The following is a 72089-nucleotide window of genomic DNA, read 5'->3' as shown; positions in this document are numbered from 1 at the left end:
CATTAAAGAAAGGCTTGGCACATGGTCATGTTTGTGTTATGAATTAATGTACTGGATTACGAAAAAGAAGCAGTGGGAAATCGCCCGCTGAGAAGACCAATAAATATACAGTGCGACGCACCTTGAGAAATAATATTGAAGCGTCCAAGAATTTACAAGAAAGATTGCCGTAGACGTCGAAGTCTCTATAACGAAATTATTTTTGAACAGCTCTGATAGCGTCCACGCAACAACGGTTGCTTGTATACTGTGAAATGCTCATATTCTGCGGTCTAAAGCTCACGGCAGGGTACGAAAATGCGCTCGTAGCGAAAGCAAAACATTGTGCGCGGACATGCATGCAGACGCGCAAACGGTCGCTGCGAACCCGTGCGATCGCTTTATTGAGGCTTCATTTTGTTATGGATCCATTCGGTTACGCAGATAGCCCACTATAAGAACATATTTCGCATAGTTTGCTCTCAGCGTTTGCCTACCTTTCACGCAAGAAGCCGGTTCGGGAGACTCCATCGCGGCGACTGCGCGCAGTGGCATTCACTGTACATATTCGGTAAAGAGATAGCGTCTGTAAACGATTCGGCGCTTTCAGTTTGCCCAAGATTATTCTGTCGACAGTCAAAGACTTCCCTCGTTTTGAGAGTACCTACATAAATGTCCAGGAAGGCTGCCGCGTGGTGTTTTTATTGAACGCCGTGAGCCAAACCTATGAGGAGCGCGCCACGTGATCCCTCATACTCAAAGGCGGCGCTTCCTGCAGATGACGACTCCGTAAGTCCTCGCCCGTAAGTCCTCGTCATGACATCCAGCCATCCGTCCATCCAGCCCGAGTGCATGCGCTCAGCCCCGCAGCCCGTCGGAGGCGCCAAATGTAAACAAGGGAGGAGAATCGACAATTCGGCGGAGTAAAGCCAACTTTCGGCTTCACGCAGGCTTCGCAAGAAGTGAGGTCAGGGCTTCTCCTCAGTTCTTCCTTCTTCCACGGGCTGGTGCTGTATTTTATTCGCTTGTTTTCGTTGCGCGCTGTACATTCGAGTGTGCGTGTTGAATCTGCAAATATCGGCGACGTCCTGAGTGTTATCGTGTCCCAATGACGAGTGATAGTGCTTGTAGCGGAGCGTAGAAATATTTGTAATAGAGATCAAAATTATTATCATTATTATTATTATTATTATTATTATTATTATTATTATTATTATTATTATTATTATTATTATTATTATTATTATTATTATTATTATTATTATTATTATTATTATTATGTGCCACATATCTACACTTGAAAGCGCAGGCTGTCAACTGCCAACGAATGGGGCCCAACGCCTGCCTATACTCTTCAAATAGGCGAAAGGAAAACTAGCGGGACGTGACACTGCACCCTTTGCCTGACAGTTCATGCTTCTGGAGTAATAAATAGTTCGACATTTCTTGTTTCATTCACGTGTAGGATCCAATTGCGCTGTCATTAAAATAATTAAAGTCTGTGGTTTTACGTGCTAAAAGCACGATCTGATTATGAGGCACGCCGTAGTGGGGGACTCCAGATTAATTTCTACCACTTGGGGTTCTTTAACGCGCACCTAAATCTAAGTACACGAGCGAGCATTCTCGCACTCTGCCCTCATTGCGTGAATATACAGGTTGTCCCACATAACTTGAGCCAAAGTTTCAAACATGAAAGGCACTCCGGACGCGAGTTGAACCGTATGCATACTGTTGGCACTGGCCTAGAGTTACTCCGCCTAGTCTTTATTTTCCCATTAACTAAAGGATTAGTTATGTTTGATTAATCAACTTTTTAAGTATTGGCTGTAGACCCCAAGTGTGACACGCAAAGTAGTAGAGCAACCCGAGAAACCTCTCAATAAATTGTTTCCAACACGATATATCTCACGTGGTCCTTTTTTCCGCGTTCCAAAGAAAGCCCGCGAAATATGAAAAAATTACCACGTGATGGGGCCATTGCGCGCTGTTGTTGTGCAGCTCTCAAGCATGCGATGGATGAACAAGGTCGGCTGCAGTGAGACTGGCCCGCGACAGGGCGTTATGATTGGTGTAGGCATCTGGGCATGACGGTGCAAAGGTACGCATGACGCTGCAAATGCATGCTGCTGGCCGAGCACTGCCGAAGCGATACAGCATCTAAGGCCACGAAAAAGAAAACACGAAAGCAGCATTTTGATTCTGCTTGAAAGAAGGAAAGGGTGAAGCGTGTGGTAACGATGGAAGGCGATGACGTCTGCTACAATTTTGCCTTTGTACACAAATGACCTTGTAGTAGTTTTCGAATTGAACGATGATCCTACAACTTTAAACCTTAGGGTTGGAATAACAACGGATAAATCACACGGGGACAAAACTAACTAACGGTAAAAAAAAAAGCTAGGCTATATTCAAGGAAGATCACGCAAGTCCTCTGCAGACGATGACTCTTTTCGCACTGGCCCCGTCTGGTCTCCTTCTCACACATACTGTCTACCAGACGTTCTTTTTTGATCTCGCACCCCACACGTGCGCATCGCTTCGTGGTCGCAGTATCGGGTGGCGACGTCTGGCTTCACTCTTGTGCACCGTGACCGGCGCGTCAGTCCCTGAGAGAGTGCGCCCGCAGGCTGTTCCAGTTTGCCGGATGTAGACCATGCCTTATGTACCTCGTTTGAACCGATCCCAGTGAACTGCAATATATCCACTGTTCCTAAAGTGACCGTATCCCTGCGTGTTCTCCACAGCAACGCTATTTGGCTGGGACCAACCTTTAGCAGCAGATATGGCTTACTCCAATGAGGAAAGAACGCATATGGTTTTCGCTCTAGGTGGGTGTCAAGTGGACATAGAAGGCGCGCTGTTCAGATATTTCAACGTTGGCCTCCAGGTACGCGTCCGAGCTCAATGACGATTGTGCGTGCATATGAAACGCTGAGACAGACTGGGACTTTTAAGAAGAAACGACATAAATATTCAGTCCTGGGCGAAGACATGGAGAAAGATACTGTGTCAAAGTTTACTTTGGAACCACACGTTCTCAGTGCGGGTGCTGAAGCTGGATGGTCAAAGTATTCACTGTGCAGAGTACTTAAGAAGAGGCAGCTTCATCCGTACCACGTGCAGCTGCACCAGATGTTGGAGCCCCGCGATTTCGAAAATAGAAAGAACTTTGCAAACTGTATTATAATCAAGAAGGAAGAGGACCCAGGCTTTGTCAACAAACTATTGTGGACCGATGAAGCTACCTTCTCACGTAATGCCCAAGTCAACATCCACAACGCTCACTATTGGAGAGACGAAAACCCCCACTCGGTTTTGAAGACACATTACCAATATCAGTGGTCGGTTAATGTGTGGTCTGCAGTTCACGGTGGCACTAGCATTCGCCTTATGTTTTTTGATAGCATGCGTAGAGGCGAAAGATACGTCAACATCCTTGATGGGGCTTTGCGAAGTTCCATTGGCTAGGATCAAGGATATTTGGTATCAGCATGATGGCGCTCCCGCGCACGGCAGCAGCGAAGCTTGCAAATGGCTGCATGAAGTATTCCCGCAGCACTGGATTGGAGGGCATGGGCCCATTGATTGGCCGGCACGGTAGTCAGATTTAACTCCCCTCAATTTCTTTCTCTGGGGCTACGTCAAGGATCAAGTACACCGGACACCAACCACAACATCAGAGAACCTAAAAGAAAAAAAAATAAGACAAGTCTGCTACCCCATCCCTGATACTATGATCAAGAACGCCTCGGAAAATGTACTATGAGATGCCAAATATGCATTGCAGCAGACGGTGACCTCTTCGAACACGCATTACAATCAAAGGGTGCTTTTTGGATTGAAGGTTACGGGAAAATCATTCCAGCACTAACGCCGCCTCCCCACCTATCCCCATTACACTCCGTAGGCAAGGCAGCCAGCTCTTGCCCCATTTTAAGCCTCAAAAAATAAACCTATGTTCTTGTTCTCTTTCGTGTCGTTAGACGCTTTATCGCTTCGGCACCGCTCGGCCAGCAGCACGCATTTGCATTGTCATGCGAATAAAGTCGCGTGCCCAGATACCTACACCAGACACAACGCCTTGTCGCGGGCCAATCTCGCGGCAGCCGACCTGGTTCATTCATCGCGTGCTTGAGAGCGGCACAATAACAGCCCGCAATAGCCCCGTCACGTGGTATTTCTTTTCATATTTCGCGGGCTTCCTTTGGAACGCGAAAAAAGGACCACGTAAGATATATCGTGTTGGAAACAATTTCTTGAGAGGTTTCTCAAGGTGCTCTACCACTTTGCGTATCACACTTCGGGTCTGCAGCCAATACTTAAAAAGTTGATTAATTAAACATAACTAATCCGTTAACTAAATCGTTAGTCTAAATATTTTAAGGCAGTTTTCCTAGTCTCTAAAGCCGCTCGAGTTCACGCTGCTCCTCTGGCGGCCATTTTTCCAAGAAATTATGCCTTCCAACCACTCAGAATGCCGGTGACAACTTCACGTTTGATCAATTCTGGATATTGTAAATAGTAAACAGCTACTTTTGCTTACATGATCGGCCATGACATTGAAATTGCTGATACAACGGAAAGCATTGCACCGGATGCACGTATATAGAACTGTGTATGTTGAGCGAGATAAGAGCTGCACTATAGGCATCGCAGGCAGTTTTAATTGGAGGCAAACTTGGCAAGTGCGCCTCGAATGATAAATTGTTTTGTCTAAACAGAAACAGCGCGAATTGGTAGGCTGCATGAAAGAGAGACATTCTTATTGAATGACAGGAAGTTATTCGGCATATATCTGGCGATCACTCAGGAAATGGTTGTTGTGGAACGACGAGTCGGTTCTGATGTACTTCGCTATAAAAACGCGCGAGATAGTGTCGAGCAGCCTATATTGGCTTTTGTGTGTGTATATATATATCAATATTGTAAGGCAGTTTGTCGTGTGCGTATCATGGACACGCATGCTTATATCGCCTTCCGTTTCCCTACCACGGTTGCGCTTTAAAACCAACAGCGCGCGCATGCGATCCCATAGATGAGATGAATACATATATATAGAAAAGTATCAGTCATAGCTCTCGTAGTATAGCCTTCTGAGCCGCTTCCCTTTTCTTTTTCTTCTCTTTTTTTTCTTTGAAAGAAGTCCTATTAGGACTTCTTTCACAAATCGACTGTCGCGGACAACACCAGCCCCTTTCCACATAAGTATGAGGCTCGGAGCAGGAGCTATGGCGCTTGAAAGTAACCGCTGGCTTGACGAACCAACCGACTGAGCTACCTTTCCGGGCAACATATGAAGGATCACGAGTTCAAATCACAAGTTATGTTCCTTTTTCCCCCCCTTTTTTTTCTTCTTTTTAATGTCTTTTCCTTCATTTTATCACTGTACGGAAACCCTCCTAAAAGAAAATTATATATTCTCAATTATGTGTGGCCACACATATGCAGGTCATAAATACCAGGTTCTCTAGCCGAGTGCCATCCATGCGGTATAACCGAGCTCAGATTGGCCCACCTTGACTGATCAAATTGGGCACCACTGTAGGTTAAATGAGGCGTACAACTCCTGCGGGACCCGCCGTGGTTGCTCAGTGGTCGTGGTGTTAGACTGCTGAGCACGAGGTCGCGGGATCGGACCCCGGCCACGGCGGCCGCATTTCGATGGGGGCGAAATGCGAAAACACCCGTGTACTTAGAATTTGGTGCACGTTAAAGAACCCCAGGTGGTCGAAATTTTCGCAGTCCTCCACTAAGGCGTGCAGAATCAGAAAGTGGTTTTGTCACGCAAAACCCCATTCTCCAATTTTTAATTTAACTCCTGCGGGGACGGTAGAGTATCCGTCTCCAGTGCAAAAGGACCGTGATTCAAATCCCGGTGCAGCGCAATTCTCCACCGGAAAATAAAAAAAAAAACGTGTGTTGAGAAAATTGCACAAACAGGTCTGGAGTGCGGCCTGATCCCGGTGACCAGAACCGGTAACGCACTCTCTCACCAGAGCAGGATTGGCCACCCTGGTGCAGTACTGGGCCACAACCTCCTATATGAATACAACAATCAAACCCCGGCCCTCAGTCCCCAGCAGCCGCGAAGCAACTGACCACGGCGGCGGTCAGATCTGTGACGCTGCAGAGGGTGCTAAGAATACCTGGCTCCGGACAGGCCGCCATTGGAATCTGAACCTGGCAACGTTTAACGTTAGAACGCTATCTAGCGAGGCGAGTCTAGCAGTGTTATTGGAGGAATTAGAGGGTAGTAAATGGGATATAATAGGGCTCAGTGAGGTTAGGAGGACAAAAGAAGCATATACAGTGCTAAAAAGCGGGCATGTACTGTGTTACCGGGGCTTAGCAGAGAGACGAGAACTAGGAGTCGGATTCCTGATTAATAAGGAAATAGCTGGTAACATACAGGAATTCTATAGCATTAACGAGAGGGTGGCAGGTCTTGTTGTGAAGCTTAATAAGAGGTACAAATTGAAGGTGGTACAAGTCTATGCCCCTACATGCAGTCATGATGACCAGGAAGTCGAAAGCTTTTATGAAGACGTGGAATCGGCGATGGGTAAAGTCAAAACAAAATACACTATACTGATGGGCGACTTCAATGCCAGGGTAGGCAAGAAGCAGGCTGGAGACAAGTCAGTGGGGGAATATGGCATAGGCTCTAGGAATAGCAGAGGAGAATTATTAGTAGAGTTTGCAGAACAGAATAATATGCGGATAATGAACACCTTTTTCCGCAAGCGGGTTAGACGAAAGTGGACGTGGAGGAGCCCGAATGGTGAGACTAGAAATGAAATCGACTTCATACTCTGCGCGAACCCTGGCATCATACAAGATGTAGACGTGCTCGGCAAGGTACGCTGCAGTGACCATAGAATGGTAAGAACTCGAATTAGCCTAGACTTGAGGAGGGAACGGAAGAAATTGGTACACAAGAAGCCAATCAATGAGTTAGCGGTAAGAGGGAAACTAGAGGAATTCCGGATCAAGCTACAGAACAGGTACTCAGCTTTAACTCAGGAAGAGGACCTTAGTGTTGCAGCAATGCACGACAATCTCATGGGCATCATTAAGGAGTGCGCAATAGAAGTCGGTGGTAACGCCGTTATACAGGAAACCAGTAAGCTATCGCAGGAGACGAAAGATCTGATCAAGAAACGCCAATGTATGAAAGCCTCTAACCCTACAGCTAGAATAGAACTGGCAGAACTTTCTAAGTTAATCAACAAGCGTAAGACAGCGGACATCAGAAACTATAATATGGATAGAATTGAACAGGCTCTCAGGAACGGAGGAAGCCTAAAAACAGTGAAGAAGAAACTAGGAATAGGCAAGAATCAGACGTGTGCGTTAAGAGACAAAGCCGGCAATATCGTTACCAATATGGATGAGATAGTTCAAGTGGCTGAGGAGTTCTATAGAGATTTATACAGTACCAGTGGTACCCACGACGATAGTGGAAGAGAGAATAGCCTAGAGGAATTCGAAATCCCACAGGCAACGCCAGACGAAGTAAAGAAAGCCTTAGGAGCTATGCAAAGGGGGAAGGCGGCTGGGGAGGATCAGGTAACAGCAGATTTGTTGAAGGATGGTGGTCAGATTGTTCTAGAGAAACTGGCCACCCTGTATACGCAATGCCTCATAACCTCGAGCGTACCGGAATCTTGGAAGAACGCTAACATAATCCTAATCCATAAGAAAGGGGACGCCAAAGACTTGAAAAATTATAGACCGATCAGCTTACTGTCCGTTGCCTACAAAGTATTTACTAAGGTAATCGCAAATAGAATCAGGAACACCTTAGACTTCTGTCAACCAAAGGACCAGGCAGGATTCCGTAAAGGCTACTCAACGATAGACCATATTCACACTGTCAATCAAGTGATAGAGAAATGTGCAGAATATAACCAACCCTTATATATAGCTTTCATAGATTACGAGAAAGCGTTCGATTCAGTCGAAACCTCAGCAGTCATGGAGGCATTACGGAATCAGGGTGTAGATGAGCCATATGTAAACATACTGGAAGATATCTATAGCGGCTCCACAGCCACCGTAGTCCTCCACAAAGAAAGTAACAAAATCCCTATAAAGAAAGGCGTCAGACAGGGAGATACGATATCTCCAATGCTATTCACAGCATGTTTACAGGAGGTATTCAGAGGCCTGGAGTGGGAAGAATCGGGGATAAAAGTTGATGGAGAATACCTTAGCAACTTGCGATTCGCTGATGATATTGCCTTGCTTAGTAACTCAGGAGACCAATTGCAATGCATGCTCACTGACCTGGAGAGGCAAAGCAGAAGGGTGGGTCTGAAAATTAATTTGCAGAAAACTAAAGTATTGTTTAACAGTCTCGGAAGAGAACAGCAGTTTACGATAGGTAGCGAAGCACTGGAAGTGGTAAGGGAATACATCTACTTAGGGCAGGTAGTGACCACGGATCCGGATCATGAGACTGAAATAACCAGAAGAATAAGAATGGGCTGGGGTGCGTTTGGCAGGCATTCTCAAATCATGAACAGCAGGTTGCCACTATCCCTCAAAAGGAAAGTGTATAACAGCTGTGTGTTACCAGTACTCACATATGGAGCAGAAACCTGGAGGCTTACGAAAAGGGTTCTGCTGAAATTGAGGACGACGCAACGAGCTATGGAAAGAAGAATGATAGGTGTAACGTTAAGGGATAAGAAAAGAGCAGATTGGGTGAGGGAACAAACGCGAGTTAATGACATCTTAGTTGAAATCAAGAAAAAGAAATGGGCATGGGCAGGACATGTAATGAGGAGGGAAGATAACCGATGGTCATTAAGGGTTACGGACTGGATTTCAAGGGAAGGGAAGCGTAGCAGGGGGCGGCAGAAAGTTAGGTGGGCGGATGAAATTAAGATGTTTGCAGGGACAACATGGCCACAATTAGTACATGACCGGGGTAGTTGGAGAAGTATGGGAGAGGCCTTTTCCCTGCAGTGGGCGTAACTAGGCTGATGATGATGATGATGAATCCGTTAGTTAAGGGGAAAATAATATATAGCCTGAGTAACTATAGGCCAGTGCCAACATTATGCACTCGGTTCAACTCGCGTCCGGACTGTCTTTAATTTTTAAAGCTTTGGCTCAAGTTCTGTGGGACAACCTGTATACATAGTTTTAAATTGACACTTTTCTTTCTACATATAGAAAGCAGCTGTTGTTATTGATAAATCTGTAGTCTTTACAAAGCAGTGAAGCCGAACCTGACGTCCTGTAAGATATGCATCCGAGGCGGCTATTAAATTTAATTAAACTAAGTTCTGGATCTTTACAAGCAAAACCACGATCTGATACGAAGTAGGCCGTAGATGGGTGGCTCCGGATTAATTTTTTTATGCGTTCGAATGCAGCCGGGGGCAAAGACCGGGATCGAGTCCCCGACCTTGTGCTCAGCTGCGCGAGGACACACTCACTGAAATATATGCCCCGGCGAGTCTAGGCAGCTATATATTTACTGCAGTAAATTGCTCTCGCGAGCAAGGCTGTGAATCACGCATTGTGTCAGCGCGCGTCGTTCAGCATAGACAAATCCCATGGGGCTGGCAAAGAAAGGAGGTTTCGTATAGCTGGGCGGATAACATCTTTCTGTGTCTTCTATATATCCCGTGGTCTTTCCTATATAGCTTAGTGGGCCGAAACATTACATTGAAAGCCAGTGCACACCTTCTTGCTTCTGTGGCTGTATTTTGTAACAACCCATCTAATTTCCCCAATCTTCTTTTCTCCTTCGTCTCGCTGAGTGTCCCATAACATAACAGCGAGACGCCATCGTCCAAGTTCATAACAAGCAGTGAAATAAATAGCATGTGAAGTGTATTCTTAAAAGATGTGCACCACTGGACTACATACCTTCGTAAAAACTATCAAACTTACTAGGGTGGTTGCTTGGGCTAGTTGGTAATTCACGATAAAAATTGACGTACAGCGCGAAGGACAAGAACTGCGAGAGATGACATACACAGCTTTGTGTATGTCGTCTCTCGCAGTCCTTGTCGTTCGCACTGTACGTCATTTTTATCAAGCTTAATTATGTTACCACCCGCTTGAAAAATGTTGCGGTAGGCGATTTCGTGCTTGGCTGCTGTCGCTATTTCCAGTGTGTTGATTCGTCACAGGAGTATACACAGCAAGCTCATTGGGGTACATAAATAATGCAAGTAAGTCAGCGCTGGGCAACTGCAAGATATATAAAGTGTCGCATATCATTCATAGCCGGGCACTGTCACGATTCTCTGCAGGGAAGTGCTCGTATATACGCGGTCTGGACTATGCAATTCAAATCACAGGCACATCGGAAACATCTCCACTGTCGTAGAGATCGTTTCTTTTTGTGGGCACTGCCATCACAGAAATAATAACGTGGCGCGAGAAGGAAGTGTATCTGTTTGGTCGCTGTCTTTGTGCGGTGCTCTGATTTTTCTGGTTTTTTGGGCACTTACGGTCAGCATTGATGACGATTGACTAACAAGACGTCGGGTGAAGATTCAGCGGGCCGAGTGCCTTACAGGTACGACGGTTCTTTTTTGTGGACCTGGCTATTACCCTGCGTTAGCGGTGGTCGGAAGCCGACAACATCGTCACGAGCCTTATGCTCGTCCAAATGTAGCAAGCCATATGAACGATACTACGGGCCGTAATAAAAAGCCTGGGGCCTTGCAGGCGTCACCAAGATTCATAAAACCGGCACGTTTGGTTCTCCACAAGTCAGAATCAACTTCGGTGACAGTCGCAAGCTCAGCGGATATGTATATATATATATATATATATATATATATATATATATATATATATATATATATATATATATATATATATATATATATATATATATATATATATATATATATATATATATATATATATTAGAAATATTATATGAAAGTACCGGCAAAGTGACTTATACCAGGTGTCCCACGTAACTTGAGCCAAATTTTCAAAATATTCAAATGTCACGTAACTGTATAGAATTAAGGTAATGTTTGCCGTCACTTGAAGATACTCAGATAATTTTTTTGAATTTTTTGAATTCCGACTAATTGCATAATTATTCTCAATTAATTATTCAACTTCTCAAATAATATAACTAGATGAAAAGGGCCAATAAGAAAATTGTAAAGCAACATGAAAAACTACCGCTACAGCTTTCTCTTGCTCAATACGTGCAACATAAAAGTGTTTCCCCCAGCGTGATGGAAGCCCGCGAATACACGCAATGTGTCTCGAGTGGCCGTCGCGCAGCAATTTTCCGCTTATCCGCGGGCTTCTTTCGTGTTTGGAAAAACACTATGTAGCACGCATTGAGCAACAAAAAGCTGTATCGAGAATTTTTTTCATGTGGCTCTGCAATTTTCTCATCGACACTTTTAATCTAAATATAATATTTGAGAAGTTGATTATTTAAATAAGGCTAATTATGTAATTAGGCGGTATGCAAAAAATAACCTGGGTATCTCCAAGCGATGGCAAGCAACATTACCTTGGTTATGGTCAGCTACATGGCATTTGCATATTTTAAATCTTGGTGCATGGTAGTTGGGACACCCCAATAACCCTTGCGTGTTGACCAAGCATGCGCACCTTTGTTCTGTGAAATAACACCCGCAAAAAAAAAAAAACCTTCCGGCATAAAACCTGGACATATAATGTGAGCTCACAGCTAAAGGACACCTACCTGTTAATAGAATGGTGAAATATATTTGACGGATTCCTTGACTTACCTTATAATCTTTGATTTAGCCATTTATTATGTGCCATCTAGTGATGTGGCGGTTTTTGGGCTATCCTCCGGAATGGGGCATGTCCCACTGTGACAGGAGAGGTACAGTATCCCTAAATGTTGTTTGATAGGTGTCGTACTTTTACTGTGCAAACGCCTGTCACAACTACATCGCCTTTGTCCTTGTGACAGCGCTGCCACATGCGTCTCACGGACACCACGCACTCGCCTCCATTTGTGCTTGCGTTTCGGCATAGCTTGTGAACGATGCAGTGCATAAACCCAAAAATTGTATGACATAAAGGTGCGACGTTTGCGGTGAATAAACATGAACATCCAATAAGAATACCCACTGCGTGGCTTGAAAGTAAACAAAATTACGCTCATCGCCGTTATTTATAAAGCATTTAATTAACCGCTTTACTAAAGCTTTGCCTCCCGCAGGGGCGTCTGCGTCAGCAGGCGTTTGGTGTGTTGCGACACCACGTACCCGAGCACACGAGGGTTGGACCCTCCCGCGTGTAGCCGTGCGCGGCTTAGCCGTATCTGGGGAAAGGGGGATCCTGGAGGTTGAGCCGATGCTGGGTGTTTGGACCTTTAAGGCCCCCCGGCGGAGGCAACACACCTCTTTGGCCTCTGCTTCACATAGACGGCACCCCCGGACTGACCCACCCGGGGGAAATCGGCGGTCGCCTTTTCCTGTCCCCCTCTCCATCTGTAATCTTTCTTCTGCACCTTTCCTTCTCTTCACCTCCTTTCTTATATTTTTTTCCACTCTAATTTCCTGGCGGCGAGGGTTAACCTTGTGTGGCTAACCAGCCTTGGTTACACCATGTACAGTTATAGTGGTGGCGTACAGCTGGCGTGCGCAAGTCTTGAGATACAAGCCTTGTGGCGTCCCCATGTTGGGCTCGGTGGTGGGCGGCTGGCGCTGCTGCCGAAGACAAATACTTTTTATGGCTACTCCTTCCATTTCCCAAACTGATCGTCCTCTAAAAAGGGGGCGCAACGAAGCAACCACTCGATTTTTCTTCAAGAGCTATGACAACTTTACAAAGTACCATGTGATCCACAGTGACGGCAATATAACAGCCAGAAAACGATCTCCTTTCAAAGTTTCTAAGTCTCTAAGAGCCACATTAGGCCCCGGTTTCAAAGCTACAAGGATGGCTAGTGGCGACATCCTTCTGGAACTGAAAGACAAAGAGCAACTTAAAAAGCTTTCAGACCTCAAATTCATTGGTGACATAGCAGTAACTGTCACGGCGCACCGTTCGATGAACAGTGTTCGTGGGGTAATCTCTGATGAAGACATGCTTGATCTTAGTGAAGAAGAATTGCTTGAAGGTTTTGCAGAACAGAATGTGACCAAAGTTCAAAGAATCATGATCCGTCGGAATGACACCGAAATTCCCACAAAACATGTAATCCTAACATTCGGCTCCACCACACTACCAGACTCAGCCGAAGCAGGCTATGTGAAAATCCGTGTGAGGCCTTATATCCCCAATCCTAGACGTTGTTTCAAGTGCCAGAGGTTCGGGCACAGCTCTCAGACATGCAGAGGAAAATTAACTTGTGCCAAATGCAGTTCTAACGATCATCCATCTGATAATTGTAATGCTGTATCACACTGCACGAACTGTGAAAGGGATCATCCTGCATTCTCACGGTCATGCCCAATCTGGAAAAAAGAGAAAGAAATTATTGTCCTTAAGATCAATGAAAACATTACCTTCTCTGAAGCGCGAAAGCGACTTACATTTCCTCGCAACGAAAGTTTTGCCGCTGTGACGAGGCAGGGGACCCTCTCACAACTGCCTAAAGAGCCCGCTCTGGTCACACGCAGTGAACCACGGGGGACTTCTTCTGCCCCCACAGAGGCAGCACCCAGTGCTGCCAAATCCAACAACTCGCAGACCTTGCTCTCGCAGGGCTGCATTACTGTGCAAAAACCGAGGCCCGAGACACGTCTCCCAGAGCCTCGTGACCCCGCCTCCACCGCCTCTGAGAAGGAGATGGAGGTTGACGCAAGTACATCGGTGCCAGCGGCACCAAAAGACAAGCGCAGCTTGCTTGAGGGACGTAAAAAAGAAAAAAAAAACCCTCGAATAATTCCGCCAAAACCAAAATAATATTATCACTCTACACAGAACACTCCCAAAAACACCTTTGTCATAATGGGTGCTCAGATATTGCAATGGAATGCCAGAGGGCTTTTGCATAACCTAGATCACATCAAAGTATTGTTATCTACGTATAAGCCTAGAGTCTTCTGTGTTCAGGAGACACACTTAAAATCAAGTGACTCGAACTTTCTAACTCAGTTTGGAATTTTCCGTAAAGATTGTGATGATGGACATGCCGCATCAGGTGGCGTGGCAATAATAATATCAAAGACTGTTGCATGCCAAAATCTCCAACTTAACACGCCTTATGAGGCAGTAGCCATACGAGCTATTTTGCTTAATAGGCTTGTTACGGCATGCTCTTTGTACATTCCACCAGACAAGCGGATCGACATTAATGAGTTTGAAGAACTAATAGACCAGCTTCCTGAGCCGTATATTGTGGTTGGTGATTTTAATGCTCATAGTGGACTCTGGGGGGACTCACGCTGTGATGCAAGAGGCCGCGTAATTGAAAAATTCCTTCTGTCCTCTGCAGCAACCCTGTTTAACAAAAAGTTCCCGACTTATTATAGCACTGCACATAACACATACTACTCAATAGATCTGGCGGTTGATTCTGCAACACTTCTGCCATTAATTGAATGGAGAGCTCTCACAGACTCCTTTGGAAGCGACCATTTTCCAGTTCTCTTAGAGGCGATACAGACGTATGACCCACCTGTGAATCCAAAAAAATGGAAGCTAAATGCTGCAAACTGGGCAGAATTCAAAGAACTCGCATGTATATCCCTTGAATCCATAAGGCAGCTTGACATTGAAGAAATGACCGCCTATATAACTGAACACATTATTCATGCCGCGAAACAATCGATACCACAAACCTCTGGTAAAATAGTGAACCCTAAGCCCTGGTGGAATGAAGAGTGCAAGCAAGCACGAAAAGAACAAAACAAAGCATGGCGTACGTTTTCCAAATATCCAACAGAAGAAAACCTTATAAATTTCAAACGTGCAAAAGCAAATGGAAGACGTATTCGTTGGGAAGCCAAGAGAGCTAGTTGGAGAAATTATATCGGCTCAATAAACTCATACAAAGATAGCCAGACAGTGTACAGTAGGGTTCGAAGGCTGAAGGGGAATACCACACTACCCTTGCCCGTGGTAAATGACAGTGCTACTACATTAGAAAGGCAAGCAGATTCTTTGGGAGAACACTTTGAGCACACATCGAGTTGCGCGAATTACAAAAAACATTCCTAACACATAAAAATTAGCTGAGTCAATACCCTTCTCCTTCCGAAAATCCCATCGCGATGGGTACAATTGTCCATTCACGATGCAAGAATTAAAAATAGCTTTGCGCAACTGCAAAAACTCTGCGCCAGGATTAAACAGTATTAATTATGAGATGGTCAAGCACCTACCCGAGGAAACACTTGAATGCCTCTTATACCTGTTCAATAAAATTTTCTGCAGAGGTCGATTGCCGTCCTGTTGGAAGGAAGCTATAGTAGTACCAATATTAAAGCATGGAAAAGACCCCTCCTATGTACAGAGCTACAGGCCTATCGCTCTAACAAGCTGTGTATGTAAAGTGCTTGAAAAAATGACAAACCGCCGCTTAATGTACTTTTTAGAATACAATGGAATTCTGGATCCCCACCAAGCCGGTTTTAGACCAGGAAGGTGCACAACAGATAGCCTAGTACTACTTGAGAGTTATATACGAGACGTATTTGTTCATAAGCAATACTGTCTATCAGTATTTTTTGATCTCGAAAAAGCTTATGACACTACCTGGAGGTATGGCATATTGCAAGACCTCGCGTCGTATGGCGTGTCAGGCAACATGTTTAACATAATAAAAAGCTACCTGTCCGAACGAAAGTACAGAGTAAGGGTGGGAACTGCAGTGTCGAGAGTCTTTGTGCAAGAAAACGGTGCACCACAAGGAGGAGTGCTCAGCTGCACACTATTCTTAGTTAAAATGAACACACTACAAAAAACACTCCCATCATTTATATCCTACTCAGTCTATGTAGATGATATACAGATAAGCTTTAAATCATGCAATCTGTCCATATGCGAGAGGCAGATTCAGCTGGGAGTGAACAGGCTTTCAAAATGGGCTGGCAAGAATGGCTTTCGCTTTAATGAAGAAAAGACGACATGCGTGTTATTTTCTCGGAAAAGAGGCATACATCCTGAACCGAATATTACGATGAACGGGTATGTGCTTAGTGTAAAAAAGGAGCAGAAATTTCTTGGCGTTATATTGGATGATAAGCTCTCGTTTGTGCAACATATAAAAAACATAAAAATGAAATGCTTAAAAACTATGAATATCCTCAAACTTCTTTCGCACCAGTCGTGGGGAACTGACAAGAAATGCTTGCTCTCGCTGTATAACAGTTTGATTAGAACACGTATCGATTACGGGAACATTGTTTACCAATCAGCTTCACGTTCTGTTTTAAAAATTCTGGATCCTGTACATAACCTTGGCATGCGACTAGCCCTAGGTGCATTCCGTACTAGCCCTGTTCCAAGTTTGCACGTAGAAGCTAATCAGTGGAACCTAGACCGACAACGTAAGTATTGTAGTTTTATGTACGCACTTAAGATTAGTTCCAACCGAGAACACCCGTGTTACCAAATGTTGAAGAGCACAGAAACGCAAACCCTCTTTACAAAGCGGCCATCATTAGCAAAGCCATTTCCATTGAAAGCACTGTCGCTATGTCAAGAAAACAACATATTGCTGTCGGACGTTCACCCGCATAAGACTAACGAGTTAGTAGCACCATGGGAATCTGTCACCATACATTGTGAATTCTCGTTCACAGAAACAAACAAAAAGCATACACCCCAAGCAGCTATAACTATAAAACAACACTTCTTATCACTACAGAGTAAGTACAAGTGTTCAGAATTTTACACTGATGCTTCAAAAACTGCTGAAACAACATCATGTGCTGCAATCGGTCCAGATTTTGTAGCCCATTTAAGATTAAACAAATACACAAGTATCTTCACTGCTGAAGCTCACGCTATACTCCTCGCAGTTAAAGAAATAACAACAAAACAGATCAATCAATCGATGATATACACAGATGCCTTAAGTGTGGTCCGGTCAATACACCTTGAAAAACAAAGAAAGAATCCGGTGATAAACACTCTCATCAGCAGCTTAGCCTTAGCCTACAAGAGAGGGCTACATATTATAATCTGCTGGGTACCTGGCTACTAGTATACCTGGTAATGAAGCAGCAGATGCAAATGCGGCCTTAGCAGGTCTAAGGCCCCAAATAGACGTAAGTTATGTTCCATATACAGATATGAAACCTGTCGTTCGAGGAATACTGCGTCACGCATGGCAAGAAGCTTGGGACACAGAAAATAATAACAAACTTCACATCATCCAACCCTACATTACCCAAACACCTGTACACAGGCATAGACAGGAGGAAGTAATCATGTCGAGACTGAGGATAGGATACACACATGCAACACACTCATACTTGCTAACTGGTACTGATCCACCGGTCTGCATTAGATGTGGAAATCAACTCACAGTCATCCATGTTCTTATACAATGCCCTGGCATGGAAGCCACGCGAAAAAAATACTTTCCGGAACTTTACCGCACCAATTTACCTATGCATTCTGCATTTTTCCTATCGGCTGAGCCGATGTTCCCCCTCGACCGGCTGTTAAGTTATCTTAATGATGTGAATTTTTTGAAGAATATATCTTACCGCTTTTAAACTCATCTTCCCTAAGCTACCCGAAATCCGACATAATCATCTTAAATTCTCCCAAGAAATGTAAGCCTTACGTTTTTAATTCCTAGGCCTTTACAGCCACCGCAGTACATAACAGGCATTGCAACCTATTATACTCACTGACATGTTTATAACATTCTACCGCACTACTAAACATCGTTGCTGGCGCTCTTTGGCCGTTGTAGCCCTTGCGCCATAAAACACTAATTAATAATAATAAAAGCTTTGCCTCCATGTGTGTTAGATCCGCAGATTTTTTTTTGTCCAGGTGTGATTTAATACAACAGTACCTGCAAAAAGAAAGATGAGCAGTAGCGGAACAAATTATGTAAGGGACATTCCTTGTTCGATTAGTGCTAATCACTTCAAGTTTCTCCCTTCATTTGAACTTCTGCCTTGTTTGAGTTCTGCAAAGAGCAATTAAAAGTCTGGCACTCACAGTATATGCGCACTACTGCAATCATCACGAGTACTTCCGCACAATAACCATTTTGATGTGGTTTTTAATACATTGTCTATTTTAAAACATTAAACTCTTGAACAGGAATGAAAACAACATATAACAAATTTAATCCGCTACAGCTCAACATATTGAATATCTGTCTACAACCTGTACAGAGCACAAAGGGTTAACAGAATACAGCATACAAGTAACCCTACGGAGTATTGCACATACATGAGCTAGGTCAGCTTTGCAGCGCATACAAGCATCAAAGAGTATGCCAAAATATTTAACCGAATGCGTATTTTGATTAAGAGAACAATTACAGCTATTGGAGGTTGTTGAATGGAAATGAAAAGGAATTACAGGCCAAAAAAGGACGTCCGTATGTGTTCTTAGGACGCACAGATACTTTTTTGCACCGTTCATTTTCTGAAGTTTAGACCAAAAAAAAACGAGATTTCTTTTGTATGAATATATATATATATATTTCATCTGTAAGCTGTTTCAGCCATCTCTGGGTCCTACAAACGCAATGATTACTGCGTGCTACTTGCAGGAAGAAAAAGGAGCGTATAGTCTGCACGTACCCGCAGTGTGAACTAGTGAAGTAGTCTACGAGCTCGTTTCAAGAGATGCGCCGCGTGAGTTCCACGGAAAAAACGTCACTTGCTTCATCACAGTGCGAGACAATCGCTCTGATGTGCCGCTCACCGAGTTTTCTTCAATTCGGGACACGTTCGTTCCAGTGGTCGCAGCACTCGGTCGCGCACTATTCGTTGGCAAGAGACGTGTTTCTAAACCAAGTGTAGCGCAGTTGTTGGACAGTTGTGAAGAGTAAAAGCGCGACGTTCAAGTCGGCTGTACGGACAGGTTTTTGTGCTGTTTCACTTTGGAGCCACGGCGTCGCGGCGCACAAGGTCACGGTCGTTGTCAGCCATTTGTACCGCAGAAGGTGAGCACAAGATTTTACTTTACGCTGTTATTGCTTATGGGTATTGTGGCCTCGTATCGGCGAGTTTCGAGCGTTCTTTAGACGCATGTGTGCTACACATGGCGCATTGATGAGAATAATATCAACTCGGGTGTGATTACAGTAACGTTGCAATAGTTACTCTAACATATGCGTTCTTCGCTTCATTCTTGATTAGGCTGTAATCCAATTCTTGCTCGTGGCGATGATGTTACAAGGTTAAAATCTTTCTAAAAAAGGAATTACGCATGATGCAATGCACATTTCCGAATCTATGCGAAGCGAAGCTGTCGTAAACGGTTAATTAGTTGCTATAAATTCGCCCATTTCGTTCCTGCGCCTTTGGCCCGAAGGATACCGGCGCGCATGACAACTGGTACCTCGGGCAAGCTGTTGGGATCACAGGAGCGTGTAGAAAGGGTCGCAGCTAACATTGCTTCAATTTCATGCCGAACAATTCGTGTCAGATCTTCTGGAGTCGATGGTGGCTGCATTCTGCTGCACTCGCAAAAGGATGTCGCAGCAGTGTTCGGTCGAAGACGATGCAACGCGGCAGCTCTTTGATTACTCAAAGCGTTGACACTACTTCATAATATCGCTTAATCTCGCAGAATTCTTACACAACAGCAGGTTGAAAGCGTCTTCAACGATGGCTTTCAAATTATGCCCAACCTCGTCCAAACCAGACATGTCACTGTCAGCACTGTGGCAAAGCAAGTAAGTCCTGAATGTAAGCGGCGTATGATTCCGTGGATGTCTGGGAGCGGGTCGCTAGGTCTTTCTTAGCGGCGTTCTTCCATCCGAAAGGACCGCCAATCAAATCTTTCGGCTTCTGGGGCGGTATAACGTAAAGTTGTTTCAAACTTTTCTATTCCAATTCTTCAATCAGCCCTCCATGATTGGTCAAAAAATGTTCAGCGCCTCTCCCCCCCCCCCCCCCCCCCCTACGCCAGTCTCTCACGCGACGCCACGAAAAACAGCGAAAGTGCCCCATCTGATATGATGTGTGCGCACTGATTATGATTAGACCGAACGAAAGAAAAATAATTATTTCTCATTCGGTGCCTTTTTCGCCAGTGTACTCTGCCATTGGTCCAGCGTTTTCGGGCTGCATCTACTTCACCTGTCTGTCACGCGGCGACACAAAACCACGAAAACTCATGGCGTCTAAGTGACGTGTACGCGTAAAACACGCTTTAATATGCCGAGCAAAACTGAATTATTTTCTGAATAGTCGGAGGCTGCCCCGTTCCAAAAGGCATAGAAGATGGCTGCCCACCGATTGCTGTGGCACTATAGATACTGGGAGCGGCCGCGGAGCATGGGTTTACTTGCGCATATATTGTGAGACGAGGTTTAGGCAGCCAGTCTCTTCTTTATTCTCTCGAGTGAGAGCCCCACCAACAGGCCCCCAAACGGTGATGATGAGTATGTACAGGTGAGAATATGAAGCGTATGAATAATGCTCACACAAATTTCCCCGCGCGCGTGAGCGGCCAGCCGGGCCGCGACTTAGCCAGGAGGGAAACGCCGAACGAATCGTTTGAGGCGCGAAACGTGAACGATCTCTGAACCACGATAACGATGCTCCGAAGAAACGTCTACGGGAGTAACGCGATAGTTCACGGGGGATGTTTGTTCATTAATAATGTAGGGTCTAAGGAAGCGGGATTCAAACTTCTCACACAAACCGGGTGTACGAATGGGCGTCCAAAGGAGCACTTCCTCTCCAGGACGAAAGGAGACGTCGCGACGAGAGATGTAACGTTGCTTGCGATCTAGCTGACTGACTTCTGTGTTGAAGCGAGCACGTTGACGGCATTCCTCAAGTCTCGAGACGAACTTTTCGGGTATAGTGCCCGAGGTGTTAGTTGGGGGATTGAAGAAAGCGGCGTCCATGGTGAATGTCGGTGAACGGCTGTAAACTAGGTAGAAAGGTGAGTACCCCGTAGTTCTTTGGATAGCAGTGTTGTGAGCAAAGGTCACAAAAGGTAAAAGTTTGTCCCAGTTGTCGTGGTTTGGTCCGATATACATTGATATCATATCTATTAGTGTGCGATGAAATCGCTTTGTTAAGCCATTTGCTTGAGCGTGATATGCGGATGTTGTCTTATGAACTGTGCCACAAGCTCCGAGTACTTCTGTGTTGACACGAAAGTCTTGCCGCGGTCGCTTAACAGTACACGAGGTGCACCATGACGCAGCACAATGGCATCCAGAAAGAAGGTGGCAACGTCGGAGGCCGAACTAGAGCGCAGAGGAGCGGTATCTGCGTAACGTGTGAGCTGGTCAACAGTTGTCACGATCCATGCCGGTGTTATGGGCAGAAGGCCGACTAGGTCTATCCCAACGATGGGAAACGGTGTCTCGGGACATGGGATAGGCTGTAAAAGGCCAGCAGGAGGCGAAGTCGGTTGTTTCCGCCATTGACACTGGACGCAAGAAGCGACGTACTTGGCCACAAAGGTAGACATGCCTGGCCAAAAGAAACGGCTCCTAACGCGGTGGTATGTTTTGTGGTAACCCAAATGGCCAGCAGATGGGTCGTAGTGAAAGGCTTCCAGGACTTGTGTGCGCATCGAACGTGGAAGAACAGGTACCCAGCGGTGTCCGTCGGAGTTGTAAATGTAGCGGTGCAGCACGTCTTTGTCGAGCTTAAATAGTCGCAATTGTCGACGTAATCTGGCATTTGGTGCAGAAGTAGTTCCGTAGAGGCGTTAGGTAATGCTGTTGCAGTAGGGGTCAGAACGTTGACACAAGGCGAGCTGAGTGACGCGATCGGAAGATAACGTGTCAGTAACCGCTAGAGGTAATAACGGGAGTGGCGAATTAGTCTCATCATCAAGTGGCGAGCAATGGAGAGATGTACTCGAAGATAATAGTGGCAGCGGGCAGCGAGAGAGAGCGTCGGCATCTTGATGGTTTTTCCCAGACTTGTAGACAACGTCAAAATCGTACTCTTGTAAGCGGACCACCCAGTGACCAAGGCGTCCAGACAAATTTTTGATTGACGACAACCAGCATAAGGCGTGGTGGTCGGTTATGACTGTGAAGTGGCGTCCATAAAGATATGGTCGAAATTTTTGTATCGCCCAAACTACTGCGAGACATTCTTGCTCTGTGATGGAGTAGTTCATTTCGGCAGCCGTTGATGCGCGGCTGGCATAGGCAACAAGTCTTTCTCGTGACGTGGTATCACGCTGCAGAAGGACAGCACCGATCCCACGGCCACTAGCGTCGGTGTGCAAACAAGTTGGTGCGTTCTCATCGAAGGGACAGAGGACAGGGTTGGTGGTTAATGCTTACTTGAGGGCTTGAAAAGAAAGTTAGCATTCGTCTGTCCAAGGGAAGGCAGTGCCCGACGTGAGCAACTTGTGCAGCGGCGACGCCATGGCAAAAAAATTATTGATAAAGCTTCGCAAGTAGGATGCCAGGCCTAAGAAACCTCTGAATTGTTTTTGATTTTCAGGGCGAGGGAAGCGAAGCACGGCAGCAACCTTGTCGGGATCTGGTCGAACGCCATCTTTGCTGGTAAGGTGGCCCAACACTTTTATGTTCTTTCTGGCAAAATGGCATTCCTTTGTGTTGAGTTGGAGTCCATGCAGCATTGGAAATGAATCTGAAAACTTCGTCCAAACGCTCAAGGTGCTGACGAAAAGTTGTAAAAAAAATAACGATGTCATCTAAATAGCACAGACAGGTCTTCCACTTAAGGCCGCGTAAAACTGTGTCGATCATGCGTTCAAATGTTGCAGGAGCATTACATAAACCGAAGGGCATGACGTTGAACTCGTAAAGTCCGTCTGGTGTTGCAAAGGCTGTTTTGTCCTTGTCCACTTCGTGCATGGGGATTTGCCAGTACCCGTATCGGAGGTCTAGACTAGAAAAATATTCTGCACCCTGGAGGGAGTCAATGGCATCGTCGGTTCTTGTGATCGGATATACGTATTTGCGCGTGATCTTATTAAGGGCTCGATAATTGACGCAAAATCGTACAGAGCCGTCTTTCTTGCGAACCCGCACAACAGGAGACGACAAAGAACTGGACGATGGCCGAATGATGCCTCTTTTGAGCATGTCATCAACGTTATCAATGATTTTCCGTTCTGCGGAAGACACGCGATACGGGCGGCGGCGTACAATCGAACTGGCTTCGGTTTCGATGCGATGTACTGCGACGGAAGTGCGCCCCAGAAGCTTGGAGTGAACGTCAAATAAGGCGCTGTGTTTTTGCAAGAGCGCCAAAAGGTGTTTTTTCTGCGCAGCGGTCAGATCGGGATTTATCGCGGCCGTTAAAGCAGCGGCAGCAGTATGATAATCAGTTTTGGTAGACAACGGTGGTGATTCGGTATGAAGCGGTACCAGCGAAAGAGGTTCGGTGTCAGTAAAGCAAGTCACAGTAGTGCCCTGGAAGAGCACAACTGGTGAAGAAGTAGGGTTACTAACAGCGACGAACGCTCTACCATTCTGAAAGCGCACCAGGCTAGGAGTAAGGCTAAGCCCACCAGAAATGCAGCGACCGCTCGGCGCAAGGAACACATCATTAAGAAAATAGTGTCGGAAGTCAGTGTGAGAATATGTTCACCACCCACGGGAATGAAACAGTCGGTAGACGTGACGAAACGTAGGCCATGAGCATCGACAGCGGACGAAGATTCAGCGTCCGTCATACGAATAGTTCGCTGACGGCAAGAGATGAAAGCTGAGGCGGAGGACAAGAAGTCCCACCCCAAAATCATCGCGTAGGTACAGGAAGACAGCACGACGAACTGAATGTGGTGAAGGATGCCATCAATAAAAACAAGCTCAGTGCAAACGCCGGAGGGCTGAACAAGAACTGCATTAGCACAGCGAAGGGGAGGGCCATTATACGGTGCCTTCACTTTTCGCAATCGAGAACAGAAGTCAGTGCTAATAACGGAAAGCGATGCACCTGCGTCAACCTAGGCTTCGATTCGCATACCTTCAATACACACCAAAAGTACGTTTGACGGGCGCTCCGGAGGAGTTTCACGTTGTCCAAAGGATGCAGCTTTCCCTCCTGAAGCTGCATCATTTAGTTTTCCGGGCGGTGATCGGAGGACGAAGTAGCCGGTCGTAGAGGGGAAGAGGAGCGCCGCATCGGTGATTGAGAGCGACGACGCGGGAAACGCAATGAACCGGCAGTGTTGAAGTCCTGTGGAGATAGGGAACGTCGTGGATAATAATCGTAGTAAGAACGCCGATGTTGTGGTACCAGGGCCAGAAAACTCATCCCTTTCAAACCCGTCATAGCCACGTTTTTCATCTTGCTGAAGCATCGGGAAAACCTTGAAATGTGGCCGCGGATGCCGCAGTAGTAACAAACTGGTCGAGGTGGGCTCCATGCGTTGTAAGACAGAACAGGTGGTGGTCTTGTAGTGATAGCATTCAGGGACACGTGTGGTGCAGGTGCCTGTTGTGATGGCTGCTGGGAAGGTGGCACTATAGAGGCAACCTGAGCGTAAGTTGGCGTAGGGATGGCGCGCGGGCTCGGGACTTGCGGGCAGATCACGGCAGCAATCTCTTCTTTCACGATATGGTGTAGGCCGCCACCAGGAGGTGTCAGATGGACCTCAGGAGGGTTTGACGAAGCTTGGGATTGCAGTTCCTCACGGATGATGGAGCGAATCAAGGCACGTAGCTCGCTGTCGTTGGACGCCTTGAAATCAGATGTGACAGGGTGCAAACGGTGCATATGAAGCTCACCGAGACGCTGACACGTACTGATGTCTGCGACGGTAGTGAGATTCAGCACTACAAGAGCATTGAATGCCACAGTCCCAATACCCTTGAGCAGGTGGCGTACACGGTCACTCTCTGCCATCGAGGTCTTCACGCGGCGGCAGAGGGCGAGAACGTCATCTATGTACGAAGTGTAAGACTCGCCCGAGTGCTGAACACGCTCAGCAAGCTTCTTCTTGGCGATATCGGAGCGGACAGACGAGCTCGCAAAAATCTGGCGTAGGTGGTGTTTAAAGATGCTCCAGTTGACAAAATCGAGCTCGTGGTGGTAAAACCAAGTTTTCGCAACGCCCGTTAGGTGGAAGGCGACGTGAGCAAGTTTTGCTGATTCGTTCCACTGGTTAAAGTCACTCACGCGCTCGTATAGCTCCAACCAGTCTTTAACGTCGTCACCTGAAAGCCCAGCAAACACCGGTGGATCCTTCTCAGGGGTGGTGACTGTCCAAGAAGGGGTTCCCGCAGCAGCAGGCAAGGTGGATGTCGTGGTATTGGTCTGCTGGTCATGCGACATGGTTGAGTGCAACTGGTAGAGGCGGCGACCCGAGTGGAGATTCAGGGATGTAGCCTAGGTGAAGCTGGAGAGAGAGCGAGAGGACGAATGGACTGGACAGCACACTCCACCACTTGTGAGACGAGGTTGTCTTGTCTTGTGTCTCAGACAGTGGCGCGTACCCACTATGGGGGATTGGCCAAGAAGCAGGCGGTTTTCCGTAAGGTTAAAAGTATAGAGAAACTAGATTTGAATAGTGGAGCATGGGACGATAGAACTGTAATTTAGACTTGCAATGAAAATATTGTTAAGAATTTTGATAAAATAACTTAACGTAAAGAAATGAAACAATGGTTTAGGCAGCCAGTCTCTTCTTTATTCTCTCGAGTGAGAGCCCCACCATCAGGCCCCAAAACGGTGATGATGAGTATTTACAGGTGAGAATATGAAGCGTAAGAATAATGCTCACAATATATATAACAAAACATTTTTCCGTGGCGCTATAACGTTATCGGGCCCCTTCGGCACGTATACGCCGTCACTCTGCCAACTCTGCTTTGCTGAGGATCCGTTCTGGCGGCATTTTTAACGTTCCGTTGCACGCCGCCGCGATTTTCGACCATCCAGCGCAAGCTAAGTAAAGGGAAGCGGATCAATCCCAGACGCCGGCACCATCCTCTTCAGCTGGTTATCTACTTTCACCATTCTGGCTCGGCCCCATCGAATCCCTCTCCATTTGAGCATGCTCGTCGCCTCTTGTCAGTCAATTCTATAAGAAAATCTGCGCAATGTAGGCAATGCTATTCGTTTTGTGACTCTCATAAAAGAGGAGAGCGTTCGATTGGGCTTTAAAAAACGCTGTGGGTTACCGCCCGATGCTTGCGTCAGTGGTTATGTAAATTTGACGTCAGGAGATTGGTATAAAAACAGATTGGAATAGTTCTACGTTATAGAGCCCCGGCGTACATCCGTCCCGGTCTGTAAAGCTCATCTTATGGGGGCGAAATGCGAAAACACCCGTGTGCTTATTCCACGTCGACGCTATTGGTGTCACAGAACTTTCTTGGATCTTTCGGATATACGCCAGACGAACGGTTGCGCTTGTCAGCGCTGGCCCCACCTCTTCCTGCACGATGTTGAAAGACATGTTTTTTGCCGCAAGTTAAAACACATACAAAAGGAAGGCACATAGAAGACAACACGGGCGGCTTGTCTAAACGCATGCGCAGGCTGTTCACGAACTTACATTATCCAGCGGTCAAACAATCTCGTTTCCGATTTGTAGAGCAAGATAGATGTAACGCTAATGCAACTTGAACCTTTCTTTCTTATATGCTAAGCTTCCATTAGCTCACGTGCTGTTTTATTTCTGCTTTTGCCAAGAATCTTAATCTCAGAAAAACGTGGTTTGCACATGCAGGCTTTGCAGTGTGCTGGCCAATGTGTCACGCCATCTTTCATTAGATTTAGTTCGTGTTCCCTGGCTAATTCATTTATGCAGCGTCCAGTCTGCCCTATGCAGGACTTGCCGCACTCAAGGAGAATTTCTCACACCACCCCCGTGGCGCATTTCCCGTAGGACGCGCCATGTTCCTTGACACAGTCTTGCGCACCATGTCTTTTAAACATGTCTTTTAGCAAGCACCAACTAGGCCAACAAGCAATTCTGTTGTAACATATGTCACGATGTTAATACCGAGGCGACGACCGCTCCGTGATATTATGGGGCTGCCCCGAACCTTCACAAAAAATCCACGGCGACAAATTAGTGAAGCAATTACGTAAAAAAAATGTATCTACAGATTGTTTACAAGCTCCGGCCACGCTGCACAGACAAGATGGATGTCGAACCAACGGCGCGTTCTTCCCGCCAAACCTTCTTTGTTAACAATGAGCTGCGTCTTCAGCACCACGCCGTATATATACGGCTTAGTTACAATATTACTAAAATTAACAAAAGCTTCGATACTTCAACCTTTATTTCCATACTGGACCTTTGTTTCCGACTTCTTCACTTCTCGCAGATTCTATTTGTCTGTTGAGGGATCGACTTAGTGGCACATAAATAACGCACATACGCAGTGGCCGACGCTGTCTATTGGGAATACCGAGTGGCGCATACCCAGCGACTCAAGTTGTCTATTCGGAAACCTACCAACTTGCACATAATACCCAGTGACCAAACAAGTAAAGCTGACAAGACAGCAGCGGCCAGCTGCTAGCATCCGCAAATTGGGGAGAGAAGGTAAAGCAAGGTTCTCTTTAAAAAAATTATACTGTGTTGTAGTTGTAGTGTTGTACTGTGTCGTAGTGCTGTAGTTGTTCACCTAGGAAATCAGTTCGTAGGAAGTGCGCCATCTTCTGTGTTGAGTCGTTTTGTGACGCCTATGTTGTGTACAAGAAATGACTGTAGCCAAAGGAGCATTCCTCTACCCGTGAGATACCTGCTGCTGTCCGCGTATACCAACTACTTGCACGGCACTTTGAGGCGACGTAGAGTGTTTGTAGATTGGGTAGAGTGTGGGTAGATTTGTTTAAAGGGAGACGAATAACGCCCATAAATGAGCACATTACCAACATAACTTGTCGATCTGCCAATAACACATCCTTGGTGTGAGTACTGCGTGTAAAAGTAGGGGCAACGCGTAATGCCCCTATTGAAGTATTGAGGAACAACCAAACCTACCGACTAACCCGCTTGTTGGCGAGTCTTCCATAATGGTCACCAACCACTGAGTACGAGAAAACTAACACGTCGTTTTTCTTTTATCTCTCTGCCACGATTCAATTTTGCAGAAGACTATGGGCACAAACGAGGCAGTCATAGATTCCGACGCCTGGTTCCTTTCACTGGGATTCATTGCTTCCATCGTGGTGGCGTTATGTAGTTATGGATTCAAGGTGGTCTTGGTGATCGTCGCTACGCTTGCGGGCACTAAGTTGTACCTGCGCTGGACCAAGGGCATTTACCATGGCATTACTCGGATGGATGGCAAGATAGTCATAGTTACAGGAGGCAATGCAGGTGAGTCGGGGGTAAACTTATTGATGCTTCGATTGGGATTGTTCTAGTTCTTGTAGCCAATGGGGCTCATGTGCAAAGGATTATTGTACCTTTGTCTGCAATGAAGTTTACTGCATTCAATGAACGCGTTGTGTAACATAAAATACCTCCTAAAATTTTTGTTCACAGCGGGTAATTCCCTTTGTATTACCGTCTATACTTACTATATGTATACTGCGGGAAGTTCTATCCCGAATACCACTGGTTTACGAGTGACTCTGCATGCACTCATTATTACCGCTGGAAAGACGGGAAATACTGGAATACGATGCGCTTCGCTGTAACCCTTTGCTAGAATAGTTCAAGACTGCGCTTTATATAGCCTATACTAGTTTGAAAGAGAGACATAGGCGGAGAGCCACTAGCGATGGTGTGAAAAACGATATGTGCAGCGCTAAACGGCCTACACAGATCAGCGTGGATTAAGGATCGAATACGAGAAACTTGAGGGAAAGGCTGACTTTGATTGGAAGTTCGAGGTGTCACGTTAAGGTAGGAGGAACTGTTATGTATGTAACCGGCGGCGACGTGCCGTGAATAACGATACTAATAAAAACGTTTATTTCGTCTTGAAATATACATATGGTTTTGGTGAGTTGGTCCAAGTGAAAAAAAAAAAGAGGCTGGAAAAATTCTGTACCGAAAATTTAATCTCCCGTCCCTGACCGATAGCTGTCCATGTTGTGCGTGAACCGCAGTCAGTCTGGTATATCTATTATCAGGTGATAATTGTGACAGCACCCTCCTACTGTGGCGCTCTCTTGTACGTCAAAAAAGCCTTGGAACGAAACTCTATTGTCTGCGTTATAGGAGCAGTGTCTTGTGCTGGTAATTTTGCTAAAGCTGGGTTTTAAACATTTCCGGCAGCTCCCGTATTCAAAGCACATGGTGCGTTGCGCGTGACTTCTTTAAGAGGCCGGACTCTGTTTCCGTTTAATCTCTCTTGATGCCTTGTACCACTGTAGTGTGTAGTGCATAGCCCGGCGGTCAAGCGTATCGCCCACTTCCAGGGATCGGCAAAGAGACTGCCAAGGAACTCGCGCGGCAAGGCGCCCGCGTCATCCTGGCTTGCCGCAGCCCGGCCAAAGGTCAGCGGGCAGCCGAGGACATCCTGGTGGAGACCGGCTGCTCCGTCGTCGTGCGCCAGCTCGACCTGTGCTCGCTCAAGTCGGTGCGCCAGTTTGCCGATGATATCGTTCGCAATGAGCGGCGGCTCGACGTACTCATCAACAATGCCGGAATTTTCCCAGGTGCGCTTACTAATCAAACAAGGCAGAGACACTGGACTCGCCCCCGTCGAATGGGCAACCGAAAGGGACATAGACCGCAGAGGTCCCCGCAAAGCGTTTGGTCGCTGCTTTTGATTTTGTATTGTTCATACACTGAGTCTGACCGAGAAGTTTGCGACCGCGGACGCATACGCGGCTTTTAATTGGGTTATTCACGTCAGCTGTCGCGGCCGTACGCTCGACCATCTCCGATGTTATCAAAAAAAAATATAGAGGATAGCTCGTTTGGACCTTTGCACCGCATCGAATGTGCACAATGCCCTCTGGAGCTCCCTGGGCGTCAACACATTAGCCTCTTGACAGCCGTAATTATCCGTGACCCACCGCAAAAGCATTGCAGGAATTGCAGCCGCTTACGTTTCTCATCATCATCATCATCATCATCATCAGCCTGGTTACGCCCACTGCAGGGCAAAGGCCTCTCCCATGCTTCTCCAACAACCCCGGTCATGTACTAATTGTGCCCATGCCGTCCCTGCAAACTTCTTAATCTCATCCGCCCACCTAACTTTCTGCCGCCCCCTGCTACGCTTCCCTTCCCTTGGGATCCAGTCCGTAACCCTTAATGACCATCGGTTATCTTCCCTCCTCATTACATGTCCTGCCCATGCCCATTTCTTTTTCTTGATTTCAACTAAGATGTCATTAACTCGCGTTTGTTCCCTCACCCAATCTGCTCTTTTCTTATCCCTTAACGTTACACCTATCATTCTTCTTTCCATAGCTCGTTGTGTCGTCCTCAATTTGAGTAGAACCCTTTTAGTAAGCCTCCAGGTTTCTGCCCCGTAGGTGAGTACTGGTAAGACACAGCTATTATATACTTTTCTCTTGGGGGATAATGGCAACCTGCTGTTCATGATTTGGGAATGCCTGCCAAACGCACCCCAGCCCATTCTTATTCTTCTGATTATTTCCGTCTCATGATCCGGATCCGCCGTCACTACCTGCCCTAAGTAGATGTATTCCCTTACGACTTCCAGTGCCTCGCTGCCTATTGTAAATTGCTGTTCTCTCCCGAGACTGTTAAGCATTACTTTAGTTTTCTGCAGATTAATTTTTAGACCCACTCTTCTGCTTTGCCTCTCCAGGTCAGTGAGCATGCATTGCAATTGGTCCCCTGAGTTACTAAGCAAGGCAATATCATCAGCGAATCGCAAGTTACTAAGGTATTCTCCATTAACTTTTATCCCCAATTCTTCCCAATCCAGGTCTCTGAATACCTCCTGTAAACACGCTGTGAATAGCATTGGAGATATCGTATCTCCCTGCCTGACGCCTTTCTGTATTGGGATTTTGTTGCTTGCTTTATGGAGGACTACGGTGGCTGTGGAGCCGCTATAGATATCTTCCAGTATTTTTACATATGGCTCATCTACACCCTGATTCCGTAATGCCTCCATGACTGCTGAGGTTTCGACTGAATCAAACGCTTTCTCGTAATCAATGAAAGCTATATATAAGGGTTGGTTATATTCTGCACATTTCTCTATCACTTGATTGATAGTGTGAATATGGTCTATTGTTGAGTAGCCTTTGCGGAATCCTGCCTGGTCCTTTGGTTGACAGAAGTCTAAGGTGTTCCTGATTCTATTTGCAATTACCTTAGTAAATACTTTGTAGGCAACGGACAGTAAGCTGATCGGTCTATAATTTTTCAAGTCTTTGGCGTCCCCTTTCTTATGTATTAGGATTATGTTAGCGTTCTTCCAAGATTGCGGTACGCTCGAGGTCATGAGGCATTGCGTATACAGGGTGGCCAGTTTCTCTAGAACAATCTGTCCACCATCCTTCAACAAATCTGCTGTTACCTGATCCTCCCCAGCCGCCTTCCCCCTTTGCATAGCTCCTAAGGCTTTCTTTACTTCGTCTGGCGTTGCCTGTGGGATTTCGAATTCCTCTAGGCTATTCTCTCTTCCACTATCGTCGTGGGTACCACTGGTACTGTATAAATCTCTATAGAACTCCTCAGCCACTTGAACTATCTCATCCATATTGGTAACGATATTGCCGGCTTTGTCTCTTAACGCACACGTCTGATTCTTGCCTATTCCTAGTTTCTTCTTCACTGTTTTTAGGCTTCCTCCGTTCCTGAGAGCCTGTTCAATTCTATCCATATTATAGTTTCTGATGTCCGCTGTCTTACGCTTGTTGATTAACTTCGAAAGTTCTGCAAGTTCTATTCTAGCTGTAGGGTTAGATGCTTTCATACATTGGCGTTTCTTGATCAGATCTTTCGTCTCCTGCGATAGTTTGCTGGTATCCTGTCTAACGGAGTTACCACCGACTTCTATTGCACACTCCTTAATGATGCCCATGAGATTGTCGTGCATTGCTGCAACACTAAGGTCCTCTTCCTGAGTTAAAGCTGAGTACCTGTTCTGTAGCTTGATCCGGAATTCCTCTAGTTTCCCTCTTACCGCTAACTCATTGATTGGCTTCTTGTGTACCAATTTCTTCCGTTCCCTCCTCAAGTCTAGGCTAATTCGAGTTCTTACCATCCTGTGGTCACTGCAGCGCACCTTGCCGAGCACGTCCACATCTTGTATGATGCCAGGGTTAGCGCAGAGTATGAAGTCTATTTCATTTCTAGTCTCGCCGTTCGGGCTCCTCCACGTCCACTTTCGGCTATCTCGCTTGCGGAAGAAGGTGTTCATTATCCTCATATTATTCTGTTCCGCAAACTCTACTAATAACTCTCCCCTGCTATTCCTAGTGCCTATGCCATATTCACCCACTGCCTTGTCTCCAGCCTGCTTCTTGCCTACCTTGGCATTAAAGTCGCCCATTAGTATAGTGTATTTAGTTTTCACTGTGCCCATCGCCGATTCCACGTCTTCATAGAAGCTTTCGACTTCCTGGTCATCATGACTGGATGTAGGGGCGTAGACCTGTACAATCTTCATTTTGTACCTCTTATTAAGTTTGCAAGTCCAGAGGGAAACTAGTTAGAATGATAGCGAGAAGGCAGAGAACGCGTAGAACCGACGCAGACGCGAAACAACTGAATAACAGCCTTGTCATGCTTCCCTCGCAGTTCACATACAGGGGGTGAGGGGGGGGGCGGAGGGAGGATAGAGAAAAGGTGACATGAGGACATGACAGCGGTTGCGGCCAAACGGGATAAACTTAAGTTCAAGGCGCGGTACGGTACGTTTCTGGTGTTTCTGAAAAACGAACACCATGCACATTTGCCAAGGGGACAGCTTACGCAGGGCGTGCAGAAGCAGAGCCGCATTAAAGCGCATCGTAGGGTCTAGGCGACACTATACGGAAGCGGTCACACGTCAAATCAGCACTTTAGTACCCGCCGCGGTAGCTTTGCGGCTGTTGCATTGCTCGAGTTCACGGGTTTGATCCCGACCGCTGAAGCCGCATTTCGACGGGGGCGAAATAGAAAACGCTCGTGCACATAGAAGTGGGACATGTTAACGAACATCCCAGTGCCAAAATTAATCCGGAGTGCGCGACTACGGCCGGCCTCATAATCCGGTTTTGCTTTTGGCACGTACAACCTCATAATTCAATTAAAGCTTAATACTTCTGCGACGAGGCGACGAGCCACGTGAGAAAATGACAATGCTCAACCCACTCATACGTTATGAATTATGGCGCACAACAATGCCTCAAGCAAACACCTCCCCCGGTGTGTTCTGCAGACAAACAGCAGTGGTGCACGCAAGGTAATGTTTAACATCAACTCACCACTATTGCGTTGGACTAGACGTTGAAGAAATGCAACACTCGCCGTCAACATCACTGCTAATTATCGTCAATCAAAGCAAACAGCACAGAAAGCTTCGCTTACATTGATTCCCACAGTGCGTGGGTTCGATATCATTTATTTCTCTGGCGGCGCCAAACTAGGTGGGAGCAAAAATTCCCAGGAATCGAGTATGTGCCCCGTTGCCGTAGAACTTACATTATTATAGTTGATAGACATGTCTTTTTATTGTAATATTATTTAGGCACAACATTATTATATTTCGGTGTGTAATTTGCTTCTAAGAATGACAAAAATATGGCGTTTTCTAGAAACTATATGCAAAAAGTTCTTATATACAGAAGCCCAAAAATACAATCGGACAAATGTCCAAAAAGCATATTATCTTCCAAAGCGCCTCAGTTTCACGCAAGAACCTCGCAAAGCCACGCTGAACTTGGAAAACACAGCATGTTTGTCTATGTTTACGCGTCCATAGAACACCGTAGCGGTGCTTGAAAAAGTCTGCCAAACAACGGCCATCATAGCGATGGACATGAACTATTCGTACAGAAAGCTTGCGAAAAGGTAATCTTGTTTTAGGGATGCAAACGGTAGTGAAAGGTCGGAGCTGTGGCCAAAACGCCAAAAGCCAAAAGACGCAGTTGTATAGCATAATAATGTAGTTAAGCTTAGCGGGGTGGTTCAGAAAATACGTTTAGAATTTTTTTTTAATAGGGAAGATGCGATGAGAAAGCGACTTCTTCCACATTGCATTTAGCACAGAGACCTACGTTCTAAAATGACTAGTAATCAAACAAGCAATAATGCGACTAATTTATAATCGGGCGAGGCTCGATGGGGAGGCTCGACGGTGCGGCGTAATAACATTACTCACAGCCGTCAGCTAAAGGCATTACATTTGCGTTCTTCGTCCGTTCAGTTTAGATTTTCTTGGTGCTATTTGATGGAACTCATTTCGGTGCATACGTTAAGAGTGTCAACTTTTGCACGTCTGAAAGCGGTTACGAACTCTCGGGATGACGGGCTTTACAGGAGTTGGATTATACTCGCTAAAAAATAAAGGCGTCATGTGCATGTGCATGCAGATATGCATATGCTGCGTCTACTCCCCAGGAAACGTGTTTGTTATTTTTTTCGAATGCTTTTTTGACGGTGGAGTAAGAGATTACAGAGCATTCGCTGCAAGTACTCTACTGCACACGCAAATGCACTCCCATCTCAACTCCACGAACCATCGATCACGAACGTTTTGAAGAGTGACGGCAGATTAAAGACGCCGTGCACGTGGTTCATGACGCCGATACTATGGCAGAAAAAGCACACTGAAATGTCACACCTTGCGCACTACTTCGCACTACAAGCTACGCCACAGATGTCGCCTATTTTCTTCTACGCGACGTGGTTTTATTACATGGAGCTCCGCGACAACTTCTCACAGACCGTGGCTGGACATTCCTATCAAAAGTTATCGCGGACATCCTCAGTCCTGTGCCACGAGGCCCAAGCTATCCACGTCATACCATCCGCAAACAAATGGCCTCACAGAGCGTCTCAATCGCACTCTCACAGACATGCTCGCGAAATATGTCTCTTCAGACCACACTGACTGGGACCTGGCTCTACCATTTGTCACATTTGTTTATAATTCCTCGCGCCTGGACACAGCCGGTTATTCCCCATTTTTCCTTCTGTTCGGCCGAGAACCAGCACTGCCCCTCAACACAACCCTCCCTGTTCACGCGGCACCGACCAGTGAATATGCACTTGACGCCGCCGCCCGCAGTGCCCACGCAAGGGAAATTGCCCGTGACCGCCTTCTGAAATCCCAAGAAAGTCAAAGGCGTTAGTACGACCGGCGACACCGAGACGTGCACTTCCCACGTGGTTCTTTGGTGCTTCTATGGTCTCCGTCGCATCAGGTCGGCCTGTCAGAAAAACTGCTGTCTCGTTACACAGGGCCATACCGAGTGCTTTGTCCCGTGACTCCCGTCACCTACGACATCGCCCCTGACGCCCCATCTGCCTCCCAGTACCGTGATATCATGCACGTTGCACGACTGAAGCATTACTACCCTCCCAGTGATGACATTTAGACGCTCCGGGATGTCGCTTCTGCCGCCGAAGGATTATGCTACATGGTTCTGGTATTTGATTGTTTGAACGAGGCGCGTGGGCGCTATCACTCGAGAAAAGAGGTGGAAGAACGCTCTCTGGCTCTCTAGCTGTCGGCTGAACTGGCCAGCGCAGCATTATCCCTTGTAAATATATTTTGTAAATAATCTCCAGTTTTCATCCTTCGTTTGTGTAACAATATGGCTCACCAACTAGTTACGCACCCCTGAAAAGCCTTCCGACATGCGGCAATCGTAAAAAATTCCAGGCTATTGGCAAGTTCCGTAGACTGTCACGCCACCCCGCGGCCACTGGCGAATTTTTTTCAAGGAGTATCGAAGTAACCGCAGCCGCCCGTGGGCGGCGGTAGCGCATTTGCTTGCTTTCTTCGTGGCGGCCAGTAGGCTTGATTATCTGTTTTTACGGATCGTTAAAACAAAGATGAAATTCAAAATCAATCGCATATGAGCTGCGTGCCGCAGTGCACCAACACATATGTGGCAAGTGAAGTGAGCCTCCACTCTTTCCCCAAAGATGCGGCATGGCAGAAAGAACGGATCGTCAAGTTGCGAATTTGCAAGCCGGTCACGCCACCGATGAGTGTGTGCAGTGCGCATTTCGTCGACAGTAACTTCTTCTGAAGCCACGTAGTTAAGAAAACGAAAGTTCTGTGCTGATGTGCATTCTCGTATTCGTTTTTCTACGGAGAATCGATGCGTTATTAGAACAACCCGGCTTGGGAGATTGTATTGCAGCAGCGCGAACGGCGGGGTTTTGATCCCGAGTACATGTACTACGTGGGCGAGCATCGGAAGTATTTGCTCAGGTTTCGCCTGCATCAACTCGTTGTGTGTGGTTGCCGCGGTGTCTCGTTTCGCCAGAAACGCACGTTTTCGTTCTCGCTTCACCCCGTGCTCCGCCGCGCGGCCAAGCTCGAGTTGCGCACTTGAGGCCAACGCAACGAGGACACATGAATGTTTGAGATAAAAACTGACGTCTTTATAGCAGTTTGTAGCAGCTCTATAGAAATGCTACAGTAGGTCTACGTGGGCGGGCGTAGTAAGTCTTTGACCGTAGTTAACCAGCCGCAGCCCCCCCCCCCCCCCGGCCCCCTCTCCCCCAGTACGGTCGCCGTTGTCTCGTTCCGCCAGAAACGCATGCGTTTACGTTCTCGGCTGCACCCCGTGCGCCCACGCGCATCCCTGCTTTGCAGCAACAGTGTTCCTGAAAACAAGATTTGTAGAACATAAAATACAGACACTGAATTTGGGACGTGAGTGCAAAAAGCTTCTGTCGTGACTCCTCGTGACTCGTACGGTAATGCAACTGCACCAGCGAAGAATAAAACAACTGGCATGGCTTTGTTTACATTTGCATGCTTTATTTAGCATGGTGACATACAAAAAAGACGTCTGAAAAATAAGTTTCGATAACCTTAGCGATATTTTTCCCTTAATTGTCGAATATAAGTATCTGCTCATAACAACTCAATCACTGAAAGGAGCTCGAGAACATCACAGAGCAGTAAAATTTCACTTTGACGCGAAACGGCAGTGCGTGAAAGGTATAGGCTTTGCGGGCCGTCGCGATTAGCACAACGAAAAAGAGAAAGGACAAGCTAACGTACCTTGATAAAACCTTATCGGACATAAATAAATTCCAGCCTGTGCCGCTTCTGCCGGACATGTGATGTCTGCAGGCAGAGCCCTCTGACAGCGACGGACAATACGGTGCAGGCCTTCACACCGCAACAAATAATTAAATTAAATTATGGGGTTTTACGTGCCAAAACCACTGTCTGATTATGAGGCACGCCGTAGTGGAAATTTCGACCACCAGGGGTTCTTTAACGTGCACCTAAATCTAAGTACACGGGTGTTTTCGCATTTCGCCCCCATCGAAATGCGGCCGCCATGGCCGGGATTCGATCCCGCGACCTCGTGCTCAGCAGCCCAACACCATAGCCACTGAGCAACCACGGCGGGTACAACAAATAATGCGCTTGACGTTCATGACTTCTTCGCCTTCAATCAGGCCCCGTATCCGCGATTCTGAGGCGTCTACGTTGCGCATGATGTCGCTTCGCGGCAGTGATTGTGAAAAAAAGGTAGAGCCATCTTGAAGCGCTAAGCCAAATATGAGCTGACGGAAAGGACGCACATGTGCTCAGGGGTTCTTTTACTCTCTGTGGCCGCCATATTGAGTCGCCTTGCGCGAAATCTATAGACGACGGAACTTGCGAATACCGGAGGAGCAAGACATTGTTCGAGTGACGCACGGATGTCGTCAGTCTTGTGAATCCACTTATTCGGGCTTCATATTTAGCCCTCGCAAACATAAATAATTTCATTCTTTGCACGCTTTCTTCGTTACAAAACGAAAACAAAGTGAAAATAGTGTCCATGTGAGAAGTTTTGATATCTGACACAGGGCGCTCAGTGAATAGAAAGATAAAAAATACTTGCGGAGTGCCAACGGACTCAAGACAGCACTGCATACGCGAGAGCTCGCTGAAGCACCGTGTAATTAGATGATTCTCTCCAGTCCAATACCTCCGTTTGCTGCATTCCCGGGGTGCAGGAGCTTTTTCACGGGTGATCGTTCTCTATTCTTAATTAAATAATCCAACTTTCCGTGCCCGCAGAATTGGCTAGCCCCGTAGTTGCAAACACTCAAGTTCAACGAATCGCCACAGACGGCGACAAAAATCCACCGCGGCGTTCTAAGGGTAATAACGACAAAAATACGGAAAGAGAAACAACATCTACGTTGGAAAGGAAAAAAGAAACCGAAAAGCCGGTGGAACGGGGAGGTACGAGAAGCGATCGCCAAACAACTGAAAGCCTTCTGAGAGTACAGGCTAGCCAAGAAGGTACAATTGCCGCAGCATGAAGTGGCCAGTAAATGGGAAATATACCGGGAGAAAAAGTCTATGGTTCAAATACTGGTGCAAGCAAACATAAAAGGTGAAAGTGAACGTTGGTTGTCAGAAATACTTCAGAAAAAGAAGGCCGCACCTAGACTATTTTGGAACCAGATCAAATTATTAGGCAGGAAGGCAACAACAATACAACAACGTATCCTAGACGAAGCTGGAAATAAACTGGAAGGAGAAGCGACCTTAAATTACAACCGAAAAATAACCGCCGAATCTTTCCAAGGCAATGACGAGGTTGTAGTTGAGGAAAAAAAAACAGCATAAAAGAGAACCAGATGGAAGAGGAGCTGGTGCTGAAAAATTTCAACTGGAAGACAGCCGAAGAGAAAATTCCTAAGCGCACAGACACAGGGCTAGACGCGGTTCCCGTTAGGCTGATTAATGAACTGGGACCAAAAAGTACGGAAGCTCTGTTGAAAGCAGCAGAAAAGAGTCTAAAAGATAGACGAATACCAGACAGTTGGCGACAAAGTAGAATGAATTTAATTTATAAAGGTAAGGGGGAGAAAGATGGAATTCGCAAGTATAGACCGTTGACCATTACATCGGTGATACACAAGCTAGCAATGCAGGCAATCAAATTAAAGCTGCAAGCATGGACATAGAATAATCGCATTTTGGGAGAACTTCAGCATGGCTTCAGAATAGGTAGGCGCGTTTGAATAATAACTTATTTGTTCTTGCTCAGTGTATCGAAATATCAAGAGTAGAAAGCAGACCGTCCTATATGGCCTTTTTAGACATCACAGGAGCGTATGACAACGTAGACCGCAACATTTTGTGGGGTATTCTGCAAGGGTAAGGCTTGGGCGACGATTGTCTACAGCTTTTGAGAGAGTTTTACCTTGAAAATACCGTTTGAGTTGAATGGGAAGGGATGAGGAGCGAGGAGAAAGTTGGTATCAACAAGGGACTGAGGCAGGGGTGCCCTTTATCCCCACTGCTGTTTATGATGTACATTGTGAGGATGGAGAAGGCGCTAGACGAAAGTAATATCGCTTTTAATCTTTCATATCGTACAAACAGGCGGGTACAGTAGTAGAGCGGCAGCTTCCAGGTTTATTTTATGCGGACGACATTGTGTTGCTAGCTAACAAGCAAAGGGATTTGCAACGTCTGGCAATATCTGTGGACAGGAATGGGAAAATTTAGGTATGAAATTTAGCGTTAGACAATCGGGTGTTATGGTCCTCAATGAAAACAGCCAACAGTGACAATACAGGGCTAGCAAATACCTCGGGTAAAAGAATATAAATATCTTGGTATATAGATAAACGAAGGCAATATACATATGGAAACACAGGAAAAAACAATAATAGTAAAGGGGAAGCGAAATGAAGTCATAATGAAGCACTGTGCGCTATGTGGATACAATGGGTACGAGGTGCTCCGGGGTATGTGGAAAGTTGTAATGGTTCGAGGACTTGCTTTTGGAAGTGCGGTTGTTTGCTTGAAATCAGGGGTACAATCAGGACTCGATGGCAATTAAAGGTCAGTGAGACGCTTCCAATTGGGCGCTCACGGGAAGACTACAAATGAAGCTGTGCAGGGTGATATGGGCTGGACAAGCTTTGAAGTGAGAGAAGCTCAGTAAAATTAATTATGAAGAACAACAGAGGAATATGGAAGAAAGTAAATGGGCTGGGAGAGTGTTCAGGTATTTGTACAAGAATAACATTGATTCACAGTGCAGGAAAAGAACTAGGAAGCTTACCAGCAAGTATGGAGCCTGTAGGGTGAGTAACACAGCAACAAGGAACGTCAAGCAGAAAGTCACAGAGGCTGAAATAATCTCATGAGTGGCGGCAATGGAAAAGAAACCTGCCGTCGGTAACTACATAAGAGGAAAAAACGAAATCAGGAAAAAAAAACAATTTGCGATAACTCAAATGGAAGCTCATTAGTTTTCGAAGCGAGAACAGGATAGTAATAAACTGCAGAAGAGCACGCATTTGGGCTGGTTGGTTCATGATTACCAGCAGTAAACAGCGCTAAACAACAGGACATGGAGAGATATACAGACATCACTGCTGACTAACATGCACGTGTCTTTATTCTTTCAGTCAGGATATATATACTCCGCCGCTATCCAAAGCACAGAATCAACAGAATTGAGCCTGCGCATGGGCGAAAATTGCAATTAATGCCATAGAAAAGCAATCTCCTTCGGAAGGAGAGAAATAGAGGGAAGGCTTACACATTCTTCGCCGTTAATATGAATGTGGAAAGCTTCGGAAATAAGACGTGCGTGGTCATCGCGGTATTTTGACAGATAGGTCACATCTTTAAACGAGGGCTTGCAGCCACATTCATTGCAATGCAGTGATAACTGACTATCTCTAGCTCGTTTTTTAACTTTGTTTCAGTGTTCGCGCATACGGTCATTGATGCACCGCGCCGTTTGACCGATATAAAAACGCTTGCATGAAAGACGAATCTTATAAACCACACAATCACAACAGTCACGAACAAGCCTTTGTCTGTGCTGATTTTTACAACTTTTTTTGTTGTTCTCGGTCACCCGATTGACATGATGGCACAGGCTACCTAACTTATTTCTGGCAGGGAACAACAACCTAACGCCTGCCCTGCTGACAACCTTTTTGAAATTATGTGCAACCTGGTTCACATATGGGATAACCGCAATCATTTGCCGTGAGCGATTCTGAGATTGAGCAGCTGCCGATTGCTTTCTTTAAGGCTTGTTGCGAGGCTTTCAGCGATGCTAGTTAAAAGCGGTAACGGGAAACCTGGGAGCTTCAGCCTGGCTACTTCCAACATTTTTTAACGCGACAGCGTTAAGGAGCTCGTATCGCAGAAAAGCCGGTGTCGTCGGCGTCGGCGGCGTTGGCCGTGAGCGATAAAGCCCAGCAGGCACTTCATGAATAAAAAACAACTTGCAAGATGGGCTGGGTGGGAATTGAACCAGGGTCTCCGGAGTGTGAGACGGAGACGTTACCACTGAGCCACGAGTTCGATGCTTCAAAGCGGTACAAAAGCGCCTCTAGTGAACGCGGTGTTGCCTTAGAAACGAGCTGTTTCTAAGGCTCAGGCGTGCGTCGCTTGCTCAGGCGCACATTTCGTTGTCGCGCCGAACGCTGCGTTGCTCGACGCTCACCGCGTCCGATGCGGGGCGCGTAGTTGCTGCGCCGTAGCCCATTGTCTTACACCCCTTGGCGGGTCGACGGGAACGCTGTCGCGTTCCACTCTTGAAGGCGAAGCTTACGCGTCCTCCAATTTTTTTTTTAGATGCGAGGGTAAATCCCTTAGGGCATACAGGGGTATGGGATGGGGGTGAATAAGGATGATTAAATGAATGAAAAAAGATTTGCTGATCTAGTGAAGTCCAAGAGGTATCGATAATGTGGTCCCTGCGTCCAAGAAGTGTAATCGCTCAGATTATACGGCGAAAGTCCCGCTGCTGCGAGGTGCCGGAGCCTTGTCGGTTTCAGTGCAGGGCAAACCCACAGCAGGTAGTGGATGTTGGCTTCAGCATTTCGCGACTTGCAGAGTGGACACCCAGGGCGAGGATATAACGGGGGAAAGTGCGGCCACTTCCTAGTCACGGCAGGAGTGAGGGCAACCCCGACCCGGATCGTCCGAAGCGCTACCTCCTCTGCACGGGTAAGACCGCGGGGGAGGTTTACCGCACACGGATGTATGAGAGCACGTGTGCGGCGCCGGAGGTGCTCCTTTCTTTTTAAAGGGAGGGTGGCATCATCTAGGTGAAACAGCTGAGGCAGTGACGATGGAGAGGTCGCTAGACAGGTCGCAGAATCTGCACGGCTTTGAAAGCTCAGAAGGTCGCGTGGGATCCACTCGATAGATATTGGCTGCGGGATGCGTGCCGCCAGAAGATGGATCGGTTGACATATTTCAGGGCTGCGACTGACGCGTCGCAGAAGCCGTGTCGCCTGGAGGGCATCAGTGCGGATGACGATGCGGGCCCTGGGGACCACGGGGAAGGCGGCCACAGAGCACAACGCTTCTCGAACAGCAAGGAGCTCAGCACAAAATACTTGCAATTCGAAGCTTGCATCGACTTGGTGGTCACAAGACCTGATGAGGGCCGCCTTCGTGCAAGATCTTGCAATACCGTGCGACTATCTTTGAGTGCCCGAAGGAAAAGGGAAGAAGGCTTTTATGAGACCGAGGAGCGTAACCCCAACAAACATGATTGCTTGATGACCCCTTCCTAATAAAGACGCCAGGTACTGTCTCCACCTTTCTCTGTGAGCAATGTTCAAAGGCTGTCCGAGCTCTTCCCGTGGACATCAAGGTCTTATATTACTCTTTGCTTCAAAAAGATGTATGCATTGAAGTCGGTCATTGCATTCACAAATACGGTGTTCTTAAGTTTAAGAATGCATGTGGTATTAATGTCGACAGGTTTTTAGAGTTCTTAAGGTTTTACATGCTTTCCACTGTCGTATCCATGGAGGATAAGCTTTTTATACAAAAGAAACGTGTATGCATCGGTTCATGTATAGCCGCTGTTCTTGGCGACATATTATTTGCCAGCTATGACCGCAATCTTGGAACTAAGCTCAGCCAGACGAGCATTGTAGAAGTGATGCGATACATTGATGACTTTTTATTTTTTTACAAATACTAACACTACTGACGCGCAGCCTGCTGCTGCTATAATATTTGACCTGTTCCGCATAGCTTTAGATTCCTTTGAATTCACCACGGTGCATCCGTCAGACAACTAGCTGCATTTCTTAGACTTGGAGCTATCGTTCTCAAGCAATCATGTATGTTGGGGTTACACTATTCGGTCTCATAAGAGCCTTCTTCCCTTTTCCTCCGCGCACTCAAAGCTAGTTAAGCAAGATTGCAAGATCTTGCATGAAGGCGGCCCTCATCAGGTCTTGTGACCACCAAGTGGATGCAAGCTTCGAATTGCAAGTAGCCAGGCTGAAGCTCGCAGGTTTCCCGTTACCGCTTTTAACTAGCATCGCTAAAAGCCTCGCAACAAGCCTTAAAAGAAAGCAATCGGCAGCTGCTCAATCTCAGAATCGCTCACGGCAAATGATTGCGGTATTCCCATATGTGCACCAGGTTGCACATAATTTCAAAAAGGTTGTCAGCAGGGCAGGCGTTAGCTTTTTGTTCACTGCCAGAAATAAGTTAGGTAGCCTGTGCCATCAAGTCAACCGGGTGACCGAGAACAACAAGAAAAGCTGTAAAAAGCAGCACAGACAGAGGTTTGTTGGTGACTGCTGTGACTGTGCGGTTTATAAGATTCCTCTTTCGTGCAAGTGTTTTTATAGCGGTCAAACGGCGCTGTGCATCAATGACCGCATGTGCGAACACTCAAACAAACTTCAAAAACGAGCAAGAGATAGTCAGTTATCACTGCATTGCAATGAATGCTGCTGCAAGCCGTCTTTTAAAGATGTGACCTATCTGTCAAAATACCGCGATGACCACGCACGTCTTATTTCCGAAGCTTTCCACATTCATATTAGCGGCGAAGCATGTGTAAGCCTTCCCTCTATTTCTCTCCTTCCGAAGAAGATTGCCTTCCTATCGCATTAATTGCAATTTTCGCCCATGCGCAGGCTGAATTCTGTTGATTCTGTGCTTTGAGATAGCGGCGGAGTATATATATGCTGACTGAAAGAATAAAGACACTTGGTTGTTAGCGCTGTTGTCTGCGTCCCTCTCCTTGTCCTGTTGTTTAGCGCTTTTTACTGCTCGAGATCAGGATGCCTCAGAACACGCACCTATAAAGCGAGATATAAGAACGAAGAAGAAGCATGTGCTTGCTGCGGTAAATCTAGGGAAACGATTGAGCATGTTTTATTACAATGTGAAGATGTCTGCCCAGCGGTGTATTTAAGCACCACTGGCCTCCTTGAAGCCCTTGGGTTCCGCGAGAGCAGGGGGAAAGTAAACATGACCACAATAAAGATTAGTATAAGAGGCGATTGGAAAATTGGTAGAAGAAAAGTACGGGAACGACAAAAAAAAAAGAGACGTACAAAAACAAAGTTCACAATAGTGGGTCAGAAAATTTGTTTATGGGAATTCCTCGTGCGTTCTTTTTTTCTTTTTTATTTTTTAACTTAGGTAGCATATTAGGCAGTATAATAGCAAGAGCTTTGTGGCGCAACCCACCGCGCTGTTCCAAAGGGGACGCTCATAACATCTATCCATCCATCTAACGTTGCTAACGAAAACAAGCATAATACCTTCCCTGCAAGAAATGCTGTCGTCAGCCCACTACTCCCTTTAGAGACGCCGTATTAAGCGCAATTTTAACCAACAATCTTTCTCCCTCTTTTCTCATAGCGTTTTTTTGTTACATGACAAAGAGTAGGAAATGATTATTTTGAATTATATATAGCACTCTGGAGTACCAAGTCTGTCTTTTAGCGTTCCTAAACGAAAAATAATGTCCAGCATGATCGACCCCCTACGTGACCTCTGCCCTCGCGGTTCAAAATTTTAACGGTTAATTTGCGTGCGACTTCCTGGTCAACGGCTTCTTGGTTAATGAGCTAAAACAAGTATTTTGCGCTATTATTTCTCGCGTTATTTCGCTTGGTATGAAGCTACGCGTTCGTGAGCGGAGAAGTAGAGGTATTCAGCCGTCGGGAACGCGTTCTGCATCATACGCGTGTCCGGATTGCAACTGCCTGGACGCTGAGGAAGCTGGTGAGGCTTTGCTTGGAGGTGGCTGCCTGCATAGCGGTTAGCCGGAATCTAGCGCAGGAAACAGGTTTGAAAATAAAGGCGGGACGCGTCAGCATAGGATGCGTGAGCATAGGCCAAAAATGCTGTGTTTTCCAAGATGAGCGTGTTATTGCGGGGCAGTTGCGTAACATTGGGACACAAACGAAATTTTGTCAGAATATATACATGCACGAAGATTTAAAAATACGCAAATGCCAGGTAGCTGGACAGAACCAAAGTAGTGTTGTTTGCTGTCACTTGGAGATACTCAGATTAATTTTTTACATTTCGTCTAACTACATAATTAGTCTAAATTATTTAATGAACTTGTCAAATATTATATTTAAAGAAAAGTGTCAATGAGAAAATTGTAGAACAACATGAGAAATTTCCGGTACAGCTTTCTGTTCCTCAATACGTGCTACATAAACGTGTTTTTGTAAGCGTTAATAAAAGCGCGCAAAATTCACGCGAAATTGCCGCGCGACGGGCCAATCGAGGAACTTGGCGTGTATTCGCGGGCTTCATTCATGCTCGGAAAAAAGCACCTTTGTGCTGCCCGCACTCAGCAACAAAAAATCTTTATCGGGAGTTTTTCGTGTTGCTCTATAATTTTCTCATTGATACTTTTCATCTAATTATATATTTGAGAATTTGATGAATTTAGACGAATTATGTAATTAAGCAGAATGCAAAAAATTAGCCTGAGTATCTCCAAGCTACGGCAAATAACATTACCTTGGTTCTGTTTAGCTATGTGGCATATTTTTAAATCTTTGTGCACGAAAGTTGGGACAGACTGTACAGACAATAGCCCTCTATAACGCCCTGAAGCCCTGAGGGTGTTGTAATAAACGTAGATAAATAAATGTGCTTTGAGGACAAGTGTATGAAGGTATGGTTGGGCTTTTATTTATTTATTTATTTATTTAGAAAATACTGCAGGCCTTGTAGTGGCCCTTGCAGGAGGGGCAGAAGTACAGGAAAGAACAACAACAAGGAAATGCAAGGGTACGTGAGTAGCAAAACAGAAATAACGAGAATTAATTACATTGGAATAATTGCAGGAATACAAAAATATCAATTTCAGAAACAGTGCAACAAAACAAGATAAAAAAGAAACAAACATCATTTTTCAACTGTCGCATGCTCAGCTGTCAACGCATTCAATGCTTTCAGTGTTAATAAGAAGCGATATTTGTTTCAAACTTTATATTTCTTTTGCATAAAGCGCTTTAAAGTGCTACATTTCTTCATTTTTAGGAGCGAATTAGGAAAATAATATTATAAAGTAGTGTCTAAATCACTTTCCAATAAAACAATAAAACACCATGTCTGTTAGCTATAATAATGTATATTTTATGGCAACGAAAAAAAATACTCGATTTTTGGCAAGTTCTTTCTTCCACCTGGCGTGGCGCCGTTTGCGAAATGGCTCTCCAACGTACAAAAAATATTCTTTCATTTAAACTATTTCGGGGAAGTGTCTCTCCTGTCGTTCTGGTGATCGCGTGTATATTTCCGATACGATCGGCGATGACCGAGCGCATGGCCGGTACAGTCGGTTTTTAACGACACAACTTGCTGTTATAATGTTGACGAGGGATATTTAGTTTTACACAACTTATTGTCGAGCGCGTCCTTCCATGTGGATTGTTGTGCATCCAGCTGTTCATATCCGAGATTGCTAGCTCACGTACAGCAAGCACCATCGATGTGCCTAATGCGCTTACCTAATAACCAACCGTTTCAATGCTCGAAAAGCGGGGGAGGTCATGAAAAAAGCGCCCTGCTAAATGGGCGCGAACACAGCCAGTGCTACAGCGCGGGGCCGTACGAATTACAGGACAAACAATTAAACGTGTTTGAAGGACAAATTTGAGCGATAATACATGGACTCGAATAGGACGCGTACAAACTGATCAAGAACAAACCGACAAACTGTGCATGAAATGACCGCGCTTTGCAAAACTCTTGAGAATGCAAAAATTATGCACACTCCATAAACCGGGCAAACGCTCGTGCTTTATTCTCAGACAGGATCCAGCTTACCGAAGACGGCTATGAAGAATGCTTCCAAGCCAACTACTTGGGCCACTTCCTCCTGACACTACTACTTACAGGTAGGCTATGCAAAAGTTGGTCTATCCTGGCTCAGTGGTGAAAAGGAGAGTTGGAGTAATTTATTGGACACAAATATCTGGTAGAGTTGTTGCAGTGTCAAAACGAATGAACCTGTATTGATTTATGCTGAGTTATTCATTTGCTCAACAAACAAATCCGTATTGCACACAAGTAACTGGTAACACAAGCATCGTTGTCGATAAGCCAGTCAGTTGCTAGTATTGCTTACTTGCACACAGTGTCGCAGTCAGGCAGCATGAAGAAGGCATGCGAAGCTGGTACGGCGTAAATGGCTCATCAGCAAAGAATAAGTCGGATCGTATCTGCACAGCAGCAGAGGAAAGGCTGAAGTGGCCGCGCAAGATTGACACTAATGCAAAGTTAAGCATCGTGACCAGTTAGCGGCAAGCGGGAACGGTGTACCGAATCCTTTAAGAAGTGACACATCGTTCACACCGGGCGATGTTCGAATAGCCGTTTAACGGATCGCAGCGCTTCCTTGAAAGCGCAGCCGTCTTCTCGTTTATCCCTACAATGCAAAGAGTGCAACTGCAAGCCGTTGCATGCCATGTAGGAATATCTGGTAGAAGGTAAGACTGCGCGGGATCCAGATCGCCGAATCTTTCTTTATTCGCAGGCCTGGCGACATGCCTGTCGCGAGGTCATCTATGACGCTGGAGAAGTTCATTACTTGACCGCTCATTTTTTATTTTGTTTTACAGATGTGTGTGCACTGTAATATATGTTCTCGCTTTTGTCAATATACTCCAGTCGCTAGTATGCGCTTGTGCCTTTCTTTATGCCGACACACCCAGCGTTTTGTAGTTTTTAGTCCTCTCTCACCAAATTGTGTGTACCCAAGATAAGCATCACCTTTAGCATGCAGATTAAGCGTTTGTTAAAAGCAGTTCTTTTTGAGCGTTTGAAAAGTTGCGTCGTGTCTTCTAGTTCACACGTAGCTGCAAAAAGCGCATATAGAGAGTTAGAAGGAGTGATGGGTATAACACACATTGCCTCTCTGCCACGTACAGGGTGTCCCACGCAACTTGTGCGACAGTTTCAAAGTATGCGAGTGCAACGTATCTGGATGAACCAAGCCAATGTCGTCTGCCATCGCTTGGAGCAAGTCAGACTATTTTTGTATGTCGCCTAAATACGTAATTAATTATTTTTGATTACTTAACCTTTCAGATATTACATTCAGAGACAAACTGCCTAAGAAAAAAATGTAGACCATCATGAAAAATTCTTGTTCCAGCCAGCAGTTGCTCATTGCGCGCTGCATACACATTACATGCTTGAAAGAAGCCTGCAAAACACGCGCTGCATACACATTACAAGCCTGAAAGAAGCCTGCAAAACACAAACACTCTTTCTGTAGGATGCTTTATTAAGTGTATGTTCTATCTCCGAAAGTGATAGCGAGCTTTGAACGCTTGTGTACTTGTCATGTCTAGCTTGTGGTATTTTGCAAATTTTCTTCTTATTTTCGCGTTGAGGCAATGGTCATTAGTCAGGGACATTGCACGGCCTGTCTCTATTTTCAGCACATTTGTGCGGTGTGCAAGGAAATAATAATAATAATAATAATAATAATAATAATAATAATTTTTACTTACCGTGCCCAGGAATAGTCCTACGGCCTGAGTGCTGGCACACGCAATCTTAAAACACGAACAAACAAAAACTGTCGGGTAATATAAGTAAAAAACAGGAATGAATAAAAAGAACAAGTTTGAAAGGAAGAGTCTACATACAACAAAGCGCAAGGTAAATATAAAAGAAAAAGGAGGAGAAGCTATATACAGCAGCTGAACAATTGTGAAACTATGACACAACAACGCAAAGCTCGGAAAAGAGCGGTGAAAGCTAGCAATGAAAAATACCTAGATCATGATAACAAGCGTTATTAAGACTTATAATATTCTGTGGACGCTTAAGTGTTGGTGATGATAGCCAGGAACATGGAAAGGTCTATGTTCTCCGGTGATCTTGCGCGGAATACGAAACATGACAAAACTGAAGGGTTCGGAGCAGGTGAGGATACCATGAAGGAGTTTGAAAAGAAACTGAAGCACAGCGCGATTACGTCGGCAACGAAGTAAGGGCAACATAATAGTGTTAGCAAATCGGTGATGATATATATGCAAAAAAACTTTTTCTGGACCTTAATAATAATAATAATAATAATAATAATAATAATAATAATAATAATAATAATAATAATAATAATAATAATAATAATAATAATAAATTTATTGACACACATCCAAAAGCAAAACAAAGAAACGGCCCTGTCTGAGTCCAAGAGGACTTGTGCGACTAGGCCAGGCGGAGTCGGTACAGCGATGTGGTTACATATTTGCATAATAGTTGCAAAAGTAGACATTTACACAATAACACATTTATTTTCCAACTTTCAGAAGTATGCTTGGTAGTATTACCCGTTAACAGACAATGACATAGTAAACAAAGACAAACACATAAACAACTTAAGTAAAAAATCAGAACTCAATTTCAACATTTCATCAATAATTTCTTCAACTGTTTTTTTTAAGTTGCCAAAAAGAATTTATCGACCAAATCAGTAAATATTCTTGGGATGTATATATAAACTTCTCGCTTCTCCATGCTTAGTGGTGGAATAGGGTATACCTTAAAACGTTTTTTTTTTGCTTCTTAACAATCGAAGTGCATCGTATGCCTCTTCGAATTCATCGCTCCAATTATGCCGCATAATAACAGTTCTGGTAAATAAATCCTCCAACGTGCAAAATCCTAATTCCTGAAAAATATTATTGTCATGTAGTGTAGTACCATGAGCAACAAATGTTAAGATATTTTTTAGTAGTTTATCAATCCGATTTTTCCAGCGCTCTGTACAAAAGGCGAATATCGTTATACCATACCTCAGCACACTGTACGCTATGCATGAACTATCATTTTCTTGACTGGTAGAGGTACTAAACCCTTTATGTTGAAAAGTAGATATGCAACACTCCGTAGTTTGCCACATAAAAACGCCATGTGATGCTGCCAAGACATGCCGCTGTTGAACGTTATACCCAGGTATATAAATGTCTCCACATATTCTATAGCAGTACATTTATATGAAATAAAATGTTCATCACGTAGAAATATTGGCAGGTTTATTTTTTAGTTTGTAATTCACTTCGAAAGCACATGATTTTGCTTTTCTTAGCATTGATATATAAACAGGTTTCTTCAGACCTTTGCATGACCTTATGAACTGCATTCTGTAGGGCGCTAATAGCTTCCTCATAATGCATATGACGTGCGAGTAGAACTGTATCATCTGCATGTTGATACACAGGGGTTCTTGTAATTATCGTGGGAAAGTCGTTCATAAATAAATTGAAAAAGAGAGGGGACAACACGGATCCCTGTGGAAGCCCAGCTGTAATATATTTCCTAGCGCTAACAATTTCTTTACTACCCATGACTACCTGTGACCTGTACTGTAATAATTGCAAATAAGATAAAAAAGGGTCCCCTGAAACCCAAACGAAACAACTTTTCCAATAAAATATCGTGATTTACAGTTTTGAACGCTTTTGCTAAATCCAAAAACAAAGCACAACTATACAGTTTCTTATCTAGAGCAGAACATAATTCATCGGTGAACTCTTCTAACAGTGTAATCGTACCTCGCTCAGCAACAAATTCAAACTGTATTGGTGTTAGGATCGAAAATTTCTTCAACAAGGAAGTCATACAATCAAACAGAAACTTTTCCAGTATTTGGGAGAGTATAGGCAAAACAGAGATAGGGTGTATAGTTTTCAACTTCATCTTTTTTTCCTACTTTATACAGCGGCTTAACAATCGCCGTTTTTAATGTCTCCGGAATTTATGCGGTGCTTATAAAACAATTCATCATAAAAAGCAGTATGTCTGCTAATGTATCAAAATTTCTTCTTAGTGTGGCCACAGCCAGTCTATCTATACCTGGTTGTTTATTAGGTCGGAAACTGAGAATTATTCTCCTCAGATCTTCCTTCGATAACGTGGGCAAAAAAGCAGATGCTTGAACAGTCTGTGTGAGTGAGCAAGTGTGTCTCGGCGACTGCACAGTGTTAGAAAAACGCGTGAAAAAAATCATTGAAATTATATACGACTATATATGGCTTCTCTGAACAAGATTCTAAGAAATTCGCAGGTGCCGCACTACTGCCTCGGAGCTTACGTAATCAAAGCCCAAGCTTTTGCTGAATTTTTGTGTGCTTGATTGAATCTGTCTAAATAATACCGCCGTGTTGTTGTTCTCAAGAGGGCAACGACCCTATTCCTCGCAATCTTACATTCCGCCTTCAAGTCCTGATTTTTCGGCGCACGTCTGCTCCTTTGCCACAACCACTCTTTGTAGGAAATAGCTCTCATTATGGGAGCCAAAACCAGAGGTAACTTTTCCTTTGTTTTTTAGTTATTTTGTACATACTAGAAAGCTCAAACTTTTTTAGCTGCTCAAAAAATTTTCCTAAACTTTTGCATAATGAGAATCCTTCATCATTTCCGCCCAGTCAAACTGTGCAATCAAATGATCAAATGTTTTCCTATTGAAAATATGCACTTCTAGTTTATTATTATCATGTTTTTCTTCTGATTTGTCCTTTTCGAGCAGGGGTAAAAGTGCTTTAAGGCGACATGCGAAAAAATGGTGATCCGCTATCTTTTACCTAATGATACATGCCGCTAAAGAATAATTCGGTGCTCTTGTTGCTGTGTGGTCTAGACAGGAGAATACTAGTCTATTTTGTAAGAGTTCTTCTCTCGTAGGTTGATTTATAGTCACTTGTAAGCCATAGGTTAATGGAGAGGTAATCTGGTGTTCAATATATTAATGTTTAGGTCACCCGCCAAAGAAATCTCGTCTGCTGCTTTGTGGCCTTCTAAAATTTCTTCAAGTTCACGCAAGAATCGTGTGACACTATTATTGGGCGGACGATAAATAGCTACCATCAATAATTCTGTGTAAGTAAGCGCGATTTTTACTTTCAAACTTTCGGCGGGGTTTAAAGAAATGTCCGTAACCACAGTGTCATATCTTATGTTAACAAACAACGCTAGACCACCTCCTCGTCTTTTCTGTCGTGACATAAAATAGGCTTTGTAACCCTTTAATTTCTAAATGTTAATGCAATCCTCTCATACATTTGTTTCCACTATTATAAATGCATCTACTACATCTGCAACAGATTCCGCTAGCTCTCTAAATTCCTCCCAATATTTTCGTAGACTTCTGATATTAATACTAATTTGTGTTCACGGCGTGTTCACGGCTGGTAACAAATATATCTTTGAAATCATTGAAATTTGAGACAGAGGGAAAATTCGCTGCCATGTTGCTTATGAAATTTTAAGTATATTGGCTAGATTTTTAACTCGGATCAGAGGTGCATCTTTAATAATAATAATAATAATAATAATAATAATAATAATAATAATAATAATAATAATAATAATAATAATAATAATAATAATAATAATAATAATAATAACCAAGGGTGTTTAGTAAAGTGCCCACGAACAACCTCGAGGGCCTTGGTGCTGGCGCACTCGGCAAAACAATGCACAGGAAGAACAATATTGCAAGCTCACACACACACACATACACACGCGCGCACACGTAAAAAACAGAATAACAATTTCGCGAATACAGAGTTTAACAGAGCAGAAAATGTGTACACGAAGAGAATACAAAGCAATAGCGGAGAAACAGAAAAAAGGATCACAGAATGACGGAACACACGACAGATGAGAGTTTTTGTTCATTTATTGAAATTCCTCTGCAACTCCTTTCAGAAAAATGTTAAAATTAGGCACGAAAATATGCAGACACTCTGAATGGGCGTTATATGTCGCCTGCACTCTAGATATATAGAGGGTCACAAAAATCTGAAGGCTGAAAGGCGCACTGTTCCTTGTGCCTTTCTGGGAAATGTAAAAGCGCACATTAACAAGCAAGTGTGAGCAGCACATTTTTCCATGTATTAATTTGTGGAGAAAAAGAACACCAGATTTGCTGCAGGTGAGGGTGGGTAACATGAGTGCTTGTGTTAGAGCTCTATGGAGATTGAAGGCTTCTGACAGAATCGATATTTAAATATAGATGTGAACATTTTCGAGGAGGTAACAATTCGACCTGCAAATGCCACCCCAGAGCATGGAAATCATACTCAAGAATTGGAAGCCATACGCTCTTAAATAAAGTTACAAATGGCCCAGGTTGAAGTCCCTCGTTACGCGACATCTGTGCCGAGCGTTCGAAGTGGTCTCTATAGTGGTAATAATAATAATAATAATAATAATAATAATAATAATAATAATAATAATAATAATAATAATCATTATTATTATTATTATTATTATTATTATTATTATTATTATTATTATTATTATTATTATTATTATTATTATTATTATTATTATTATTATTATTATTATTATTATTGTGCAGCACTACAAGAAATACAGGGTAAGTGGGCCTGTCGAAGCCTTAATGGTTTGTGTGACTAGGCCCGGCAGCATAGGCGACAACGATAAGGTCAGGGTATGTCCAGGCGCTACCTCAGTGCCGACAAAAACATTGTGCAAGCTAAGAAAATAAAAAATAAGTCTAATACATGCTATTCTAACGTCGAGTGAACATTTTTTCACGCTTAAATATAAATGCAGGTCCCCAAAGCAACCAAATTACATAAACTAGCTAGAACAAATACCCACACAACAGACCAACTGAAAACTCAAATAGAAGATGCCGATTTCTTTGAATTCTTTTTTTTTTTGACTGAACCGCAAAAAATTTGCCAGGCAGATCATTAAGCATTTTTGCACATTGACGCATCGTCGTGCCTCACCATACCTAGTTAATGAACGAGGAACATTAAAACGCTTGTTGTCCCTCAGAAGTGGCGGGGCTACATTTTTCTCTCTGGATTGCTCATTCAAAAATTACGAAGAACCGCGGTTTGCTTGAATAAGGACTGGAATGAAGGAAACCGAATGCCGAAAAGAAATTATCATCTGACACCTGGCCACATCCACACGCAACACTTTACAATATATCTTTCAATAAACTGTCAATTCTCGTTTGCCATCGCATTGCGCAGAACGCGAATGCAGTGCATGCCACTCCGTATCGTAATATGCTGTACGCGAGAGCATGCACTACGGTTTTTTTCACAAATAACGTTGTGAAGCCTTTTATAATAAAAAGAAACCAAGCTACACTCTTAAGTTTACCCCATAGATAGGGCAGATGATGCTGTCACGAGATGCTGCTATTAAAAAAGCAAACCGAGATATCGCACACGGTCTGCATACCCAACAGGGGTGCATGTACATGAAACACAGTGCTAATCACGCAAGTATACTGGGATGTTCACTGCAGTGGTCTTTAAGAGATTTCTAAAACATATTAACCTTGTCTTATAGATATTTACGTCAATACAAACTTTCGCCAACCAGTGCATTAAACTATGTATTGTATTTTGCAGGGCGCCCAAAGCCTTTTCATAACTTATATGTTTTGTTAAAATTGCCCTATCATCTGTATATTGATAGACAGGGCCTTTGGAAATTACTAAAGGCAGACATTTTATGAATATATTGAACAATAGACGTGATAAGATCGATCCCTGGGGAACACAGGCTGTAAGCCATTGCATGCTACTGACGGTTTCCTTGTCGGCCATAACTATCTGCGACATACCACACATACAGTTTCGCAGTACTTTGTGAAGTCGTCCTCTGAATCTCATCAAAATTAGTTTCGCCAGTAAAATGTTACGATCCACTGCATCGAAAGCTTTGCCTTTGTCTAGAAATAGCGCACAGGTGAAGAAGTTCTTTTCAAATGCGGAATATGCTTCATCTGAGAATTTTTCTAATAGCGCTGTGGGGCATACTTCAATTCGCAAAAAAAAAAACAAGCTTCCTGGATGACAAAATCTAAAACTTAATTTAAATGGACGTCATGCATGCGCACAGGAATTACCGGCAATTGGGAAAGTACCGGCAAAATTGAGATTGGTCTATAATTTTCTACCTTGTGTTTTCTACCTTCTTTATACAGCGGCTTAACGATAGTCATTTTCACAGTCTCGGGAATTACTGCGCTTTCGAAAGAAGCAGTTTTTAGAAAAATCAAGCTGTTTGAAAGTACATCGAAATTTCTTTGCAGAGTGCCTACTGATATGCCATCTATTTCTGGTAATTTATTTTGCCAAAAACTAAAAATAATCTATTTTGGGTCAGGCGTTTATGAGTTACACAAAAAAGCGGACACCAACACAGAATCATTCAATGTATAATGATTTCCCTGTCGAGATTAAGCGTTTTCAGAAGCACGTGAAAAGATACGGTTGAATGCGTTAACTACCACTGTTCTGCCATCTGCAAATGAGTCAATGGGATCAGAAAGCACGTTACTTCCTCTCTAAGGTTATTTATTAATGACCACGTTCTCGCGGAACTTTTGTGCGATTGGTTGAATTTATTAAAAAAGTACAGTCTTTTCGCTACTCGCAAAAGCCCGACTACCCTGTTTCTTGCTATTTAATATTCAACTTTTAATCCCTGATTTTAGGAGCCCGTTTGAAGCGCTTCCGGGGCCAATTTCTAAACGATATGCCACGCATAATATCGGCAATATTATTGTCATCATCATCATCATCATCATCATCATCATCCTGGCTACGCCCACTGCAGGGCAAAGGCCTCTCCCATATTTCTCCAACTACCCTGGTCATGTGCTGATTGTCGCCATGTTGTCCCTGCAAACTTCTTAATCTCATGCGCCCATCTAACTTTCTGCCGCCCCCTGCTGCGCTTCCCTTCTCTTGGAATCCATTCCGTAACCCTTAATGACCATCGGTTATCTTCCCTCCTCATTACTTCCGCTATCTCTCTAAATTCATTCCAATACTTTCGGGGGCTTCTTATGTTTACATCAATGAGAGTAAAATTATGTCGTGACCTCAGGCCAAACGCATCTTTTCAATTTCTAAAATCAGGAAGCGCACAGAAAATACAGGTCATTCTGTTAACACATTCTTAGCAATATTAGCTGGCCCGATTACTCGGATAAAAGGCGCACTTTAGTCCTTTACAAAAATCCTGCCGCCTTTAACCCACGCGAACTTCTATCCATTCGTCTTTGGTTTTTGCGCGTCAAAACAAACAACGATTTGCTTTTGTCAAGTTATCGTTGAAAAACAACTTACAACTTGGGTAGACAACCATTCATGTATAGTCGCCACAGTTTTCCTCGTGATTCAAACTAAGTTTTTCTTTTTGCTGTTACAGAAGTGAACCTTACCAGGACTGTAGGGATCCATTTACGTTTATTGGGCACGCGATGCACTGTCTCTGCATAAGTGCTTAAAAAGCTAGATAGCTCTAGCTTGTTGGCTACCTCTGATAAAAAATACCTTAAGTTTAAATCTTGCTCCAGTGGTAGGCCTTTAATTTCCAAGTTAGCCTTCCTATTGTACTCTTCGTTCTCATTTTGTACATCCTGCAGAAGCTCAAGCTGTACCCACTTGGGCCCTGACTACTTCCTTCAAGTGAAAAACGTCTTCTCCTTGGGCGTTTTGCGCTCTTTGTTAGCGTTTATCTTTTCCACTACTGAATCATACTGCTTCGACACAAATGAGACCGAATCCTCTAGTGCCTTAAGACTCATGGAAAGCTTAGTAAACTCAGCCTTCAGAAGAAGTAGAGAATACACTTTTGCATGCAGAGTTTCATGCAATAATAATAATAATAATAATAATAATAATAATAATAATAATAATAATAATAATAATAATAATAATAATAATAATAATAATAATAATAATAATAATAATAATAATAAATAATAATAATAATAATAATAATAATAATAATAATAATAATAATAATAATAATAATAATCAAAACAGAAAACTTACCTCATGCGCGGGTTTTCCTACTCTTCTGTGCACTTTCACTTGCTTACGGAACTAGGTGAGACCGTTCTCTCTCTTCTGTGTCTTTCCTTACTCGTGCAGGAAACCTTGCAAATGTTTGTCTTGTTGTAGTTTTAGTCTTCCTTGTCCTGCGAAAAGGCGCAGCCGAAGCTATTGAAGGCGCCAACCTCTACTTTAGTTACGTAACACAAGAGGCGTTCCACAGTTCTATAACATGTCTGCTTCGTAAAGATCGGCCGCCATAAAAAAATTTCTGTTGACGTACCATTTCTCTAAAGTTGTAATAAAGCGCGCAAAAAAGGATGCAATTGGGCTATCCCCGCGTAAGGCGCTTCGAAATTACTAACTACGCCTTGGTCGGCGCACTTCGAAAGCAAGTAGTTGCATTAGATATTGCTCTATAGATGATGCTCCATAGTACGAAGCGGCCACAGCGCAAAGTTTACGACTTAATATAAAATAAATGAAAAAAAGTTTTAAGAAACGCACAACGCGACACAGCTGCAACGCGCATTCCATCCATAAGCATAGAGTGAGGGATGTGACCTGTGAGCGAGAAATTTGATTGCAACGAGGCTTCGCAGGGCTGCCAACTTACAGAATTGTGAACAAGGTCGGAGCTCCAACAGCTGTAACAGGACGCCAGCTGACGGTGTCCGTCGTACGGAATTTAAATCTGAAACTGGGTCAGCGGACGAGAGTTCTTGGTTTGAAGCTTCGTAGGGGAATCACGCTAGTACCGATTACAATGCGGTAGCCTGAGAGTTTAACAGAACTAGAATTCGGGCGGAGTTTGTAGACGTCCAGCGTGCAATCACGGTGCCACAGGAGACGGCGGCTAGCGGAGAGGAAGTGGCACACAACAATATGCACACACAACACAACACAACACAACACAACACAACACAACAACCAGTGGGATTTCATTCAGATGGCAGGATTTTGTTCACCTAGCTTGGAAACTAGCTATGTCCAATTATAGATGACGCGCAAAATAATAAAATTAAGAAAGAAACAATCAGAAAATCCGCTTATCAGGCGAAAAACAGCCAAATCGACATGAGTTAACGAGCTGACGGCGGTACAGACGCAGGTCACATTTCAGCCTGAATGTATAGGTACAATCTGTAGGCACGTAAAGCACCAAGCTACGTTGAGCCACCGGGGCGGGTGCAACAGTCAGAAATGGCTTTAGCGAGCATGCGAGAACCAGTGTCAGCTATCACGTGCGACGCCCTGTGGGCGGCTTGCCCGTGTGTGCGCGCGCGAAGTTGACGCCCCGTGACGCGCGCAGATCTGCTCAAGAAAAGCGCCCCGAGCCGCGTGGTGAACCTGACGTCGTCCTTGCACCACCTGGGGCACACGCAGCGGCTGGAGGAACGTGCTAGGGGCACGCACCCCTGGGTGACGCCCACGCTCGCCTACAGCGACTCCAAGATGGCCATGGTCTGCTTCACGAGAAACCTGGCGCACAAGCTCAACATGCACGGTACGAGAGCCGCATGAACGCGTGGCGTCTTTTGCGCAAGCGGGCGAAAAAGTGGCGTCCAGCACGAGCGCTGAAACACTTGCTGGATGCGCTTGTCGGTGCAGTCGCAGGGCGGGTTGTGGGCTTGGTTGTGCGATTGTATCTTACGACAGAGATAGGACCAGTGAGCAACTGATCGTCGGCAGGCCGATTCGAGGCCGCGTCGTCGCTGTGGACGCTGTATGAGCGAAGCACAGTGGGGGCGCTGTCGAAGAAAATTGTTGTCAGGAACAATGAGCGGAAAGAAAAATTGGCTGGGCGTAACTTATTAGTGGACCGGAAATAATTGCACAAGGAAGAATCAAGAGTTGGTGGAATGCATGAGTGCTGATATTAAGAGCTTCGGAAATGATGCCAAAATGATCCTGTTAGGTGAGATGAATGCCCACATCCAGCATCTAGACGGCTATACCGACAACAACGGGAAGTCTAAAGCTAGATCATTGTAAGCAACATAACCACGTTGTCGTGAGTACAGGGCCTATGTGTGACGGGTGGACCACGTGGGAACTCGAAAATCGACCTTTGATTCTTGGCTGATGACAGAAGGAATTCATGATAAGTTGAGAGACATTGTCATTGACGAGAAAGGATAGCAGCAGGGGGAATGACCATAAACGCATCCTTTTGAAAATAGGATATGTAGTTGGAAAAGGGAGCAAGGAGTGCAAAATAGCCAGTGCAAACTTCAACACTGAACAAATTACAAATATAGTCACTAGAGTTGAGGAAGAACTTGGCAAATGACAAAGCAAAGGGTGGCAATATAGTGAGCTTCTAAGTCTAATAACGACACAAATACGGAAATAGAAGCAACACGTTCGTTGGAAAGGAAAAAAAATAAACCGAAAAGCTGGTGGAACAGGGAGATACGAGAAGTGATCGCCGAACGACAAAAAGCATCCCGAGAGCACAGGTAGGCAAAGAAGGTGCAGTTGCCGCAGGATGAAGTAGCCAGCAAATGGGAAATGTACCGGGAGAAAAAGTCGATGGTTCAAATACTGGTGCAAGCAAAGATAAAAGGTGAAAATGAACGCTGGTTATCAGAAATACGTGTGAAAAATAAGGCCCGCACCGAACAACATAAAAATAATTGGGCAGGAAGGCAACAACCATGCAACAACAAATCCTAGACGAAGACGGAAACAAAGTGGAAGGGGAAGTGGAATTAAATTACATTCGAAAAATAACAGCCGAATCTTTCAAAGGTAATGACAAGGTTATAGTCGAGGAAAAAAAAAGAGCGTAAAGAGAGTCAGGTGGAAAAGCAGCTGGTGCTGACAAATTTCAACTGGAAGAAAGCTGAAGAGAATATTCCTAAGCACACAGCCAAATGGCTAGACGAGGTTCCCGTTAGGCTAATTAATGAATTAGGACCAAAAAGTAAGGAAGCTCTGGTGAAAGCCGTGGAAAAAACTCTAAAAGATAGACGAATACCAGACAGTTGGCGACAAAGTAGAATGAATTTACTTTATATAGGTAAGGGGACGACAGATAGAATTCACTCGAATAGACCGTTGGCCATTACATCGGTAATATACAGGCTAGCAACGCAGGCAATCAAATTAAAGCTGCAAGCATGGGCAGAGAATAATGGCATTTTGGGAGAACTTCAGAATGGCTTCATAATAGGTAATAGGCGTTTTGATGATAACTTATTTGTTCTTACTCAGTGTATTGAAATATCAACAGTAGAAAGGAGACCGTTATATGTGGCCTTTTTGACATTACAGAAGCGTATGACAACGTAGATCGCAACATATTGTGGGGTATTCTGCAAGGGGAAGGCTTGGGCGACGATTGTATACAGCTTTTGAGATAAATTTACACAGGAAATACCGTTTGCGTTGAATGGGAAGGAATGAGGAGCGAGGAGAAAGTTCATATCAACAAGGGACTGAGGCAGAGGTGCCCTTTATCCCCAGTGTTGTTTATGATGTACATTGTGAGGATGGAGAGGGCGCTAGAGGGAAGTAATATCGGGTTTAATCTTTCATATCGTACAAACAGGCGGGTACGGTATAGTAGAGCAGCAGCTTCCAGGTTTGTTTTATGCGGACGACATTGTGCCGCTAGCTAACAAGCAAAGTGATTTGCAACGTCTGGCTAATATCTGTGGACAGGAAGGCTATAAGTTAGGTCTGAAATTTACCGTTAAAAAATCAAGTGTTATGGTACTCAATGAAAACAGCCAACAGTGACAATACAGGGCCAGCAAATACCTCGCTTCAAATAACATCAATACCTTGGTATATGGATAAACGAAGGTAATATATACATGGAAACACAGGAAAAACAATAACAGTAAAGGGGAAGAGAAATGTGGTCATAATGAAGCGCAGGGCGCTATGGGGATACAATAGGTACGAGGTTCTCCGGGGTATGTGGAAAGGTGTAATGGTTCCATGACTTACATTTGTAAATGCGGTTGTTTGCTTGAACTCAGGGGTACAATCAGGACTCGATGGCAATTAAACGTGAGTGGAACTCTTTGCATTGGGCACTCACGGGAAGACTGTGAATAAAGCTGTGCAGGGTGATATGGGCTGGACTAGTTTTGAAGTGAGGGAAGCTCGCAGTAAAATTGATTATGAAGAACGACTAAGGAATATGGAAGAAAGTAAATGAGCTCGGAGGGTGTTGAGGTATCTGTACAAGAATAACATTAATTCACAGTGGAGGAAAAGAACTAGGAAGCTTACCAGCAAGTATGCGGCCTGTAGGGTGAGCAGCACAGCAACAAGGAACCTCAAGCGGAAAGTCAGAGAGGCTGAAATAATCTCATGGGTGGCGGCAATGGAAAAGAAACCTCCCATGAGTAACTAATTAAGAGAAAAAAAAACGAAATCAGGAAAGAAACAATTTATAATAACTCAAAGGGAAGCTCATTACTTTTCGAAGCGAGATCGGGATGCCTTAGAACGCGCACCTATAAAGCGAGATATAAGAAGGAACAAGAAGCATATGCATGCTGCGTTAAAGCTAGGGAAACGATGGAAAATGTTTTATTAGAATGGGAAAATATCTGCCCAGCTGTCGATTTAGGCACCAATGGACTCCTTGAAGACCTTGGATTCAGGGAGAGTTGGGGGAAATTAAACATATCCGCAGTAGAGATTAGTAAGATGCGATTGAAAAATTGGTTGAAGTAGGGAAACGACAAACAACGGAGGCGTACAAAAACAAAGTTCACAATAGGGGTTCAGAAAGTTTGGTTATGGGAATTCATCGTTTGGTTTTTTTTTCTATCTTTATTTCTTTTTAAACATAGGTAGGACATTAGGCAATAAAATAACAAGAGCTTGGTGGTGCAACCCACCACCCGTTCCAAAGCGGACACTCATAACATAAATCCATCCATCCGTTGTACAGCCCCTGGCACATTTGTCCCCATCGTCGGAGTGCGCTTGCGCTGAGATTTGAGGTAACTTTCTGCGACCATCTTTTGTCTCAATATACGCACTGCCAAGGTAGCTTATGTGGCGAAGCTTCCGCCCAAATGGAAAATGCATGCCGCACTGAGACAATTAACACGCACACTGTCCGAAATTGCGTTCAAGCGAGAACAAGTGGAAAACGACTATAGTCGGGTACAACTTAGAAAGGCCGGAGAGGCCTCGCCGAGGTGACAAAATTGCGGCAGCCGATTTCCTCCGCGACTAAAGAAATAGTCCCGCTGACGCGACTCGGCCCAGTACGAGGGGCGCGCTGCCATGTTCTCCGTCGGCAGGGTCACCGGCCGTCCGGCTCATGACGTCAGTATAGAGTGCCCGCCAATTGGTGGAGGCCTATGTGCATCTGCCTTCGGGGGACAAATTCCACTGCCTTCTAAAGTTGTAGCAGAATATAGAGTGTATGCGTTTCTAAATTCGTCCTGGCATTTGTAACATCGGATAAATTTAGGGTCCAAAACGGGCTACACCTCGCTTAGATGTTGTCTACACAGAGATCAGATGTCGACCTCTTGTGTGATTACGTTAGCAGGTGCCCTGAACACTTCTTTTTCCTGTTCGCGCATCAATGTATTTATTTAATTATTTATTTTTATATACTGCGACCCAAATAGGGGCCATAACAGGAGCGCAATAATGCAAAAGCACAAGACAGTATAGTACGACACAGCCGAGGTGGAATAAAACTAGGTGCAAAGCACCAACATTCTATATATTTTAGAAATTCATCAAGTGAAAATTCGCGAACACAGCCAGGCAACAAACTGCAGTGGTCTACACTGTACGAAAGAAAGCTGCACTTAAAAAGGTCTGTACGAATTTATGCTTATGGTGTGTGACAGTAACTGAAAAATTATGGTGACTCGAATATTCGTTTTGTTTATGAATAAGGTTCAAACGTCACAAAGCAATGTAAGGGCGGCACTTTAAAAAAAATTACAAAGGTGCACATTTTTCACCTTCTGTATGCTGTAAAAGTAATCAACTCATGGTAACTCGTGCCGATATTATACTGATGAAGCTAAATACGTCGGTTACCTCCAAAATTGACATCAATCGGAGTAAAATAAATATGAGTAAAGTGTTACAAACTGTGGCGCCAGGCATTAGTCATACAGGATGTATATCATGACGCCTGCTACTAAATCTAGGTGTTCATTTACCTTGTAAACTCTTTAACGTCGGTACCACAGCCAGACCTAAAAAAGAAAAACAAAAAGATAGAAATCCAAGATACAAGATAAATACAAATCCACGAATCATCTAAGCCCACGTGGCCATCATCATTACTTAAGGAAAAGGGCACCGGTTACTTGCCACATACGAAATTGTGCGCCTTTCATATAGTTACCGCGTGGAAAGAGCCGGAATAATTTCGACCATTTTGTACGTTTGTGCAACGAGAGCTCAGTACGAGGGTTACTGCATTCCATTGCGGAGTTTCAAGCAAACTGCATGGTTTAGCACTAGTGCGCAGTGATACGTTTGCATAACATGTCGTGCTTTGAGCTATCGTGGTAGAGGAGGTCAGCATTCTTTAATTTATTGATTTTCCTTATTCGGAAGGATTTGCGGCAAGGCATAATGAATGATTCTTTTATAGCGGAGCTCTTATACTGCAACTACATATAGAACAGCTCGAAGAGATCATATGTGTGTTTTCATGGTGCCCTGGGAGAAGTGCCTACTTCAAGGGGTTTATATTAAGAGAGAATGTGGTAAATTTCAGGTGTGGTGCAGAGCACAATTATGACGTATGTACGTTTATTACGGGCTCAATGTAAATAACTAAAACCTTTTTTTTGCATGTTTAGAGGTGATTTAAAAAAATGTTGTAAAGTTTTCTTGCCGCAAGGAGAGAACCGAAAGCTGCAGCAATTCTATGTGTGCGTATAGCTTGCTTTTTTACGTGTATAGCGTGAAACAGGACAGATCAACCACATGAACAACATAGCACTAAGATGAGGTTTTGACAGCTGAACCGAAAAAAAAATTCACATATGATTACGATTTATCACCCTAATGCAAAATTTGAGCGCAGCTGTATACGTGTTTCCATTTCGCGATATATTGGCTGGCGTGGACAATGTCTCATGCGGCACGTTGCAAATGGAGCGACGTGTGGCGCGACCGCCTCGCTAATAGTGGCGCGTGGGCGCAATTCACAGCAGCCGCCGCAGACAGACCTCCGCTCATGCAGCGCTTTGTTTCCATACAGACGACGCGCATTACTCTGGCGCTACCTCGTAGCCAACGTCGCCGCAAAGCCCGTCGTGCGCGGCACTATGCTTTTCTTCTTACGCTTTCGCCCCCCCCTATACCATCCTCTTCAGCTTTCCTACTCGTGCTCACTGCGCTATTGCTGTCTTTCATCCGCACTCCGTGTTCGTTCCTTTCGTTCGCTCGGTTACGAGGACGCCGAGGGACGACGCCGACGCTCGCCTCAGAAACGGGCGCCAGGAGCTGCGCTCTAAAGTACGAGGTCGTCGCTATCAATTGAATTTATTTACGCGCTTGCGCCTGCGTAAACAGGGTGTTTCACGTAAATTCTGCCGCGAATTAAAAAAAATGGTTAACCGCAGCTTAATGAAACTAATGGCATAGGGTTTGCCGTCGTGTGGCGCTCCTTAGAGTGTTTTTTTTTACAATCCGCTTAATCAATTAACTAAGATGACTTATGCAACATTCTTAAAATTCACCTTAGGGCCAAATGGGTTTCGTTGTGTTGTAGAGGGGGTTCAGAAATGACCGATCCAATGTTTTTGTGGCAACGTACATGCTGGGCGGGGTATTTTACGGCGTTTGAAGAAAACCGCGAAATATGAAATAAAACCACGTGACCGCGCTCGTGCGCTATCATATTGCAGCGTTCTCAACCGTGCGTCGCGCCTATCGCTTATCAAGGACGACGGCGCTTCCTTTCCGCCTGCCACCGCCAAAGATGCTGACACACTGCGAAGCCGATGCCTAGAGCCGCTGCCGCTCACTTCGCCCAGTTCTTTCCTACGAACCGCGATCGAAAGCGCTGCAATAGAAAGCGCATGAGCGCAGTCACGTGGTTTTATTTAATATTTCGCGGGCTTTCTTTAAACACCGGAAAACTCTCTACGTAGATGTACGTTGCCACAAAAAATTGGATTGGTCGTTTCTGAACCCCCTCTACAACACAACGAAACGCACTTGGCCCTAAACTGAATATAACAAAATGACCGATTCATCTTAATTAATTAATTAGGCGGAATGTAAAATATACTATAAGGAGCGCCACATGATGGCAAACCATATGCCATTAGCTTCATTCAGCTGCGGCTTACCACTTCTTTTCTTAAATCCTTGGCACAAGTTACGGGAAACACCCTGTATAGTAGGGCACGAGCGAAAAGGAAAAGACATATACATAGTGTCCGCACCTCGTATCGGCCACGTAAAGGGAGATGATAGGCGACTGCATTACATGCAACCAGCTATATCTTCTGGTGAATACGTGTCTATCGTAGCGCGAAAATAAATCTAGTTGTTAGCATAGCGACGTCCTTGCCTGTATCCCTTACTCCTTTGTCTTTTTCTGTTCATGCAGCTGTTCAAAACAAGTCGTAGATATGAACCAACTAGCTCAATTAAAACCTATTCAAACATAACACATTTTATTCGCATACCATGAGACAGCTGCTGCAGATAAATCCACACAACAGCCGTCTTAGGCACGCAGGCCTCATAAATAGTTATACGCACACAAGCCAGAGGCACGCTCGCACCGACCTAGATAAGGATTAGCCATGGCCTCCGAGATTGCGCGCGGTGACAGACTTAGCTCCGGCCGTCCCATTAGGTGTGCTCACAGCCAAAAAAAAAGAGGGGGGGGGGAATGCGGCGCGCGCACCCGGTTGCCCCGAGGTGCCGCTGTTGGCCGAGGACTCTGTCGTATGCGGACGCTAAAGGCAACAGACTTGAGTGCCTGACTGCTGACCTGCTGTACATAGCTTAGCCCATGTGAAAGTGCGATATTGGGGGGGGGGGGGCTCCACCACTGGAAAATCTGGCGCCACCGTCGGCGTGACGTGTTATGAGGGATCACGTGGACACAGCGGCCGCGTCGGCTGCTTCGAAAGCGCCGAAGCGAGCTGAAAACGAAATTTAAAGACCCACCTGCACTGCGACTCTGATTAAGTGGTGAGGCTTTCACGCCTTGGGTGTCTGCTTGAAAACATTTTAAAGCACTATAATAGGTAGTGGCTGCCTTTGGAGGTGCGCAGCATGGTAGGCTACTGCTCGGCACCGCAGTGCCGGACGTACGCAGCGCAGCCCGATGCCAGCCTTATTCACACGTAGCCGTAGGACAAGAAGCTGTGTGAAGCTTGGCTCGCGAAACTTAGAACTGGCAGACAGACATCGGCAACAACTCGGGAATGCACCAAGCACAGTCGCGAGGAAGATTTCTGCTACAGCGCCGGGAGTGCGATGTTCGGTGAGAGCAGAAAACGCGCACTGAGACGCTCGCCCGTACCCGCTGCCCGGCTAATGTCCTGACGGTTTGGTCGATGAACTTGTTGATGCTAGATTCTGTCAAGTTTACTGGAATGGAAAGGGAGCGGTAAGAAGCCCATTAAAGAAAGGCATGACATATGGTCATGATTGTGTTATGAATTAATGCTATGGATTACAAAAAAGAAGCAGCGGGAAATCGCACGCTGAGAAGACCGATAAACATACAGTGCGACGCAACTTGAGAAATAATATTGAAACGTCCACCCGAGAATTTAGCAGAAAAAGAAAAGATTGAATCGTCGCGACGGCACATCACAGTCGCCGTAGGCGTCGAAGTCTCTATAACGAAATTATTTATGAACAGCTCTGATAGCGTCCACGCAACAATGGTTGCTAGTGTACTGTCAAATGCTCATATTCTGCGGCGTAAAGCTCGCGGCACGGTGCGAAAACGCGCACGCAGCGAAAGTGAAACATTGTGCGCGGACATGCATGCAGACGCGCAGTCTGTCACTGCGAACCCGTTCGATCCCTGCACTGAGGCTTCATTCTGTTATGCTCCATTTGGTTATACAGACAACTCACCATGAGAACATATTTCACATAGTTGGCTCTCAGTGTTTGCCTAGCTTTCACGCAAGGAGCCAGTTCGGGAGACTCCATCGCGGCGGCCGCGCGCAGTGGCGTTCACTGTACGTATTGGGTAAAGAGATAGCGTCTGCAAACGATTCTGTGCGTTCAGTTTTCCGAAGGTTATTATTTTCACAGTAAAAAACTTCCCTCGTTTTGAGAGTACTTACAGAAATGTACAGGAGGGCTGCCGCGTGGTGTTTTTATTGAGTGCCGTAAGCGAAACCTCTGAGGAGCGCGCCGCGTGATTCCTCATACTACGCAACGGAGGCGCTTCCGACAGATGGCGACTCCGTAAGTCCTCGCCCCCAATAGACTCATGTCTTCTCACTCTCTCTATTTCATTCCCTCATTCTCCGCCCCACGTGTAGGTTAGCAAACTGGACTCAGTCTGGTTAACCTACCTGTCTCTCCTTCATCCCCTCTCTCTCTCTCTGTCTCTGCTAGCAGACAATGCAAGGGTTTTATAGAGACTCGCGAATATAAGTTGCAACAGAGCGACGAATCTAGGCTTTAAGTTTAGCGCTGAGAAATCTGGAATTGCGATCTTTAATGAATAGACGAATGATAATGTGGTATCAATTAAACAGGGAGATCTCATAGTCAATCGATATATATACCTGTGTGTATATATAAACTAAGGAAACAACTACTCTGCCGTCCACTAAGATAATCTAAAAACGAAAGGGAATCGGAATGCAGCAATAATGAAACATACAGTACTTTGTGGCTACAATAAATATGGGGTGGTGCGAGGAATCTGGAAAGGGAATACTGGTGCCAGCGCTAACGGTTGAAAATGCCATTCTGTGCTTAGAATCTGACATCTTGTCGGAGTTGTAAGTTAACCAAAGATCGGTAGATTGCAGAAGAGTACACATCTGGGCTGGTTGGTTCATAATTACGAGCAGTAAACAGCGCTAAACAACAGGACAAGGAGAGGGACACAGACAACAGCGCTGTTGTCATGTTGTTTAGCGCTGTTTACTGCTCATAATCAGTAGATTGGTTGACTTTGGGCGCCTACGGTAAAACCGCAAATGAGGCAGCGCAGCGATGCATGGATTGGACTTTTTTTTGAAGTCAAAGAAGCTGAATAATTAGAGCAGCCCTCCTGCTGGGGTGCCCTAACCGGTATGCCACGCAAGAAAAGGGTTAATGAACAGCTGCAAGTTGCGAAAACTTTTGTGGAACGTAAACTTATTGGCATGGAGCTAGGTGCATTTTCAGAAGTTATGTTTCTGTCATGGTCCTGTATCTTCCTTGCAGGCGTGACGGTGAACGTGGTACATCCGGGCATTGTGAATACCACCATCGCTGACAGGGACTCGTTGATGTCGCTCTTTCTTCGCTTCCTCTACCACACCGTTGGAAAAGTGAGTGTCGAATTCTATATTTACCAGGCGTGACTGTTCACATAAACATGCGTTTTCTCTGGAAACGATGCATGCATGCAAGTATAGCAAAGTATAATGCACCTATACTGTCATCGGGTGCTATAAAGCGTACCTAAAAGAAGAATATATCGAGTCAAGATAAGTGATGGGCTTACTTGCGATACTATTGGCCGTTTCCGGGCAATGGTGCGCGAAAAACGCCAGGCTTCAACGGCGTAAACTGACCTCATTCTTCAACTCGGATGAACAGACTTGGGAACCGGTGTGAGTGTTATAGACGCTTCCTCAGGCTGTAGTAATGGTGATGTTGTTGTTGTTGCCTGTTGTTTTCAATATCGCTCGAGCTTGCACAAGTTCAGCGGTGTCATATACTTGACATTATACCGTTACCTTGAAGTGACTGCAGCTTTGGTACAAGAGTTTAGTCAACGAGTCCTTCTGGTACATGTCACTCGTCACGTTCCTGCTTTGTTTTCCGCGTTACCGTTTACGGAAACCGTCGTTGAATCGTCGACATCGGCGCCACCGTGAGGTTCTGTATGACGTCGAATTGCAATAACATGGGTGCAAGGGAAAGTGAACGAGGGTCACCCGCGAAGGATGGTGTCTTGAAACACGCAGTCTAACCGCGCGGCCAATGTGCAATGGCATGGGGGGGAGGGGGGGTTGTTGTCGGGGGACTAGATCGAGCACGCGGTAACGAGAGTGAAAAAGAGAGAGATCGAGATTGTGAAGAGGATCAGGGGCTATTTTATTCAGCAATTTTGGGCGCACCTCTCAGCGCCTATGCCTATGGTAACGTGATCAAGATCGCCGCTATGGGGTACCTTGAAATAAGGGTCGGGTAATCCTGCGTCTCCTCCGATAGCCCGGCCGTGGCTGCGCATGGCGTGCGCTATCTTGGAGGTAATCTGCGACGAGTTCAAATGCTAGGTAAGCGGACACGAATGGTCGCTTTCCGCGCGTATATTGGAAAGTACCTTTCTGTGGTGCTGGAGGTTGCGTAATCTCTCGTTTTGGAGACGCGCTGAAATTAAAGGCAGCAGGAAGCGTTGCTTATCGCCGCTGCGGCCGCTCTTCATCGCACCAGCACAACCGTTGCAGCGAGTGTTCGCTGTTATCGAGCGAGATCTGTTCATGTCTGCCTGTGCGCATAACACGACGATTTTTAGCTGAGTTAGTAAGTGAACGTTAAGTGAAATTTACACGGCCGGTAAATCTGTACGAATCTTAATTCGGTTAGTTGCCCAATATTTTTCTATCGCTATCCATGCTTTGTCATTCGGGTCGAAACGGCCAATTCTTTTTTATTCTTGAAACTCCAACTCGACGACAGGTCCATCCTTGAAAATTCCCAAGTTCGCTTGACGCCTACGGCGAAACCTTGAAATTTGACTTTTTATTAATGTTGGAATTCGTCTGGTAACTCAACTCACCTGCGCTTGTCTTCACTGTCCTAAGGGATGACATACATATATAACCTGCGTCCCTAACGCAAAATGAAAAGTTAATCAGTTCATCAGGTGCTGTCTTTCTGCTCCATGATAGCAGCACATCTCACTACGAGGAATAGAAGAACGCCCACAATACTTCGAATTCTAATAGAAACAGGAGTAACTAACTGTTAAGAGTGCGACAGCAACTCACGGGCTATGACAGAAGCCGTGGGGGGCGGGGGGGGGGGTACTCAGGTTTAATTTCGACTCCCTGGGTTTCTTCGACGTGCGCCCCAAGCATGGCAGCGTGGCACGTAAGTGGTGCACGGGCAACATAAGAGCCCTATAGTAGCAAGTAAGGCGACCGGACTAAGAGTAAAGGTCCACGTGGGTTTGAGATTTCTTGCCCTGCTTTCCAAGATGTTCCTGGCACTATACGACCGATTGCAGTGAAAGGCCATGGAAACGTCACGAGTCTTGCACTGAAAGCCGAGCTGCGATTGGTGCTTAAGATAGCTACGCTTGGAACAGAGTCACGGTTCGTCCTGGATCTGTCGCCTTCCATCCATTTTCTAGCAAAATATGTTTTCAAGATAAAAAAATAATAAAACATAGCAGTCTGAGGGAAATAGCGGCTAACCAAATGAATCGAAGGAGCTACTCCAGTTCAGCATTATCTTTGTCTTTCTCATTTAGATTGGTCTGAGAAGACGTAGAAAACGCGTATTCGTACGGAGAGTTGAAAACGCTCGCCCCGTTTCTTTTCGCGCTGTTGTAATTATGAATACGCAGCAAATGCTGGTTTTTGCCAAAGACTTGGCCAAAAATTTCGCTATCGCGATACATACGTTCCTAACTGGCAAGTTACTTATACCTTATAACTCTCTTTAAGACTTGCGGTGTTCATATCTTGAGAGACATTGCGTTTGACGGATTCGTATAATGCAGACGCCCTGGGAGGGAGCCCAGACCATCTTGTACGCGGCTGTGGATGACCGGTTCTTGGAAAGCACTGGCAAGTACCTAGCCGACTGCAAGGACGACTGGGTCAACTGGAGGGCCCTGGACAAGCGCGAGGCCTCCCGGGCTTTCGAGACGTCCGTCAGGCTCGTCGGCATGGAGCTCGACCAAGTTCAGAAGTTATTCTGATACGCCAAAGTCCGCGCACGTATGTTTCTTTCTCAGAATAAAGGCGAAGAACATAAGTCTTCCATTTCTGCTCAATCTGTCGCAGTCCAGCGCGGGCACGACAGCGAGACACCTCGCTGCGCGCGCAGCTCGTGGCAAACGCGTGTCTCGCACAGCGTGCAACGCCATGAGCGTCCTCTCTCCGACGACGAGCTGCCCACGCAGCTGAAAACTAACACAAAACGATGCGTTTATAGTCATGTTTTCGCACATGCGCTCCTGTGGTACCCCTAGCTCACGCTATTGTGTGCCAAGAACTCGCCAATGTCGGCGCTTTCAGTCCCGGCCAGTTCCCGGCCAACCGAGCGTTTTTCGCTCGTGCATACCCAAAATCGGTGGTTCCCTGGAAGTTCTCGCAACATGATGGAGTGGCGAACACCGGATAATCACACCGTCGCCCGATACTGTCGCAACCGCTGGTCGTTGATGCCATTCTCCAACAGCCCTTGTTCAGATGACAGTTTTCGCCAGTTCCAACCGCAAGCCGAGCCTAACCTGGATGTCACCGACGGTACCAACACATGGCGCCGTCGTTCGCCATCGCCGAGCACTCACCAGTCCCGTTCGTCACAATGTCATCGCCAGTCGTCCACGTCAATCCAGTCTCATCGCCTGCCGACGTCTTTCTGACCTGGGCGCGTACCTTCGGAAAACTAAAGGACGGTGCTCAAGGAGGCGGCGCTGCATTGTCGACGTCTCTGCCAAAGCATCTCACCCTGCCGACTAGACGCAATATAGTTGATGT

General features: G+C 45.2%; 1 protein-coding gene across 1 annotated transcript; it reads left to right on the top strand.

The window, feature by feature from the left end:
• The first annotated feature begins 22539 nt into the window (after nt 1–22539).
• Nucleotides 22540–71317, top strand: LOC142571404 (retinol dehydrogenase 12-like). Its single transcript, XM_075679728.1, has 7 exons — nt 22540–22597; nt 28116–28344; nt 29394–29633; nt 47167–47253; nt 58523–58717; nt 68593–68699; nt 71105–71317. The coding sequence occupies exons 2-7, from the start codon at nt 28122–28124 to the stop codon at nt 71303–71305; spliced, it is 1053 nt and encodes a 350-aa protein (XP_075535843.1). The 5' UTR covers nt 22540–22597; nt 28116–28121; the 3' UTR covers nt 71306–71317.
• The last annotated feature ends 772 nt before the right edge of the window (nt 71318–72089 follow it).

Source organism: Dermacentor variabilis, chromosome 1 (assembly GCF_050947875.1).
Source record: "Dermacentor variabilis isolate Ectoservices chromosome 1, ASM5094787v1, whole genome shotgun sequence".
NCBI classification, from domain to species: Eukaryota; Metazoa; Arthropoda; class Arachnida; order Ixodida; family Ixodidae; genus Dermacentor; species Dermacentor variabilis.
The sequence above is the reverse complement of the archived record's forward strand: the minus strand, read 5'-3'. Positions and strand labels throughout refer to the sequence as shown.

What these genes read in the sequence shown, in the direction of transcription:
- LOC142571404 (XM_075679728.1), top strand. Translation starts at nt 28,122, where the DNA reads ATGGGCACAAACGAGGCAGTCATAGATTCCGACGCCTGGTTCCTTTCA. An exon ending in CCTGACACTACTACTTACAG is followed by an intron (nt 47,254 to 58,522) that starts GTAGGCTATGCA and finishes TGACGCGCGCAG; the next exon opens with ATCTGCTCAAGAAAAGCGCC. An exon ending in GCACAAGCTCAACATGCACG is followed by an intron (nt 58,718 to 68,592) that starts GTACGAGAGCCG and finishes TCTTCCTTGCAG; the next exon opens with GCGTGACGGTGAACGTGGTA.